Source organism: Stigmatopora argus, chromosome 12 (genome assembly GCF_051989625.1).
Source record: "Stigmatopora argus isolate UIUO_Sarg chromosome 12, RoL_Sarg_1.0, whole genome shotgun sequence".
Taxonomy (NCBI): domain Eukaryota; kingdom Metazoa; phylum Chordata; class Actinopteri; order Syngnathiformes; family Syngnathidae; genus Stigmatopora; species Stigmatopora argus.
The window spans coordinates 14,713,043-14,784,844 of record NC_135398.1 but is presented as its reverse complement, the minus strand read 5'-3'; the positions used below and the strand labels follow the sequence as shown (position 1 = coordinate 14,784,844).

Genomic DNA, 71,802 nt, shown 5'->3' with positions numbered 1-71,802 from the left:
TGTGAGCTCAATGTGGGCTCTGTGGGACACTTTAACCGACACTAGTCACCATAGTAACATCCAGGCATATGTACACACATGCACGCACACCCCCATGCATAAGCTCAAACTCAGCATCCAACTTTTGACTGTCGGGCACTTGGGCCAATGTGAGCAGCACCTTCTCTTGCCATGCTAATTGTGAAAAAAGATGTAAAGTTGCTATTTTCCCACATGACTTTTTCTTCAAGTGGTTTGATTAATTGTGCTGATTGACACAAGAAGTACCGCACTATCATTTTCATTTGTAGAGGCATTGTTACTGAACCAACAAGAGTAAATAATTGAATCGACTGCGCTGACTTACATTTCTTCATTTAAGAGCAACACTTGCATGTGTAAGAGGCATCAGTGTTCACATGAATGGAGGTCAGCCAGACGGTAGGGTATGTGAATGTTGTCAATATCACAAGGCTAGAATGCTTTTCAATAAGTCATCTACAATCCTGAAATAGAAATACTGAGGCTTAGCCTTGATCCAGTCAGTCAATAATGTCCTCAAAATGAAGATTAACTTTACTCATGTAAACATGTTCTCTTAAAGAGCACATGTACAGGTCGTTATTTCAAGGGCTATAAGAGAAATTAACGTTGTGGGAAACAACAAAGGGCCCTGCCTGTGTTTATCATACAATTGTCACTCATTTGTCTTTACATTTAAAGTCAAATTGTCATCAAATTGTCCTTTAATAAATCCTTTGAACAGGTCAAACTGTCCTTTGAGAAACAATTTGAACAGGCCAAATTGTAATTTGAGAAACATTTTGAACAGGTCAAATTGTCCTTGGAGAAACTTTTTGAACAGTAAATGACACTGGAAAATAATCTTTCAAACGTGACACATTTATTTCAAGTACAAATATTTCATTTACATTTGCAAATAAGAAATTGTCTTTACAAATCTGTAATTTGTGCAGAAATGATTTCACCCCCATGAAAGCATTTGGTAAAAAGCGGACAAAATTCTCCCCGACAAGATTTTAACCACAGATGAATCAAATCATTCATTACACCTTGGGCAGACAGCTGACTGGAAATGGGCTGTTGACTAATGGGGTAACTCCTCAACAATTCGTGCTGTCAGCCATGTCAATCCTGAGATGTATTTTTTTTTAAACAGAATATGTCACTATCATTCCCTGACCTTGGTCATCATTTAGTTTTCCAACATAACAACGACTCCAAGACCAGAGCCAAGTCCAACCCAGTTTTCCTAGTCAAGTGTTTCTGATTAGAGTTTGTATGTTCTGCATGTCCATCCTTTATCAAATATGTTCATAGTGGGAACTGAAACTTCATCTTGTCCTTCATTTTGAATTTGAGTGTCAATGGTTATTTGGGTACACGGTCGATTGGTCGCCGGTCTTTTGGTCGCCGGTCTTTTGGTCGCCGATCTTTTGGTCGCCGGTCTTTTGGTCGCCCGGAAGGTTATTGATAATTACCATTTAAATCGTTGCTCAAATTCCCTAAATACAAACTGTGAATTATTATTTAGTCATGCTTAATGCCCTATTAATCATGAGGCTAAAGAAAAGCTCCAAATTTCCCGGACTTTTATTGTTTTTTGTTGGAGAACTTGTTAAGACCATGACTTACGTAGCTTCTTAAAGGGACAACGCATGTACATACAAACTCTTATACACTCACACGTCGGCTCAGTGAAAGTGCTCATGGCTTTTATTGATGCGTAGACCATGTTGTTTTACCTTGTTTTGTCCCCGGTCTTTTGGTCGTCGGTCTTTTGGTCGCCGGTCTTTTGGTCGCCCGTTGTCCCAGTCCGGGCGACCAAAAGACCACGACCAAAAGACCGGCGACCAAAAGACGGCGACCAAAAGACCGGCGACCAATCGACCGCACACGGTTATTTGTATGTGTTCTGCCTGTGTATGGCTGACTACTAGTCCACTGTACACTGTCCATTTCCCAAAGTAATCTGGAATATACTCCAACTAAACCATGATCCTAATGAGGCGAAGCAAAGTGGAAAAAAATGGAGGAAGGCACATCAAATCCACTTTAACCTCCTTTCACATCGAAGTCAAAGGTCAATCACAGTTTCACAACGTTGGTAGGGCGTTACTAAAAGTGCAGACAGATGGAGGGGGGCAGGTGATGAGTAAGTGCATGCCAGATGGCCTCTGGTAATATATTGAATTCTCCACGGGAGGTATTTTCTCTGCAGCAATAAACAAGAAATACAAAGAGAACAAGCTAGTACCTCAGCATTCTATCCACCTTTAGTGTCTCCATCAAATTATGAGAGGGCCTCGTATGTGTTTTCTCCCAATAATATATATTTTATTAAATAACATTCATGTGGAGGTCAAATTGTGAATCAGGGGCAGCTTATACACGAGAAATTGTAAAATTCAACGATTTTAAGGTGATCTTAAGGGTGCGGCTTATACGCGGGGCGGCCTATATTTGAGAAAATACGGTAACTCCTGCGATGCTGCCTGCTTTTATGTAACTATGTTTGCCATCTGACATCCATTGGTCCCAAGCCGTTCGCATCGCTGCTTCTCTCGGCTGCTCTTTCGTGTTCGATCCATGGCTTGAGTCCATCTTCCAAGCTTTCACACACGCATCCTGCTGTCATTCACGTCAGGCCTTTCCTACTGTAAGGTGTTGTTTCTTTGACTATTGTGAGTGTTTTTGAGGATTAATAGTGCAACGATCACACCAAAGTCAACTGCCTCACCATTCATCTGGGATGTTTTGAATGGATTCACCGTAATGCTTGGAGTACGCGGGCGGGCTATTTTTAGCGTCTGTCCATTTGACCACGAGAACATGAGCGTCCGCTGGGTTGACTGCCGTGAGTAGCGCGTTGGCAAACACGACACCAGTCAGTCAAGCGGTCAGGGTCATACAAAATTCTGAATGTATTGAAAACACAAGGCACATACTGACTGATTGGGCGCAGCGTCCATTTTAGAGGAAATTTTATGCTAATGATGCTGTGTCATTAGTAGGTAAATGAGCATACAGTGTCAAAGCTGTTTGGCTTTGTATTCTCAATTTAGTATTGGTGCATTTTTCTTGTGTTTGTGAGCTTGTTTTAGCGAATGTCCATGGGGAAAGTAGTTTGTAACAGATGGTCTGCTTTCAACTGAGAAAATTGCGAAGTGTGGGCACTATCCTGGGTTACTTTGTTTATGAATACATTTATTTAGTTTCTCTTAGAGTGCTAAATCAACCTAATGTAACCTTTTCATTGGTAAACTTTTGCACATTTCTTCATCTCTGTGTGGTTCTCTTTACTTTCTTGCTTTCATTCCTCCTTCTTCATTGAGACAGTGACAGGTTACACTATTTGTCCTTTCTTGTGTTCCATCAAACACATTCCCAAGGCGTTGCATACAAATATTCTGCTCCAGGGTCTGATCTGATACTACTTGGCTATTTGAGAGATGGTGAATTTTTCATTGGGAGTTCCCTTGAGGGCAGGAATTTAGCTTGGGGACTATGGATGTAGGTCAACAGAAGTCTCCCACTTGCACACATATAGTCAAGATGCAGAACAAATTTTCTCGAACAAGGATATTAGATTGTTATATATTTATATGTATGTGTGTATATATATATACATACATATATATATATATATATATATATATATATATATATATATATATATATATATATATAAACCATTTCGGAAAAGTACCAAATTTCCAATTTAAATGCCTCGAAATTCACACCATTTATACGGCTTCCGCATCTTACTTACGCATTTGATTCAACTGCACTTTTACCATGTTATGCACAGGCACTCGATTGTGACGTCATCAGTAGCTTTGTCAACCTTCTTTGTAAAACTTATATTGCTACATTGCTGCCACCTATTGTCATGGAGTGCTCAAACAGTTTCAACTGTTTAGATATCGAGAACATAGTGGTGTATCACCAAGATGGAGTTTTCTGAGTTTCAGCTACACACCACACACATTCCCTGTCTAAACGATATGGACTTCTGACAGTGTTTTATGTTTTTTTCCCATCTTTTAGCACCACTCAGCCATCAGATTTTAGTGTTTCATTTCCTACTTGCCAAAGAGATGTAGTCAAGGACAAATTGTCAGTTATGTTGATTGCTTCCAATCTTTTACTTTAGCACCATGCATCTGCCACTGATTTTCATCTTCTCATACTTAAAAAGTATGTCATGCAATTTTTTTCTGTTGGTTTATCTTATTAATTCACTGGTAAATATTCACAGGACCTGTCCACTCTCCAGTTTGATGTGTGTATCCTGGTGTTCTCCGTGACTGATAGACGAAGTTTCCATCGCACTGCACAGCTCCGCCTTCTCCTCAGGGAGTCACAGTCTCAGACGCCAATCATCCTTGTGGGCAATAAGAGTGACCTTGTTCGCTCCCGTGAAATCAGTGCTGAAGGTAGGTATAGCAGATGGAATTTCTGGTATCCAACTGCACACGCCTCATGCTTCACATGTATACATGGGTTTGTTTTATTAAAAAACTATTCTTTTTCTTTACATTGGCCTTAAAATCAAAGTTCAATCTTGAATTGGGCATTGCAAATCACTCTCAGAATCTCATCTCATCTCATTTTCTGAGCCGCTTTACCCACATTAGGGTCGTGGGGGGGGGGGGGGGCGCTTGGAGCATATCCCAGCAGAATCTTTGTAAATAAAAGATGCTAACTTCAATTGTTTTGTGCCTGCCTCCAGAAGCTTTGCGATTTTATCTTTAAGGAGTGGCTGACCTTTAGCACTAACACTGGGGCTTCAACTCAGCTAATCTATCCTATCACAGCTTTTGCCATGCCATCAGTGATCAGGAGAACGATCATTTACAAATAATTGTATTTTGAGTGCCAAATTATTCTAGACACCATTCGGAATCCGTATACATACACAAGACCTGCGTCTCATCATTAGTATGCTGTGGTTACTTAAGTTTGTGTATTACGCTTGCAATACCCTTACAATTAATTTGAATGTTAACTCTCTTCGTCAGATTCCTAACCAGTATTAGACTCATAGAATATTTATATATTAATTAATTCATTCATTTTCTGAACCGCGTATCCTCACAAGGGTCGCAATGGATGCTGGAGCCTGTCCCACCTAACTACGGGCACCAGCCAGGGGACACCCTAAATTGGTAGCCAGCTAATCGCAGGGCACAAGGAGACAGACAACATTTCACATTCAAATCTAGGGGCAATTTAGAGTGTTCACCCAGCCCGGGGGATCCTGAATAGGTGACAAGGCAACAACAGGATATGAGATTTAGATTTTTTAATTGGTCTGAAACAAGATGCATTTCTGTCGCTAAAGAAAAAGGTATTATTTTGAAATACTTATGTTCAAAAGAAAAGAGTATTTTAAATAAAAGTGTTTAGATTTTTTTAAAATTAGAACTTGGCATTGGTTTACATTCAAAATCATGTCAATCTGACAGTGGTGCAAAACATTGATTGGAACATCCTGCTGGCAAAAATTACTGGTTGCACAAAGTTTTTCTTAGCTATAACAGCTCAAATTTGACCTTTCAACCCTGATCTGAAGGAAAGATTGATAAATGTTTATTGCTTTAGGTTTAAAGATGCTGTGAAATCTTTTTGATGATTTTCTTCTAAATACATGAAATCTGTTCAAGAATAAGTGCCAAACATATGGGAACAAGGTGAGAACAAGTGAGTTCTAAATTAAAAAATATCAGACCAAAAGAGTTTCTGCCTTTGGCTCAGAGATTCCGCATTCAGCCTGTGCCCATGTTTTTAGCACAAAGTGTTTAGAAGCAAATCAAAAAAATGATCTTGCAGTCCCTTTAACATTTATGGTACACCAAAAAAATCACACCATAGAGTTGTCATGACGCTTTTGCAAAAAGTTTATTTCTGTAGGTTTCTGTCCATCAAGGCTTTGGCATAATGTTAATATCGCTCCACTCAGCATTTTTCCACAACAACCCAAGAGCATGGATGAGGTCAGCTATATAGGAATGTTGCTTCCATATTCCTCTGGCATCAAACAGGGGTGTTCTATGTTCTGTTAGTGCAATGCTCGTGTATTGCTAGCCTGACAGAGGGACACAGCAACCTAACATCTTCCACATAGAACCTATGGTCGGGCTAAAAGAGCTGAATTAATAAGGTTTATTCATGGCATGCACAGTGACACTTTTATTTAGTCATATATTTTCCCCCTCACCCTCCCTATCCTTAATACACACAGACATACACGTACTCACTCACACAGAGTTACACTAACTGCTTTCTAACCTACAATTTTCCTCGTTTTTTGTTTCTTGTTTATTTTTCAATTGTACAGTGTACATCAGTGTTGTAAAAAGGTGCTTATAAATTAAATTTATTTTATCTATCATCCGGTTAGCGTGTCGGCCTCAAAGGCTCTGGGGTCCTGGGTTCAAATTCAGGTCACGTCCACATGTGTGGAGTTTGCGTGTTCTCCCCAGCCTTCCCCCAGGTACTCCAGTTTCCTCCCACATTCCAAAAACATGCATGGTAGGCTGATTGGACACTCTAAAATTGCTCCTAGGAATGGGTGTGAGTGTGCATGGTTGTATGTCTCCTTGTGCCCTGAAATCGGCTGGCCACCGATTCAGGGTGTCCCCTGCCTCTGGCCCGGAGACACCTGGGATTGGCTCCAGCACCCCCTGCGACTCTAGTGAGGATAAAGCAGTTCAGAAAATGAGATGAGAGAGATTATCCAGTTGGAGGAGTGTACTCAAAAGGCTAAACAATTCTAACAAATTAAAAACAAAGTCACTCAACATGCAAATGGAATGAATTTTAGGGATTTCATCATTAGTGGTCTTAAATACTTGCAGAAGAGAATTGAGGGAATCTGGAGAAAACGCTATATGTAAGTAGCAGGCAAACTAATTTTGAATACTTGTTACCTTCAGACAAAATGGGAACTTGAAGGCTAACTTCCAAGCCGATCACAATACAAGGAAACACCTACGGTGCACTGTTACGCCCTGTTTAGCGTAGACTGATCTACCAAATCTGCCAGTTTCCACTAACATGAAATCTCGTTATGTTCAATGACCAAAGGGTCAGCATTCGATTCCGGCTACCACCACCCCATGTTTAAATGTCCTTGGGCAAGACAATGAACCGTGAATTCCTCCGCAATTGAATGGCAGGACCATCACTGTGGAAGTGTCTGAATGGGTGGATGTTAGACCTTTTAAAGCACTCTGGTATGTGCGTGGGTATAAAAGGAGCATACTGTAAAGGCTAAAAGAATTTAAAAAAAAAAAAAAATGTTTCTCAACATATAACTGCAAAGAGTTTAGGGATTTCATCATCAGTGGTTTTAAATACTTTCAAAAGAGAATTGAGAGAATCTGGATAATACGCTGTAAGTAAGTAGCAGGAAAACTAATGTTGAATACTTATGACCTTCGGACAAAATCGGCACTTGAAAGCTAGCTTCCAAGCTGATTACTTCACAAAGAAACACATACGCTCCGATGTTAGGCCCACTTTAGCCAGACTGAGCTACCAAATCTGCCTGTTTCTTTTTAATTTGTTAGATTTTTTTAGCCTTTCGAGTATACTCTTTTTACACATACACACACCAGGGATGTTGTGTTCGGTGACTAAAGGGTCAACGTTTGATCCCGGCTACTCCTACTTTATGTCTAAAATTCATTTCCTGTATCTGCATTCTCACCCTCTTGCTACTTTGACAATGAAATTTCCCGAATATGGGATGAATAAAGTTATCCAATCCAATCCAATGTTGATGTGTGCATGTGTGAATGTTAGTCAATGTAAAACACTTTGGTATGTGTGTATAAAATCTTAATATGTGTTCTTTTCATTTAGTCATTTACCACTTATGCATATATATGTAAGTATCCGCTATTGTGTGAACACTCTTGAAGTTGACTTTTACTTCTTTTTTGGACCAGAGGCTCAATCCAGCGCCATGATGTTCGACTGCCATTACCTGGAGCTCTCAGCGTCTCTGGAACACGGCACTAATGAGCTGCTTGAGGCGGCTGTTCGGGCTGCAAGAGGCGACAGTTTAGGGCCCAACTGGACCGACGGTGACCCCGGCTCAGGTCGCAGGGAAAGCCTGACCAGCCGGGCCAAGCGTTTTCTGGCAGGGCTGGTGCCACGCTCTTATGGACGTGAGCGTGACAGGGGACGGTACCGAGAGATGAGCCGCCATCGGGGCAGCAAGATCCTTCGCCAGAAGTCTCGCTCCTGCCATGACCTCAGCGCACTGTGACATACATACATGCATACAAGCTCAAGACACACTCCCACACATGTACACACACCAAACATGCCGAAGGGGGAGGTGTGAAATACTAAACGGACAAGGTTAAATTGGAGCAGCAGTGGCAGGGATAGGGACAGCACAAATGTGGGACTGATAAGATGGACATGCTTTCCATGGCAGGTCCTTAAAATGCAGAGATAAAGCATTTGATTTAAAGGGCATCTGGCTGGATAGCTTCTATGGGAGAATGTCAACTTAACCCTCAAATACAACATCCAACTCCAAAACCATTAAACATTATGATGTCATTATCTCAGATCTGAACAGTAATTGACATTATTCGTTTTTGTTATTTACCAGGAAACATTAATTAGCACATTTTATGTTTGACTGCAGGACTTTTTATTTGTAAGATGACATTTTCTCTTTTTAATGAGATTACTGAAGTAGCCTCATTTTACAAAGCACAAGCATGTATAATTCACAAATGTTCAGGGATTGAATATCAATTGTGAAGTGTTCCAGGTGTTCTTTTCCTTAGGAATTCAGCCATCCACAGTGTTTACAGTATTTTAAAAAAAACATAAAGAAATGTTGTTAAAGCAATACATTGAAAACAATTCATTGAATATCTATCAAGGATGGAACTTAATTACCTACTACTAATGTGCTGGGGGCAGAACAGCAAATGCTCTTTAACCTGATGGGACAGAAAACACAGAAAGAGGGGATGAATCTCACAAATAAACAGAAACTCGAGTAATACGCACTGATTACATAGAAAGATAGCAACCTAATATAATTTCTTTTGTGGATCCTGTTTTATAGCATGCTCAGTAGATAGCAGGCCCTGTCTATAGGTTTGTGAATTTACTGTACCTCACTGACCAATAGGTAACGCACAATCAAGCTAGCAAAACCATTGCGAAAGCAAGACCCTTTATTTCACATACGTAATTACACATTGATGAGTTTGTCTTTTTTACATTCTTTGTTTCTGTACCTTACTGGGTTGAAAAAAAAGTGTTTGAGATCATAATTGGCACACAATGTTCATTTGTCATTATTGCTCAGGACATATGTTTGCTGATTGCACTCTAAGCAATCAAAACGGACGATTCACGAGTGGAATTTAAGAAAAAAGTCAAATGGGGTTTTGAAAATAAATAAAACTGGCTTGTGGGTCACAAGCCGAAGACAGTGACGCAAGAGAAATCTAAACTTTCTGTGGCTGTTTGATGTTTTCATGTTTCTCTTTCCTTCCACTGACATTATCATATTATATTGTATGTTATGACTGAATAGCATTGTGGCACACAAACAATATCTCAAGAGAGCTCCAGTCACCAACATGGGTCTGGTTGTTTGTCACAGTCTGCTAAGCACTCACACTAAGAATAAACTTTTGTTTGACATCCCTTTTGTGCGATTTCTTTATGGCAGTATGGAAGTAATTCTCCATCATGAGTTCCGATGAGATGACAGGTTAATAGATTTGCCATTGAGTATTCAAGCTAATACTCCATTATTGAATGGCTAGGACTAAATTATAGTATATGGCTAATGTCTGTTGTGAAAAATGTCCATTTAATCTGCCAACAACAATTACATAGTGTGCGGGTATATATCGATTAGTGCAGTAGGGCCCAATATGTTAAGATCAAAATTTTCCAAGGATAACCAGTGTGATAATAGAGAAAGGAGTGGTCCGGTGATTGAGTGGTTAGCGTGTTCTGGGGTCCTGGGTTTGAGTTCTCGACCAGGACCAAATCGTCAGGCATTCTGGAAGAGACTGGTAGCTGCGAGTGGACCTCGGACTTCAACTGAAGATCCCCAGTGTTGGGAATTTTCTTTCTAAATTATATTAAAGTTAAGTTAGTAATCTGACTCCAATTTGTGACCTTACCCAACTGCCACTCATCCAACAATTTGCGCGCTCGTTCTGCAATAGAAAGGTATCAGGAAGCCGACATTTTCACACACGGGTGGATTTATTCCTAACACAAATCTAATACATACGACTGGGTCTCAGGTCCCTCTCAGCACAGCTCTATACGCCTCTGTTACCACCAGTCGACGTAGTACTACATCTGAGTTGCCCAGCAAATGAATTATACTACACAATATGCAAATGACACAACAACAAAGGCATCCTGGCATTATTCTATTGGCTATGTGTATACTGCAGTTAACTTGCTCATTGGTCTTTATTCCCCTGCAGAATCTCCCGCCGGTTCCGCCCAGTTGTAGTCTTCCCTCCTCAGCATCTGTAAAACATCCCACTGGTGCAAACCCCCACGGGATCTGCAAACATTCTACTGTAAACCCCCCTACATCCTGTCCTGTGACCTCGCACACACTCAACATTCCACAGGATGTAGGGACATCTAATGAACTACTTTAAGCTCAAACTGTTATATTCCTTTACCAGCCACCTCGCTGTCACAACCCTGCCCTGTGGCCTAGTGTCAAAGTCCATGAAGCAAACAGAAATACTGGAGGTTACGGGACCATTGGAAGATTGGAGGAAGCCTTTGCTAGAAACTCACACTGGAGTTGTCAGTGACTGTCGGCAACCTGGATGGAGAGGAAGATGTCTGCCGGTGAATAAGGTTGGATGTAGGGGGTTCGCATCCCGTTCCTTGGCCAGAGCACTTAGTATTATTTTAGGCATCCAAAGAGAGGAAGAGGAGAGCCATCCGCAGTAACACCAAGGCAGCAGAGAGAGCATCGAGGTGATTAGGGCTGAAAAGAGGAGAGCCACGGAGTCATAGCAGATAGCTATCTGGACGCAAGCTGGAGCCTGATAACCTGGGTCACCTGGAGGAGGCTGTCTGATGGTGAAGGACCCAAAACACCCAATGATCCAAGGAAAATCACTGAAGATGTGTCCAGATGCATTAGTAAACATATGTTCACATCAATCGGTTCTCATCGCTCATCTCATTTTCTGAACCGCTTTATCCTCATTATGGTCGCAGGAGGTGCTGGAGCCTATCCCATCTGACTCCGGGCCAGAGGCGGGGGACACCCTGAATCGGTGGCAAGCCGATCGCAGGGCACAAGGAGACAGACAACCATGCACACTCACACTCATACATAGGAGTAATTTAGAGTGTTCAATCAGCCTCCATCGGTTATAAAACTGTAATAAATGCCAATACATGAAATTTTGCATGTAAATGCGGCATAGGCTAGTTTCCACCTGTGTACGTTGTATGGTTTTGGAGAAGAAGAAAAAGACAAGAGAATAGATATGTCAAGATAATTGAGGGTTTATCCTGATAAAGTAATGTAAGCCAGATATAACTGACACTTGCGATGATCAAAGCTAACAATTATTTTAGAGTCAAAAATCAAAATCTTACCCTTTTTAACAAGACACTAATCCAGGCCAAGGCAGCGGGTGTGGCTTTCCACCAGAAACTTTGCGGGTGGAATCCAGGAATCTTGCGCCAAAATTTGTAGTTCCTTTCCCTATTTCCAAGGCGATTAACCCTGTTTCTGTCCGCCTTCAGCTGCCCAGGTCTCTCTGGGTCAGCCCTACCTTCCACGTTAGCCGCCTCAAGCCTGTGAAGGGGAACTGTAAACCTGGTGTACACCTTCAGGAAGATTCTGACTTCCCAGACCCAGGGAAGGGGTCGTTTTCATGTTTCGGTCAGTATAGATAATTTAGGTATGTCTTTTTTTGGCGTGTTCCTACCTGAAGGGCTCACCATGTCAAGCCTGTCGCTTAATCATTATTGAATTGAATTAAATTGAAAGGTTTATTGTCATTATACATACATACCAGTGGCGCTCCGTGCATTTCCTAGTGACGCCTTCAGCAAAAACCTCTACTGCAGCTACAGCTGCGACACAAAAAAATAATCAATAAATCAATGCACAAAAATGGGGTAAAATCCACTTCCTAGCAGCATTTAATGATTAATTACAAATACTGGAGCTTTTCAGACATTACAACCGGGCCAGGGGGGTGATTTTCCCGGGAAAAGACAGGGATGAACGTCAATGGCGTACCGGCAAACATTGCCCGAAAATGGGGTAAAATCCAGCCGAAAACAGCATTTATTGATTAAATACAAATACTGGAGCTTTTTAGACATCAGAATCGGGCCCGTAGTATCATTTCCCTGGGAAAAAGACAGTGATGAACGTTGATACCTCCATATACGTCCATACGCGAAACGGCAAAATTGCACTAAAATGGGGTAAAATCCACTTCCTAGCAGCATTTATTGATTAAATACAAACACTGGAGCTTTTCAGATATCATAACCGGGCCCAGGGGACGACTTTCCCCAGGAATTTCATACAATTGAAATATTATTTAGGAATATAGCCATATTTTACTCACCAAAAATCCTTTTTAAGTGTACACAATACCCATCCTCCTTTCTTTCTTCCTTCTTTTTTATCGCCATCGAAGCTAATGCTGAAAGTCGAGCCTGTCCTGTCGTATTTCTGGCATAGTCCGTCTTGAAAATGGCTTTAAATCAACACAACAAAATATTTGCTTGTGCAGCTCGTTCCAGATACAGTTTGTTAGCTCTGGCTAGCCCCTCTATCACAAGCCAATCATAGTTGGTGAACGCGATGACGTATCCCTACGCCTGCGAGAAGGCAATGACATATCCCTACGCCTGCGAGAAGGCATTGTGGTGTTGCCAACTCAAAATCTGATTGTTAAAGCAACAGTCTTATCGACGCTTGTTTAATGCAGCAGAGCCTGCAGAACTGATTGTGAAGGCCTTGAGGCAGATTTCTGACCCTGGCAACAAATAATGGCTGAAATGTGATTGGTTAAATGCTTCAATATGAAAACACACATCTGGAAGCAGTGCAACCAGGGGGGAAAGCAATGAAAGGAAGCTAACAGACAATTTGGAAATATTTAATAAGTATTCATGGAAAAAATATAATTAACATCAGTCTGTGATTCAGATATTTCTTATGCCAGCAGAGAAGGCCCCGACAGCACACCACTGATACATAAATATAGTACATACGTACTTTGTATATTGTACGTGTATTCTACTACTATATGATACTGCAAGTGTAACAATGAGACTAGCCACTATGTAGCGAATCCATGGATGGTCTCTTGAGGGACAGAAATAACAGGAAAAAAAGAGAAGGGGACAGAGGGGATAGAGTGAGAGAGATAGGGAGATGAGACAAAAGCTTTAAGTAATAATGGTTGCTTAGAGACAGTTGTCTTAGAGACCGTAAATCCCTGAGTTCTGCAGGATCTGGATTGTCTAATATATATGAATGTTGATATTCGGTTTTACTTTTTCAAGCCGTTGGTGAATATTTCCAAATAATGAGAACAAAAGAAAGAAAAGTAGGATTTACTTTTATAAACAACACAACTGCAATTTGTGACACCAGATCACTCTAGTACTGTGACAGTGATCCTCCCAGTCACTGTCATTGTCTCTGAATAATTCATGGCATACGCTATAATTTTTCCTAGTAGGGATCAAATTTTATTCGGGGGGTAGGGTGGGAAGAATTTTGAAAAGATGAAATCTTCCAATTGTTTGCCAGTGATTGCATTCTGAAATTTCTGACTTGGAATCAAATAACTATTTTTAATGATGTTTAGCATAACCAAAGAGAGATTTTCCCAGATATCGGTGTGAAAGTGTTGGTAACAACATTATACACTTCTGTCGCTAAATTAGGCATAGGAAAGAAAGGTTTTGGGGTGTTATTCTGTAAACACAAGTGTAAAAAGCTTTTTAGTTAGCTTTTTTTGTCTTTGAATATAGACCCGGCAGAATGATAATTTGGTTTCAAAAAGTCTTGTCATAGGACACGCCAACACAAAGATCTAATTTGCTATGACGATGGGCCCTAAATCAATTTTACTCATTTTTATTGTAATTCTGCTCTGGTGACATTGATGTCCAAACACCTTTCCGGTGGCCCGGCGACCGAGTGATTTGCGCACCAGCCTAAAAATTCTGGGGTTGTGTGGAGTTTGCATGTTCTCCGCATGCTTGGTTTCCGGTTTCTTCCCATATCCCAAAAACATGCAGGCTAGGCTGGTTGAAAACTCAAAATTTCCCCTAGGTATGAGTGCGAGCGTGAATAGTTCTCCTTGTGCCCTGCGATTGTCTAGCCCATACATGGGCAAACTGCGGCCCCCGGGCCATATACGGCCCGTTAGGCCTTTTAATCCAGCCCGCCGGCCCTGTCCAAATTATTATAATTTTTTTAATGCGGTCAAAATACAGGAAATTATTGGATGACCTGCATGAGCAATTCTGCCGTCGGTTTTGTGATTTTGGAAAAATTGACAGCTGGTCTCATGTCCTTTCTCACAAGACCCGGAAACGGTTCCACAGGAGTTGCAGTTGGAACTGATTGATCTCCAATGTGACAAGTTAAACTCCCTGAAAGTCTCTAAGTTTGAGGCTTCATTAAGTGCAGCCAAATTTCCAAACATCCAGAAGATGGCACAGAGGATTCTGGTGTTATTTGGCTCTACATGTGTGTGAACAGACCTTTAGTCTGATGAAAACCAAGAAAGCACCCCATAAATCCCGGATGAGTGATGAGTATGTTCATACTTTAGTCCTTTTTTCTGTTTATGTTTCATATGTATTCTTAACGGATTCAGTTTTTTATATGTATCGTATCTTGTGCTGACCTGGCCCGCCTGTCAAATTTTTAAAGTCAATGTGGCCCCTGGGCCGAAAAGTTTGCCCAACCCTGGTCTAGCCACTAATTCAGGGTGTCTCCTGCCTGGTGGCCGTAGTTAGTTGAGATAGGCTCCAGGACCCCCCACAACCCTGTTGGAATAAGCAGTTCAGAAAATGAATGAATAAATAATGACAACCGGCTGGAAACAATGCCAATTACTATTGTATATTTCACCCTGACCAAGCACAACAGTATTGATACGATAATTTCTATATTTATGTGTGAGATATGTATATGTTGTGGACCTTTCTAATTTGAAATGAATGCAGATGATATTGGAGTTCACAGACTTAAAAATTACTGGAACTAGAGGTATTATATATATATATATATATATATATATATATATATATATATATATATACATACATACACACAAATGTGTACTATATAAATAGTGTATGCATATATATATATATATATATATATATATATATATATATATATATATATATATATATATATATATATCGTTATATCTCATATATACACCTCTAGTTCCAGAAATGTTTAAGTCTGTGTGAATGTGAATATATATACAGTTGTGGTCAAAAGTTTACATACACTTGTGAAGAACATGTCATGGCTCTTGAGTTTCCAGTTATTTCTACCACTCTGATTTTTCTCTGATAGAGTGATTGGAACAGACTTCTTTGTCACAAAAACATTCATGAAGTTTGGTTGTTTATGACATTATTAGGGGTTAACAGAAAAAAGTGATCAAATCTGCTGGGTCAAAAATATACATGCAGCAACACAAAATTAGTATTTTGTGTCAGTGAAATGAGCTTCATTGCATGGCCTCTTAACTTCTTGTGAGTGATTATGAGTGACTACAGCTGGTGACTTCGCTGAGGCCATTTAAATAGGGCTCATTGGATGCAAACGCCCACAAACACTACAATGGGAAAGTCAAAGGAGCTCAGCATGGATCTGAAAAAGCGGATCTTTGGCTTGACCAAGTAACGAAAGTCACTTGGAGCCATTTCAAAGCAGCTGCAGGTCCCAAGAGCAACAGTGGGGAGACAACAGTTGGAACCTTCACGAGGTGTCTCCCGAGAGGCCGCCCCGCTGCGGCCTGCGAATCCAACACAACCACCCAGAGCTGCCACCCAGGAACATGGCGCCCTATGTTTTTCATCCAGCCGGAGATGTCCGCCCTGCCCCACACCTCCGGTTACTCCTCCTAAGGGCAGGCGACGTCGAGGAGAACCCGGGACCTACCTGCCCGGGATGCTCTAAGACGATCCGTCGTGACTTCACCCCACTGGTCTGCAACGCTTGCCGACGAAATTTCCACAGGACCTGTAGCGGCCTGACCCGAACCCAGATAAAGAGTCATCAAGGCTTTCTCTGCGGATCCTGTTCCGGAAATGCCGTCGTGCCGTCACTTCCGCGCACAGCCTACGTGGGACCGAAAGAAAAATGCTGTCTGCAAAATCTCCTTCTCCCCTACCATCTCCCCCATCCCCTGCTCGAACTGCCCCAACAAATCCCACCGCTCTTGCTCTGGACTACCTCGCTCCCAAACTAATGCAAACTGGCTATGCCCGACCTGCTCACCACCCCCGACACAACAATCCTCCACACACCAAACAGCCATAACAACACACCAACCTACAAACGCAAACTGCCCCACCTGTAATAACAAATTAATCGTTTCACGCTCTCCCCTGACATGTAGATCCTGCAAACGTGGATTCCACCTCAAATGTGCCCCTGAAACCAGACACGCTTTAACCATACTTCGCAGGAACAATAACTGGTGCTGCCAGAGCTGTCTGAACCTGAAACCCTCCCACCCTCAACAACCCACAGATAGGATTGCCGATCTACCGGAGGCACGGAAAGCCGGTCTCACCATCCTTCAATGGAACTGTGACTACCTGGCGACCAAGACTACCGAACTGAAAGAGGTGACGGCACGTCTAAAAATTGACATCCTCCTCCTCCAGGAAACAAAACTGGGACTCGAAGACCCGACGCCTCAGCTCGACGGTTATAACGTGATTCGCCAAGACCGTGAGGGCTCAGGCACAAAACAGCGACGAGGCGGGGGTCTCCTTGTCTACCTGAGATGCGGCATCCCCTACTCCATCCTTCCAGCGTCCCCATCAGGCCCCCTCGAACTCCAGCATATCCACATTCCCATCGCCCGCAGGCAGCACCTCTCACTGGTCAACGCCTACATCCCCCCGGCGACATCGGATTATTGTCCTGCCCCCCAAGATTTCTCCTGGTTAAACTCGCTCCCCACGGAGCATGGCCTGATCTGCGGGGATTTCAACGCGCACCACCCGACCTGGGATATACTTGCCAAGACAGATCCCAGGGGTAACGCAATCCATCAATGGGTCGATGACCATGACCTAACTCTCCTTAATGACGGCGTGTGGACACGGGCTGCCAGATACCAACAAGGAGCAGGCATGAGTGCCCCCGACCTAACGATCACTGACCCCACCACGGCCGAACATCTGCAATGGGAACCCATCGACGAGATGACCTCCGACCACAGACCGATTCTGATTAGGTGGAACCGTGCTCTCCGTGTCGAATGCCAACAAAGAAGAGTACGACCCAACTTCTCGAAAGCTGACTGGAAGAGGTACCGTACCATCCTCATGGATCGCCTACCCGTAATCTCCGCAGCAGCCACAGCCCCGGAAAAACTCTCCCTCTTAGTGCAACACATGAAAGAGGCAGCAGCACTTACAATACCGGTCAAAGTTATCCGCCAGAAGGAGCTTCCATGGCTGACACAGGACCTGAAGGACCTCATCCGTGAAAGGAATCGACTACGTCGAGACCTCCAACAAAATAGGAAAGAATGGATAGCACTCTGTCAACAGATCAAACAAAAAACCACTGAAGCGAAAAGGAACGCATGGCGCTTACACCTCACCAAGATCGCCGAGACAAGATCTACGGGACAAGCCTGGTCCTTAGTAAAATCCCTCTCAGGCACCAAAACACAACAATCTGGCGAGTCCCTGGTCTACAAGAACAAGGAGTACGTGAGTGACCGAGCCAAAGCAACAGCATTTATCAGGGAATATGCCTCGGTCAGCGGACGCAAGAGTGACAAGCGGAGCAGACGAGCAGTGCGTTCTATACGTACAGCTACCCGCAGACTGCTCGGCTCACCGCGACAAGTCCTCGAGCTCCCGTTCACCGATGCTGAACTGCAGACAGCGCTGTCCCAACTTAAAGCGGGTAAGGCAGCTGGACCCGACGACATAGCCCCGGACCTTCTAAAAAATCTTCCGGCAAACATCCTTCCCGAACTACTCCATATCATCAACACCAGCTGGCTAGAGGGCTGGTGTCCACAAGCTTGGCGAGTGGCCACCATCATCCCTTTCCTCAAAAAAGGGAAGTCACCAAAGGACGTTGGGAACTACAGACCCATCGCCCTCACCTCTACGCTTAGCAAAACAATGGAAAGGCTCATCGTGAACCGTCTCGCCTGGTGGTTGGAAGATAAACAGCTTCTCAGCCACTGGCAAGCCGGTTTTCGAAAGGGAAGAAGCACGACGGACCAGGCCTTGCGACTGTCGCAGTTCATCTCTGATGGCTTCCAGTCGACTCAACGGCAACGCACGCTTGCAACATTCTTTGACTTCAGCAAGGCATTCGACCAGGTATGGAGAACAGGTCTCTTACAAAAAATGGCAGACCTGGGGGTCCCCTACCGCTTCATCAGATGGATCGCCAGCTGGCTCACAAATCGCACAGCCAGGGTCAGGATCAACAATACCATCGGCAGGAGCAGAACCTTCAAAGAAGGGCTCCCCCAAGGCTCGGTCCTGTCACCCCTCTTATTCATCATCTACATTAATGACCTCCTCGACAAGTTCAACGACTCCACCCTGGTCAGCGCCTATGCAGACGATCTGGCTCTTGCTTGTCGGGGTAGGAACAAAGAGGAGGTGGAAAGCAGACTTCAAGCGGAGGTGGAAAAAGTCTGGAGGTGGAGTTCCGAGGCACACCTAAACCTTAACACCACCAAGTGTGAGGCGTCATTTTTTAGCCTGGACTCAGCTGAGGCCAAATGGCAACCAAAGATCTTAATAAATGGCGCCACCCTCAAGCATAACCCCACCCCCACTTTTCTTGGCGTATCTTTTGACCGACAACTCACGTTTGCAGAGCAAGCGAAAAAGGTCCGCCAAACCATGTACAAAAGAACGAACCTCCTCCGCAAACTCAGTGGCACATCCTGGGGTTGGCAACCAAACGACCTTAGAACGGTGTATATTGCCACCCAGAGAAGTCTTGCGGAGTACGCAGCACCGGCATGGGCCCCCTGGCTGGCCCAAACTCACCTCAAATCCCTTGAAACCGCCCAACTGGAAGCAGCCCGCGCCATAACCCACCACCTCAGGTCTACCCCCACCGAAGCAGTCCTACATGAGGCACATCTCACACCCCTCTCATCCCGCCTCAAGTTACAAGCACTTCTTAAGGCGGATGCCTGGAACCAGCTGCCTCCTTCTGATCCCCGACACCGCCTCCTCCATGAAAACGTTAAAATGCGTTTGCAAAAGAAGCCAGACTGGCGATCATCGACCCTTCCCCGTCTTACCGCTCTCGAACTCCATACCCCTTGCACATACTCTTCCCATCCCTGCCCACCCTGGCTATTACCCCCCCCCCATCCAAACCGCCTTTACCGCAGTCTCTAAACACATGCCGACCATCACCCAAAGAGATAAGGCAGAAGAGCTCATCAGAAGCATGGGCAAACCGGACCTACAGATCTTCACAGATGGATCCACCAAAGAAGGCACTGCGGACGGTGGTGCAGGTTTTGTCGTCATTAAGGAGAGTGCAATCATCCACCAATGGCATGGTGCCACTGGCAGCCGCAGCAGCTCCTACCACTCTGAAAAAGTGGCACTGACCGAGGCACTCTCCTGGCTGAGGGAAACAGCAGACTGGCAGACATCAATTATCCTCAGTGACTGCAAATCGCTGGTCCAAGCCATGGGAAACCCCCATACGCAAGACCCCGCCATTCGGAGACTTCAGGGTGACATCGCCCTTTTCCCTCCGCCTAAGCGACTGCAGCTACTGTGGATCCCGGGCCACTGCAACATATGCGGAAACGACCTGGCTGATGCCCTAGCTAAACTTGGCTCGTTAGATGACCAAACCAATACCCCCCCGGACGCAGCCACAAGACGTGCCATCATCCAACGTGAAGATCGCTCCCCCCCCCTCTCCCACCCCCGCCTTCTGCAGACCTACACTACAAAAGTCACAGAGGAAGAACTTGCCCTATCGAAAGGAGACCGCACAGACCTGATTCGTTTCCGCAGTGGACACCACCCCCTGCTCCGCCGTTGGCTCCACCTTGTGGGGAAATCCGACTCGGATCGCTGCCGCCTGTGCGACGAGGAAACAGAGTCGTCTGAACACTTATGGCTCCGCTGTCCGGCCTTAATGACCGAACGCTACCATCGCGGCTTGGGCAACTCCCTGGATGAACTTATCCGTGTTCCAGTGGCAGCCCTAGCGCTGCTGAGGGTAATCCTCAGGCGCCTGAGGTGAAAAAGAAGAAGAAGAAGAAGAAGAGCAACAGTGCAAGCAATTGTTTGTAAGTATAAAGTGCATGGCACTGTTTTGTCACTGCCACGATCAGGAAGAAAATGCAAGCTATCACCTGCTGCTGAGAGAAAATTGGTCAGGGGGGTGAAGATTCAACCGAGAATCACCAAAAAGCAGATCTGCCAAGAATTAGAAGCTGCTGGGACACAGGTGTCAGTGTCCACAGTCAAGCGTGTTTTGCATCTCCATGGACTGAGAGGCTGCCGTGCAAGAAGGAAGCCCTTGCTCCAAAAGTGGCACCATAAGGCTCGACTGAAGTTTGCTGCTGATCACATGGACAAAGATAAGACCTTCTGGAGGAAAGTTCTGTGGTCAGACGAAACAAAAATCGAGCTGTTTGGCCGCAATGCCCAGCAATGTTTGGAGAAAAGGTGAGGCCTTTAACCCCAAGTACACCATGCCTACCGTCAAGCACGGTGGTGGTAGTAATATGCTGTGGGGCTGTTTGCTGCCAATGGAAGTGGTGCTTTACAGAGAGTAAATAGGATAATTTAGGAGGATTATACCTTCAAATTCTTCAAGAAAACCTAAAGGCCTTAGCCCGAAGATTGGGTCTTGGGCACAGTTGGGTGTTCCAACAGAACAATGACCGCAAACACACATCAAAATTGGTAATGGAATGGCTAAATCAGGCTAGAATTAAGGTTTTCGAATGGCCTTCCCAAAATCCTGACTGAAACCCCATGTAGAACTTGTGGACAATGCTGAAGAAACAAGTCCACGTCAGAAAGCCATCAAATTTAACTGAACTGCACCAATTCTGTCAAGAGTGGTCAAAGATTCAACCAGAAGCTTGTGGATGGCTACAACAAGCACCTAATTGAAGTGAAAATGGCCAAGGGACATGTTACCAAATATTAGCACAGCTGTATGTATATTTTTGACCCAGCAGATTTGATCACTTTTTTCTGTTCACCCATAATAAAGTCATAAAAGAACCAAACTTCATGAATGTTTTTGTGACAAAGAAGTATCTGTTCCAATCACTCTATCAGAGAAAAATCAGAGTTGTAGAAATAACTGGAGACTCGAGACCCATGACATTATGTTCTTCACAAGTGTATGTAAACTTATATATTTTGGAAGACAAGTTATTAAAAAACACGATGCATAGACCAACAACAATAACCAAACCATAAGAGAAACTGTTTAATTTCAAAACACATCAAAAGTAATTATTAATTAAACATTGGAACAGTAGAGATCAAAATTGACTGAATGCTTCTCTTTACTCAAGAATATCACTGAAAAGCTTGCGCTTCTTAAAATCGCCGGATTGAATTTCCTGCCACTGTGCTCGTCGGTGGATGAAATGAGAGAGCGCGAATTTGGCCCACACATGCCGGGCAAATTGGTCGGACCTCAGCTGGCTTTCACTTGGCACTGGAAGTTAAAGTAGGAGAGACATTCATTTAACATTCTGTACATAAACGAATCAACTTGAAAATATGTCCCACATTAATTATATTACCAAGGTCCTCTGCAATGCTTTGCCTATGACTGACAGATGCACTGGTCCATATGGCCTCCAACACTCTACTGCCCAACCTGGAACACGCCATTCGGACGTACTGACCCTAGGTGTGGGATAGCGGGATTAACATGATATTTCAGACTGTTTGCAGATGTGCAGAACATTAAGAAACTGAACTGAGTATTTTACAAGATATAAAAAGAATATTGAAGGAATGTAAGACGACCACATGAATATCAGTCCCTTTTCTTAAGGACATTTGATAAAAATCAGCAAATTTTCAACATTTTAAGACCTTGCAGCAAATAGGCTGTTCACAAATCTTTATAGTTGAACAGTGCACAAATGGGTCAGTTCTTTTTCAAACCATTGACCAGTGTAAATATTTTGAAAATCTTTGACTTGCCATTATGCCAATATTTTCTTTTCTTGGCCCACCTCTGCCTAAAGAATTCAATAACACTTAATCAACAAATCGCTCATACCGTCAACCTTCTGAGGATCTTGCCCCTTCCCTTGTCGCTGGATGTTGTGACGAGAGCCTGAAGCACATGGCTACCAGAAGGGTTACACGCCAGTCTCAAGAGGTCCTCAGGGGTTAACGTCCGCAGACTGCTGAGAAGGATGGAGCGCTCCTTGAACTTGGCTAGTGCTTGGACCAGTCGGGATCCATGGAAACAGATGGAAGTAAGAGGAACCTAGACACAAACAGGATTGGATCCTAATGTGCATAAGACATTTGCTCAATATAAAAATGGCTTGAGTCTTATTTTCTTCTTCCTGGGTTGTAACTCATAGTGCAGCAGGTTTGTGCTGGTGATGTGGAAGAAATGGCCTCAATAAAACAGCTCACCTCTGTCTGCACAGTACCATCAGCAGAGCTGTAGTACACATCATAGGTCAGGAGGGACATAAAGAGAGGGAGGCAATAGACATGTCGGGAGCCAGGCTCTGCACAGTGAAATGCCTGTGAGAACAAACAAAATAATTAAAACTGCCAAAAATCCAGAATGATGCCAATAAAGCTCTAGGGGATAACATACAAGATTTTGATATCAAAATATCATTGGCACTTACAGCTAGCAGACATTGCATCAATTCTTCTTGCCGTTCTCCACTTTCTGCACAGCTTTCTGCCAGTTGCACAATCACACCCATGTGACCAGCAGCCAAAATAGCTTCAACACCTTGGACTAGCTCATCGAATAACTTCAGAAACTTTAAAGGTAGAAGAAAAAGTATCTGTCGTTGTAGCATTCATATACTTCAATTTTTATCATCACTATTTTAAGCCTACCAGTTTCGTTTTGACCAACGATGCCGTCAGCCTCTGTATGGGGAAGTTGGCGACTGGATGGCGAGCAAGGTCGACCAGGCAATCCTTGAGGTGGCTCTTGTAAAGGTCTCGGAGAATAGATTTGGATGACAGCTGGATGATGGTCTCAATTAGGTGACTGGCAGCTTGGTCCTTGAGGAATACCAGAAGCGGACTAAAAAATATTGCAAAGTAAGAAGATGCTTCTCTTATTCTGTCCTGTCAAGACAAAGATTAAACCTAGATTACCTAACTCCTGGGGCAGCTGGACAACTTGTCAAATATTTCATGATGCGCTTAATGAGCTTTTTGCAAAGTTTGGGCCGTTTCCTGTGACACACAGTCAACATGGTCTGGAAGACTGCACTGGCATACGAGTCTGTTATGCTTACTGGGAAGAGAGACACCAGAGAACAATCATCAAACTCAAATCATTGTTTCCGTTAGAAAACCATTATATTCTCCAAACACTATTATGAATCTGTTAGACATTCTTTTGTAAATAGCCAGCATCTCGCCCGCATATTGTAAACAATATTGTAAACTTGGCAACATTTTTTTTGCAAACTATTGTGACTTTGCCAAAGAATTAAGAGAACAGCATTGTAAATTTCTGCAGTGCCTATTATAGTTAGCTGTGGATTCTTAGAGCCTAATGTAACCATCCTATAATACAATGTGAACAGGTGGGCTTATGGTTCAGTAGATACATATATTCATGAACAAATACAGTTTTCTTGTAAATTTTTGGGGGGCTTCGGCTTATACTTGCTGTAATTCCTAGACTATAAAGCTTACCATAATTTGGCCCAGTAATGAATGAGCTTTTCATGAAAGGGAAAAATATATATCAGTGACACAACTTGCAATTTTAGGGGGCAGTTTTTTAATTTATCAGAAACCAAACACATAATATAATGATATGTTGAATGTATAGTAAAATAGGGAGCAATAGAAAAAAGTGGCACTTGCTCTTGTTACATATTAATCGGTTTTTGGATAACTTTAGTCTAAAAAAAAAAATAAGCTGTTGGCAGCCAGGGTAAAAAAAACTATAATAAAAGTCACATTTGAGTGCAAGTCACCAGCACAGCTACACTATGAAAATGGTGCAATTTATAGTATAAAAAATATGGTGCTCCCTTTGTTCTTTATATTATGACATTGGAATTACTGTTTATTATTTGTTTGCAGTTATTATTTGTTTCATAGGTTTAATTATGTCCTGTGCACTTGACAAGTGCATTATAATGGAGTTATGCTGCAACAGAATTATGTATTTTTTGGAAAGCAGCTGCACCTGACTACAAACTGCACCCACTGAATTTGAAACAAAAACTATATTTGTTTATATACAAGCCACACTGGTATATTACCAACGGGTGTCCACTTTGTGTAATGAAATATTTAGACTAGAGCTAATTTGCTAGTAAAAACACACAAGAAGCACTAGACTGCATGGTTCAAAGTTGGAGAAAGAAGTAGTGGCTGACAGTCCCAAAAAATTACTGTCCAGGGCATTAGGGCCAACCAGAACTCATACATAAGGCAAATTGGATAATTAAGCGCACTATAGATTTTTTTTGGGGGGGAGAGCGTGCCTTATACTCCCGAAAATACGGCAACTATTTATAAATGCCTGAAGAAGTTTAGACTACATTGTACAAATTAAACATTTTAGAAGCTCCAAGAATGACTCTGCCACTAGGACAACAAAATGATTTTTGATTCGGGCAAAACCAAAAATTGACCTCATTATTTTTTAACAAGGGACTCACATTTTACATTCTCCATCAAAGTCTCTGTGAGGCTTATCAGTTCATACCAAAAAGTTGTAGGTATCTCAAAATCAGTCAGCTGAGGAGAAGCGTTGCGGTCTTTAGCACCTAGTAAAAAAAGCACACAAAAAAACAGGCTAAACATTGAGTAGTTATTCTTAAATGGAAGAGTATAATGTTTTTATTATTATTATTATTTTTATTAACCTGGACATGATTCAGTGCGGGGACTTCCCACACAGCCTGCCAGCACATGCAAAAGCGTGCGGACGACGTGTGTGGCATGGGTATCTTTGATTAACTCTTCGCAGCTCTCTCTCACCGCTTGACTTAATGACAATATTTGGATCTCCAGGCCTTCACTCTGATCTTCGTCTTCATTAACTGAATAAACATACAGCAAACACCTCAATAAAGGTTATATTGACTTGATTATGGCTAGAGACTTTTTTTCTTACTGAGAACACAATGCCTTCTCTAAATTTTAGGTGTGGAAAGACAATTTAGGTGTGTAATCTAAATTGTCTTGTGTATAAATCCTAATATTTCCTCTTAGTTTAAAAGTATCACCAATTATTACCAATAAAGCTCAGTTCGTGTAGCCATTCCATTGACTACGATTCACTATGTGCTCATTTTCTTCAGCTAATGATCTAGACAAGAGCAAGACAAATTGTGCCTGTTTTTGGCCAAGAAAACTCATGAGATACAAATACCTTTTGTTACAACATGACATGTTCTCTGAGGGTGGCAGAAAAAATTAAAACGGAAGAGACAAAAATTGTACAACACTTCTAGTCTTCCCTCGATTATCGCAACTTCACTTATCCTGAATTCACTTGTTTGTGATTTTTTTTTTCTTCTGCTTATTAATTTTTTTTTTTAAATTATTATTATTTTTTATAGCATTTTTTGCTATTATTATTTTTTAGCATATTTTTCTGCTATTATTTTTATTATTATTGTTTCTTAAAGTTCATAAAATGTGAAAATCCACACTGAAAGCAACTCCACTGTCTTCCGCTTGCTACTAGGACTCAGCACTGAAGGAAAAAAAGGTCGTTATAATAGGGTCGATCCTACTTTTCGGTTATCGCAGCCATGTCTAGTCTACATTAACTGCAATATTCGAGGGATTACCGTATTTACAAAATTAATTGTTCCAGATGTTTTTTTGATATTTGGATTTTTCGTAAGTAGAGGCATATTTTACATTGAATTATCATATGTATGTTCCACGGACTTTGATACTAACCCCTAAACACAATAAAAAATATATGAGTACCGTATTTTCACACATATAGGACTCAGCCTGAAAGGGCTCAGTTGCAGGTGTATTTTCAGTTTGGACAAAATTTATTTATTTCGTCAATACAAAAGGCGCTTCGTTTCAAAAGACGCGCTGCAAGGGTTGCGATAGCATGACGCACACGTTCGCATGCAGGCAACAGGAGCAAAACTGAGTTTGATTGTTTTATTGACGTAATGTGTATTCGTAAAAATATAAGTCAAAGTATTCTCATTGTCAGAGTTGTCGCAGTGGGGTTTCGTAATAGTGATTCCAGCTTTGACGAAAGCTCAAACTTCGGTGCACTTTGGCCGACGCATCGACAATCCATTCCAAATCTCACGTAACTCGTGCGACGTTAACCTTGCCTTTGTATGGAGGGCTAAAAGTGCTACGAGCACACGGAAGTCAACTGACTTGCCACTCGTCTGGGATGTTTTGAATGGATTTACCGTAATACTTTGAGTACGCGGAGAGGCTGTTTTGACGGTGAACGTCCGCTGGGTTGATCGCAATCAGTAGTGTGTCGGCAAGAAATTAAACGAGCCAGTCAAACTGTCAGGGTCATTCAAAATTTTGAATTTAGTGCATAAACAAGACACACCGATTGATTGGGCACACCATCCATTTTAGAGAACATTTTATACAGTTAAGTGCATCCTATAGGTGTGAAAATATGGTATACTAATTGGTCTTTGACTTTGATGGCTACTCTGCTAAACTGGCTGGCTTCTGCAGCACGCTAACCTTGCGTATTATAGAGCCACTGCTTCCTGCTTGCAAATGTCAGGCCAGCAAGGTGCTTGGAGATAGCTAATAGGAAACCAACTGCATTAAGACAGTTTTAAAAATAAAAAATATCAGATACAGGAAGTGTATTGCAGCGTCTCTTGCAAACATTTTGTGGAAACTAAAGGTAAAGGCAAAAACTAAGCATGTTTACGTGCCGTAAATAGGCAATGAAATTTTGCTGTTTAGCATTTTAGAATCATGTGGTTTTACAAAACTGTAAATGACAAAGTAGAACTGTTACACCAGAATATGATGCATTGAAGCAAACGAACATACCTGTCAACCTGGACACCTGTCTGACTGCGCTCTCCATTACATGGGCACCACAACGGTCACAGGAAACTGTCTTAAAGTCGGAACATGATTCTCCACCCAGCTCAGCCATTATTTTTGCCACCTGTTCTGGACTGCACAGCTGGAGCAAGCGCTGAAGCGTCATGCTTCCAGTGCGATCCATTGCCACCATTCTTGCTTTACCTTTGACTTCGCTCAAGACATTTTCCACAAACATTTCTGCAGAAAAGAAACAAAACAGTAACATATGAACAAGGTTCGTGCACTTTTTGCACGGACAATTGCAAGCAATTTTTAGGAACTTCTGACACTAATTTTCACTTTTTTTTACTATCTTTAAAAATGAACGACACATTTTGCACTGTATCACAGAAAATGCATGACAATGAGTAAATTCTGGATGTAAAGTGAACTTCAAAATGAATATGAAGTGGTGATTAAGCAAACTTATTTTATTTTCCTTCATTCAATAATTTTAGGCAGGATGCTGAGAAATATTGTGCGCCTATTACTTCTAAGCATTTAACAAAATCCAAGCATTTGAATCTTGAACCTTAAAAACACAGCCTATCCCAGCTGACTTCGGGCCAGAGGTGGGGGACACCCCTGAATCGTTGGCCACAAGGAGACGGAGAACCATTCACGCTCACATTCATACCTAAGGGCAATTTAGAGTGTCCAATCAGCCTGCCACGCAAGTCTTTGGAATGTGGGAGGAAACCGGAATACCCGGAAAAACCCACTCAGGCCCGGGGAGAACATGCAAACTCCATACAGGTGGACTGACATGGATTTGAACCCAGGGCCCCAGAGCTGTGAGGCCGACGTGCTAACCAATCAAGCCGCCGGGCTGCCTGCAAGTAAATTATAAGCAGGAAAACACACACACACATTTTAAAAAAGTCCTAAAAGGGCATATTAAGATTACAGACGCTCGGTACATACGAACATGTCTGCGCATATGGCATTTGTCGAAAAATGTTCGGGAAAAAGATGCTGTAAGTTAGATTTTTTATTGAGTAGTGCTTCTTTCCGCCGCTAATACCGACGCATGGCGCTGTGAGAGTTCACCCAGCATCCACCTACCTCTGGGAGGAGGAGGAGGAAGAAATGCCTGTCCCCATTCAGAAATTCGAGACGAAACTAAATAAAGCCATCGCACTCTTGGAGCAGCAAGACCCAAATATTGAACGTTGCACAAAGGTTGCAAGTCAATTGAATGATGCCATACAGTGCTACCTCATCATTTATGATGAAAAAAAGAAGAAAACTGTGCAATCGTCATTAGATCGCTTCTTTAGGCCAGTTTCTAGTAAATCCTCCAAGGAAGATACTCGTCAACCCTCATCTTCTTCTCCTCGACCCTCAACTTCTTCCTACATGTAAGTTACGGAGGAGGAAGTCACATTTGAAACCCATTCCAGCGACGACCAAGACCCTCTCATGATATAAAATCCTCCTCTTCTTCCATCATCTCCTTAAGCATCGAGTACATCTTCCAAAAGTAAGTTAAACTTAATTTTAACTTACGAACGAATTCACTCTACGAACGATCGCTCGGAACGTAACTCGTTCGTTAGTAGGGGAGCGTCTGTAGTTCTTTTACGCCGTTACACAAAATATTCCTTCCTCCTGTTTTATAGTGAAATGCAATTAAATACATTGTTAAATAGCTAACAATATTCAAGTTTGAGGATAATATTTGATTACATTATCAACTAAAACATTTTCAAACAGCATTTCGAGAATTTGATTGAGGAATAAAAATGTGATTAATCAAGAATTTTTTAATAGATCACATTACCGAATAAAAATAACCCTTCCTAGACAATTGAAATGAAAGGAATCACCCTCACCTTTCTCCTCAGCATCATCAAATTCTTCGTTCAATCTCTCCCCGACTCGCCGGTAATAACCAACACTCTGTGGATCAAGGTGCTTTGATTGACCACCGACTTCTGCCTCTGTTCCATCTCCAGTTTTCTTCCTTTTGCTCTCTCTTCCATCCCCTGCATTCTGGTTTCTCTTTGCATTGCCACTTTTTGAAGGTATCGTCGGCTTAGCCTCTTTCTTTTCCAGCATCCTTTGAGTAGACCGTGCAGTTTAGAGCCCTGACAACAGAAACCATGAAATACTTCTTGCCCCTTTTTAATGCGACGTGAGTTTTTTTTCAGATAAGATAATACTTTCAAAACGAGGAGTACGAATGCAATGACAACTTAGAGCAACCTTAGTACAACCGTAACAAGTATTTAGAAGTTCGCAGTGAAAAAATTCTGGTCCCAAAATTGCCTTTAACTCATTATTTTTAAATGTATTGCTGCAATTATTTTGCTTCGTCAAGTTAGCCTGGGATTTATCTTTCAAATTACCGGCACGAAAATACTCACGTGTGGTGTATGTGGGCCAAACAATACTACTTCCGCTTGCCATGGAAAATGTTCTTCTGATTTTTTTATTTACAGAATTGCAAGCTGCTGCCACCTACAGCATTGGCGTATGTAAAGTTTCCCAATTGCACATCTCCCAGTTATTTTAAATGTATATTTTGTATTGTATATTGTATATTTTCTATTACAAAAATTGTTCATGCGATATAAAATCGGCAATAAGTAATATTCTGACCTACATCAGGAAAAAACACAATTCACCGATATACAGTTGTGGTCAAAAGTTTACATACACTTGTGAAGAACATAATGTCATGGCTCTCTTGAGTTTCCAGTTATTTCTACAACTCTGATTTTTCTCTGATAGAGTGATTGGAACAGATACTTCTTTGTCACAAAAAACATTCATGAAGTTTGGTTCTTTTATGACTTTATTATGGGTTAACAGAAAAAGTGATCAAATCTGCTTGGTCAAAAATATACATACAGCAACACAAATTAGCAATTTTGGTGACTTGGAAAGTTGTGTCAGTGAAATTAGCTTTATAGCATGGCCTCTTAACTTCTTGTGAGTGACAATGACCCCAAACAAACATCAAAAGTGGTAATGGAATGGCTAAATCAGGCTAGAATTAAGGTTTTCGAATGGCCTTCCCAAAGTCCTGACTTAAACTCCATTGAGAACTTGTGGACAATGCTGAAGAAACAAGTCGATGTCAGAAAGCCATCAAATTTAACTGAACTGCACCAATTCTGTCAAGAGGAGTGGTCAAAGATTCCACCAGAAGCTTGCCAAAAGCTTGTGGATGGCTACCAAAAGCGCCTAATTGAAGTGAAAATGGCCAAGGGACATGTTACCAAATATTAGCGCTGCTGTATGTATATTTTTGAACCAGCAGATTTTATCACTTTTTTTCTGTTCACCCATAATAAAGTACCAGAAGTAAAGAACCAAACTTCATGAATGTTTTTTTGTGACAAATCAAAGTTGTAGAAATAACTGGAAACTCAAGAGAGCCATGACATTATGTTCTTCAGTGTTTGTAAACTTTTGACCACAACAGTTTGTGTATATATATATATATGTGTGTATATATATATATATGTGTGTATATATATATATATATGTATATATATATATATATATATATATATATATATATATATATATATATATATATATATATATATACATGCTTATTTATCATTACTACTGTATATTGATTATCTGTTTTTGTTTGTTTGTTGTTGAGTCCATAGAGTCAGCGAGTGGTGCGCTCCAACAACTTGGCGCTGAACATCTCCAAAACCATGGAACTCATCCTGGACTTCAGACAGAACAGCTCTGCTGATCTCACTTGGACTAATTTATTTATTTCTTATTTACTGATCATTTATTTGTCAATTGTTGTTATTTGTGCACTACATGGTGAACTTTAAATCGCATTATTCTTGTATAATGACAATAAAAGCATTCAATTCAATTGGCATTATAAAAGATATTACATAAAATGAGGTTACTCATTTTATAATTAGGGATTCATCTTTACTTCCAAAAAGCACCCATAGTAGTATAGTAATAACATTAGTAGCTTCTAATATTTTCACCAACACTGTGCCCCTCTAAGTAAAATACTGTAACTTTCTAATCAAGGCGCATGTGCCAATGAAAATAAATACTAAATAATACTATTCATGAGGATTGAATTTAATGTAAAAAATAGACAGTGTCTTCCCTATTGCTTTTGGATTATGTTTCATTACAGCAGGACATTTTTTTCTCTGAGTACTGCATTTAAAAAAAAATCAGATATAATCTTTTTCGTAGTTATGTGTAGATTATGCGTAATAATTTGATGGTTTTAAAGATGCACCGTTACGGGATGAATAAAGTTGAATCTAATCTAAAAGATTCAAAGGACACAATGATCATTTCAAAGTTGTTATTTTTGTATTTCTTTGCAACAAAAGAAATTTAAACATGAAAAAATGAATTACACCATGGTTTGTAAGAAACTGTGAATGTGATATTCATCAGGGCAAATTTCTCAATCAGGGGTACAAAAGCAGGTGTGGGTTTGTGTCATGAATCTCCTCGTCTGCATCTGTGGGGAAACAAATGAAACAAAAACGTTGCTTGAAAAAAAATTGTCAATTGAGTATACAGTGGTACCTCGACCTACGAGCAGCTCTACCTATTCTCGAGATACGATGAAAATTTCGATCAAATAATTCGCCCTAGATACGAGAAAAAATTCGAGATGCGAGAAAGCCAGGTGGCAATGACATGAGAGTCTGTTTATCATTGTAGCGCACTGTCTTTTTTTGCCGCATCTCTTTCGTGTATAACATATATCTACAAGCACTGAACGATTTATTCAGACGAGTTTCTCCAACGCATGGACCAGAAAACGCACAACGCGCATGCGCGGGCAAAAAGAGGGCTTTCTGGGTAATGAAGTATACTCGTGCACACAACACCGATAGCCAATGGCACCCTTTCTCAGAATAAAACTTCATTACCCACAATCAATACGTGGGTAGGTTGTTATTCCTTCCTTAGCCTGTTAGCTCCCGTGATCGCTCATTCAAGACTACTTCTCATTGACAAGTGGTCGTGCGTTATCCTATTGTGAGGACATTTGTGTGCATCATTTCCGGAATACTTTGAAGGGAATACAATAGCAAACAGCCCATCGATAGCGAACGTGAGGGTGGAGGCGTGGCAAACAGCTAACCCGGAAAACGAAGGTAAAAAAAATTAAAACAAAATTAGAATTCAGTTTTGCGTAAAGTTACATTAAACGTATGTTTGAGTGTGTCTGTATATATTAACCCAAGTTAATTTAAATTTGTTTGTTCCGTTACGAGTGCATTATCGTGGAAAGATGCCCCCCCCTCTCTTTCTGGCCCTCTCTCTACCCTCCGCGAAATCCACCCAATCTTAATATACTATTAAACACATTTTATTACTATTAAACCACTAGTTATGTGTTACTTTGTTAATAGATGGAGAATTAGAAGAAATAAAACATTTTTTCCAATCCATTATCCTGTTTTTGGTCTTTTTTCAGAGGGTTGGAATGAATTAATTTGTTTTTAGTTCATTTCAATGGGAAACGTTCACTCGAGTTACGGGAAGCTCGACATACGAGCTCAGTCCCGGAACAGATTAAGATCGTATGTCGAGGTACCACTGTACAGAGAAAACAAACCTCTGCTTACAAGCGAAATTTTGCTCAGACTGTGACGTTAAATTTCGCCCTCACAAAAAACTGCTCACTGATCATTACATTTTTATGAAAAAGCAGCTCACCCAAAAACTGACTTGCATTATTTTGGGTCCATTCTGACAATTTGTGAAGTTGTGATCATTGTAAATGTTGTGAGAATGGGTCAAAAACACACCTTCAAAACAAGGGGAGACAGCCTGTCTTGGAAATATGTTCAACCAATAAAGTTCATGACGACAAGATGCAGGACAGTGTGAGCGAACAGAAAGTCGGCAAAGGCTCTTTCTGGTGAGATTGACAGGAAGTCTCCCTTGTTCTGCGGATTGATCTGGATACGAAGACACACTGAAGAGAGAGAGAGAAGACATACAAAGTTAGGGCTAATTTGATGTTATATTTTCAGCCAAAGGTTCATAATTTTTTATGATTCATTTAATAATTCAATTGTAAAACCAGCGGGCAAAATCATCATTGGCCAATTCCTCAGTGTGGATAACTGTACAATCAATTATTACTTATATTATTGATCAATGTGGCAATTATGAACTACACGATTAAGGAATGTTATTGGATGATTCTTGATTCATGCACGAATTGTACACAACTTGTTTATAGTCATCCGTCATAAGTAAGTGTTGGTCACCCATAAGGATTTTCCGCAAGTCATACAAGTTTGTGAGAAAAAAAATCAACACTATGGCCGTAGTGCTTAAGTCATACGGATTCAGAAGTTCATGCCAATGTTTTTTTTTCTTTTTTTTCTTCATCACTTTTGCCGTATTTTGCCAGATTTACCTAACTTTGCTTTGCTTTTCCACAAACTCGCTTTGGTATGTGCAATCGTGACATTAATCTTAGACTAATGCCATGACTGGGGGGGATTTACGAAACTAATGGAAGCTCTTATAGAATGTCTATAAGAGCTTCCTTTAGTTTCATAATTCCCCCAGTTCTGGTCCAAGCAAAATTCTAGTGAACAAGTGGTAATGTAGAAGCATGGAGCCTCCCAAAAAGTGAGCGCGTCTTCAGCCAAGTCCGGAAAATTCAAACTGAGTTTAGGAAATCATTAGCTCCAGAGACCCTTACTGCCTTGCAAAATGAACATGGTGGGATGTTGCTTTTTTAAGCCAAATGAAGAACATTTGAACTCGGCAAGAAAGGCAGTTTCAAAGTACAATGCCAATCATGTATAGTAATAGTTATTTTCAAACATTATTATACACATTCTATTATTTCGTGATTACATTATTGATTTAAAAAGGGTATTTTGTGTGTCACACATGAATAAAGTGTATTTAAATGTTCTTTCTCATTGGTGCTGATGCACATAAGGATACTAAAGTCCATGGTATAAGGATTTTTGTAGCCAGTCAGACAGATTTATGTAGTCTTAGGTTGACAGGTATGGTCACCATTTTTTTCTTTATCCAGGGGCTCAAAATTCAGCTAGTTTGATACGTTCTCACACACGTGTTAAGACAGTTTAGATAACGCCAAGTAAATCGTCGCCTAATTGGCGTGAATCGTTGCAATTGATGCTAACTTTATTTAGGCTAGTTAAGACAGAATAGAACTCAGATGTCTAGTCCAGATCGAAAAGAATAAAGTACAGTAACAATCTCGCATCGAGAGAAGAGAGACTACTCAATAGCATCTTACCTGCGAGAATGAAAGAACCGACACAAGAGATGAAACCAGAAAGAAAACTGTTGAAAGGGAACGTCCCAACTAGCAAACAGTAGAGGAACTGCAGCGCTCCCGTCAGCAAGATGTACAACAAATATGCATCCACTACTTTCAATTTATTGGAAGTCGAAGTGGAATATTCTTCAAGAAAACGAGAAATTACAGACACAACCGAAGCCGACATGGTTGCTTGGTCAATATTTTAGTTTTTGGTCTAGTGCAGTAACAGTGTGCTCTGTCCGTGATAAAAGTGACGTGTCAGAAACAATAGATTTCACATATATGAGGCTAGATGTGTAAATGCAGATTCAGGGCGCAAGTACTTGATGGCCACCTTGCGTCGGGATACTTTTACGGTGGATTTGTACTGTAGCGGATGTAAAATGAGCGATTGCATCCACTAAAATGCACGTTTGCACATTCTTTCACTGATAACATACCATAATAAGCCGGCTATGGTTCAGGCAGGATTTTAGTTAAAAACAAAAATACTTATAACTATGAAATAAATAGACATAGTGCATCTAAAAAATAATGGCACAATAATTTTACAGCCATTTTTAAGAAAGTAGAGAATTATGTAGTATTTTTCGCGTTGTTTGGTAAAACGTTCTGTTGCAAAATGGCTGAAAAAGGATGACAGCTACTTCAGTTACTCATCAAATATATCAAACATCTAGGATTATACACTGACTTTTAAGACGGAAACGCAGATAGTGCAACAAAAAATGAATTCCGACCGGTCAGTCTCAGAGTAGGAACAAATAGTGGTAGGTTTCTCAAAAACACAGATCCACAATAAAAACAGATATCCCACTAATTTAGTAATTCAAAAGTCCAACAAGAGGACATAATTAGAGTATTTTCATAATATTCAGTTATATTGGTGTGGGGAAATCACTAGGGTGTTACAGTTTCTTAAATGTCGTGTTAAAGAATACGTTCAACCAGCGATCAAGGCTTTTTAAAAACGAAGGCGCGTGAATCAATGTATTATTTGTCAGCTTTGTACTAGGTCAGCTGACTCAAGAATGCACGTTACAAAACATTGTGGTCGGCAGTCCACGAGCTCGGCTGACAGGTATACGAAGTCGAAATTACTCGAAAAACTTTACTTTATGCTGTATGTAGTCACCAGTATACCTATGTGAATGGATCCTGCTCCTCCGACTACCACTGCGGTGACGTTGCAAAGTGACTGCGAGACCGGGTAAGGTTAAAGTAACATAAGTGTCCCATGTTGTACTGTAGTGTGAATACGTCAGACGCTGTCTTTGGGAGCAACATTTCAATTTCTGAATTCATTAGGGCAGTGTTTCCCAACCTTTTCGAGCTGCGACACATTTTTTACATTGAAAAAATCTAAAGGGACACCACCATCTGGAAATTATATACTTTTCTGAACCACTTTATTCTCATAAGGGTCGCAGGGGGTGCTGGAGCCCATCCCAGCTAACTCAAGGCCAGAGGCGGGGGACACGCTGAATTGGTGGCCAGCTGATTGCAGGGCACAAGGAGACGGACAACCATGCACACTCACACCCATACTCAGGGGCAATTGAGTGTCCAATTAGCCTACCATGCATGTTTTTGGAATGGGGGAGGAAACCAGAGTACCCTGAGGAAACCCACGCAGGCCCCCGGGAGAACATGCTGACTCCACACAGGTGGACGTGACCTGGATTTGAACCAAGGACCCCAAAGCTGTGAGGCTGACGTGCTAATTACTCAATGTTTAGTAGATCCTCCTTTTGCAGAAATAACATGTCTAAACAGTTCCTATAGCTTCCACTAAGGATCTGGATTCAGGTTGAAAGTATTTTTGACCATTCTTCTTTACAAAACATCTCCAGTTCAGTCAGGTTTGATCGTTTCCGAGCATGAACAGCCCCCTTGGAATCACACCACAGATTTTCAATAATATCTTTCTGTTGGTGTGCCCAAATTTATGCACCTCCCTCCTTTTATTTACGTAATTATTGCACTTTCTGTAAAACCTATAAACTTTATTGCACTTCTCAAATATCACTGTCTGCTGTATGATATAGTATTTAACTGAATTTGCTGAACCAAACAACTAATGATATATAAAGGAAAATCTTCAAAATGATCAGGGGTGCCCAAACTTTTTCATTTGATTGTATATATGTGTAATTTAATAAACTTCTACGAAGTTCAGGGCTTTGATTTTTCACACCATTTTTGTACACTTTTATTGCAAATGAATATTGGCTCCAAATATCAGTTATTGGCCTCCTATAACTACTAATAATCGGAATCGGTCCTGAAAAACCCATATTGGTTTATTACTAGTTAAAATGGGTTAGGGATTTTTTTTATATGGCTGCTGTTTGTGCACTGGTGTTGAGAGATTTTTAATTTTAAAAACCAAAGAAATTCCTTCTATGTCTTTGTTCTGCCCTACTCTGTCAGTTTCTCTTATTATCTTGCTCGATGATAGCCAATCAATAACCTCTTCCTGGACCTTCAGGTTTGAAGGATTGGGAGGATATGTTGAGCACTGCCGCGGTTCAGTCTATCGTGTTCAGTGTGCCTTGCGTGCGTTCATGAGTACAGATAAAATACTACATGACAGGGAGACTTCACTTAGATATTTTAGTGGGTAGTCTCGGTTTTGTCTTGCATCTCATAATTTCTCATTTTGGCTGTGTTACAGTCCTTTTGTTTTCATGCTCTGTATACGCTGCGCCATCGCTAACCATGCTAAATGATCACGGTCGCCGTTCTTTGTGGTGTTCAGGTGTTTTGATTGCAGTTCATATTTATCGACTTTTATCTAAAGTTTTTATTATTATTGTTGGCAAAAAATATTTGAAGATAATTAACATTATCATATTATCACCAAGACACCATATTGGGGAAAAAGGTTTGTCTTGCTTGGCTGGAATGACTGCTGCACACATTGCAGGCCTTTGTGAAATAGTTTGGAGATCACTGCCCAAAATCTGGTACTGATCAGAAGTGTTTATCTTTTTTTTCTTCCCCAGGCCGAATTCTAATTGGAGCTGGTGGCCTTCCTGGCGTCCAACATCCATGTCCCTTTTGAAGGCTACAGAGAGCAAGATTCTTACATGTATGATGATTTTTCTGTCTTTTGTATGATCATACTTATTTTTCTTTTCTTTCTTACTTGATACAACAAGTTTTAGTTCTATGGGCAATGACTCTTTCACCGATTATTACAAAATGGTTCGATGACAGATATTTTTATTTTATTTTATTGTGAGCAAAAATCGATTTAACTTTAAGTAACCCAATCAACCTCCTAATTTCTCCGTCATGTCACAAAATAGTAATGCAATATAACATTGCTCAGCATTTTAAACAAACAAACAAACAAACAAACACACACACGCACACAAAGAGAGACAGGCGGGCAGACAGATACAGATTTTACTGATTGAATGATGAATTCCATAGCTCCCCCCAACCAAATACATCACCTACAATCAACTCCACAGATAGAGTTCACAATCATGAGGACAAATGCATACATTAATGAATGTCATCTATTATTTATGAACCACCTCCATCCTTTTTATTTATCGTCGATGCGTTGAGCAGCGCTAGCCAATTAGTGTGCTCGGTTTGAATGATCCATCCTGCAACGGTGTTGGAAGACCTATTAGTAATGCCTTGAGATACTAGCTTAATGCGTTCCGGGATCGAGTTCGTATGTCAATTCACTTGTCTCACAAATCAGTTTTTCCCATATAGAATAACTAAATACGTACAAATTAATTCGTTCCCACCCTCTGAAAAAAAGAACTTAAAAATAGGATATTATAATGGAAAAACATGTTTTTAATTGTTCTAAGCTCACAAAGTAACAAATACCTATTTAGTGGTTGTGATCTGCAATAAAATGAGACATAATTTTATACAGTACTGTATGGAGTTCTTACCTTCGAGACAGACGGTAGCAGCTAACGGCGGAGGTGGAGAAAGACTTGACAGCAACACGTTCGGTTCGCTTCACTTTTGTGACACTATGTAACGTAACATTAACTTTAAATTAAACTAAAATGAACTTAGATTACGATACACACACACATTTAAAAATAAGTTTTAATCTTACGTTGGCGAGCCAGTTCGGTCACGCGTACACTACTTTGGACCTATTGTTTTTTTCACTTATTTCTGCACTGATTAACGCAAAAAGAAAACATGTAAAAAAAAAATGAACAGTACGGCCGATGCGCGTAGATATCTTTATGCGGCGAGAAAGACAGCGATGCTGTTCTCAAAAGCAGCCTCACCCATTATCGGCCCCCTGGCAGCTGCATTGGGAACCGCCTCGTATGCTCGTATCTCAAATTTGTGTCTTATTCTAGGGCAAAAATTTCTTGTATGTTGGGGCACTCGTATGTCAAGGTGTTACTGTATTCCAATTCTTCTTAAAAAGTCCTCCTTGAGAATTAATTGTTCATCCCGTCCGAGCTTCTCTAGGATACATATTTAACTTAAGCATTCAGTGAACTAGAAAAAAAAAATCGTAATCAATCAAAAAACGAATAATAGATGACACCATAATAGGCAAATAACTCTTATTTCCATGCCCTTTATTTCCTGAATTTTTCAACAACTTTGCAAAACCTGGCACTTATTGTGCCATTACTGTAGAACAGAGGTGCTCATTACGTCGATCGACCAGTCGATCGCCAAGGTACTGGTACACCGCCCGAGAGTAATATCTGATCCAGTCTGTTAGTTTCCTTTGGGCCTGAAGAATTTCTTGTTTGCATAGCGACATTGCTATGTACCCAGCGCAATATTCACTTTTTTTTAACATGCATATCTCACTCAAATATTAATTGTTAAAGTCTCATCAGTATCTAAATGTGGTCCTGAGAGCCTTGGCCATTATTTACGACCTGTCACAGCATCATGTTAAGACTTCATTTTGGCGCACTTTATTGTTAATCACGCATCTGAGCTGCCCTTCCCCTCACATACATTTCTCTTCCTTTGTCTGGTTATAGGTATTCAAAATAATCTCTGGGCAAGGTTTGTGACACTTCCAAACCAAGATCGAATATGGACGCTGAACCTTACAAACAAACTGCTTTCAAAATCTGCAGAGAAAGGTAATCAACTCCGTATATGTATACGTATGATCCAAATCAGTAAATGCACAAAAATGCTATGAAATTTGTGGTAGAAAATACGAAGCTGTTGACCCAAGACACTGGTACCATAAAACAATTAAATGTATTTAAAAAGCTGGGTTTGTAGAAAGTTATTTTTTTTTCAAGTGCACAATAAATCATTACATCATTATTCTGGCATTTAGCAAACATTTATAATTTTGTCAAGCCTTTTGATCTAAATCCCACAATGCGTGCAAATGCATGGTGCACAATATTTTTTGTCTATGTTTGAGCATATTCTTCTTGGTAGAATATGTTTTGTTGGTTGTGTATTGACACTCTTCATTGTGAAAAGATTATCCATATTTATTTTAGTACTCACTACTACCGTATTTTCACGACTATAAGGCGCACTAAAAAGTCTTAAATTTTCTCCAAAATAGACAGGGCGCCCTATAATGCGGAGCGCCGTGTGTAAGATCTGAAGCCTGACTGCGGTGCATCCTGTGTGTGTGTCAAATACAGAAATAGCACTCGTTACTGACACTGCGCCTTTAAATGCAGTGCGCCATATAGTCGTGAAAATACGGTACTCATATAACTCATTAACCTTTTTTACTTTTCTTACCAAAATTGCGACATATTGTTTTTGACACCATACATTTTAAGAGAAAGCTAAATCTTTGTTTTGAAATTAACTTGTAGTTGTTGTCTTAGATTATAAAATGCCATTGGTGATGGTCCATGGTTTTGGAGGAGGAGTAGGCCTATGGATTAGAAACTTGGATGCCCTGAGCCGGTCACGACCAGTTTATGCCTTCGACCTCCTTGGCTTCGGTAGGAGCTCCCGACCTTCTTTCCCTTCTGATGCAGCCAAAGCAGAGGAGCAGTTTGTCAGCTCCATAGAGCAGTGGAGGCAGTCTGTAGGTTTGGAGAACATGATTCTGTTGGGCCATAGCCTGGGTGGTTACCTTGCTACATCTTATGCCATCCAATACCCTTCAAGGTAATATAACAAATTCTAAAATTGATAACACATTCCAGTACAGGGGTGGGCAAACCGGTCTGGCACAGACACTTTAACCAATGAGATTCCTGCAAAAAACAAGAAGCACCTGATTACAATCTACTGATTGCACTTGTAGGACACCAGATTGGTGAAAAGGTGTCCATTTTATGGGTTGGAATGAAAACCCGCACTCACTGGCCCTTTGTGGAATATTTTGCCCACCCCTGTGTATCTATTGTTCAAACGATTTTTGTAGAGACCAGTAGAACTCTAAACTAATTAGAGTTTACATTTTGTTTGTTACATTTAACCAGAGCTGCCATCCTCTGTCGACCCCATTTCAGGAGTACCCTTGACCCTTTTCCAGAGTTTTGCCAGATGAATGCAATTCATGAAAAATTGATATAAAATGTAAAAAAATAAAATTAAAAAGGCAATTTAAATTTAAACGGGTTTATCATGTTTTTACATTAATTGAAAAATTGTGTTTTTTTGCAAACTATTGAAAAAGTACAGCTTAATGAAAATAAGTTTATCTTTGTGTTTGGGTCCCACGTGGGTTTTACAGTCAGTAGTTCCACCATGTGTCACGCTGAAGTCGCACTTGCATGTTGTTCAATGTGCAAATGTCGGTCGTTTTGGAAACGGCTTCAACATGGGGTATTTCGGCGAATACCAACCAATAAACTTCTGCGAATGTCTGGCTTTCTGATTAGAAGTTTCATCCAAATTGCCATCCATTTTGCGCTTAACCCAAGCAGGCCTATTGATAAGACTTACCAGTGCTATGTAGTACTCTTACTTCCTTTCAAACAACCCCGGAAATGATAGGATTTGTTTCAAAATAAAAGACTGTTTGTTTAGTCAGCCTTAATAATACTTACTTCCCTCATGAAGAAAACAAAAATGTTAAAGCGAAAGAGACTACCTATGCAATCGATTCCGAATCGATTGCCACGCTGAAGTCGCACAATCCGAATCGTTTGTCAGAACGTGTAACTCGGATGGTTCAGAATGCTCTCGTGTTACCGAATTCATCCGGTTTACAGTGCATTTGAATCAAATGCGGAAGTAAGATGCGTAAGCCGTAGCGATGGTGTGAATTTTGAGGCTTTTAAATTGGAAATTTGGTACTTTTCCTAAATACTTGCTTAAAAAATTAAATTGACAATTTTTTTTAGATTTTCGAAGTTTAGGGAGTCCCAGAGTTTACGTTGCTTGTCCGGGTAAACTCCGGAAATTCCAGAGAAGTTTGGAGCTCTGACTTAACCTTTGAGTAAACTAATCATGTTACAATTAGAAATTAGCCTGGGATTTATCCGATTTTCTGTTATCGCATCCACATTTTTCATGTTTTGTATTCAACCACGGCAACGATTGTGCATGAAACCCCCCCACACGCCCCTTTTTAGGGATCTAATCTTGATGGTACATTTTCTTTGATATTTATGAAGTTAAAAAAATACAATATGAATAACTGGTGCAACAGTATTAAGTACTATTTTGCTGTATTTTAGAGTTTCCCATCTTATTCTGGTTGATCCTTGGGGTTTCCCCGAGAGACCACAGATCCAGAGTCAGGAGATGCCGGGTCAATCCACAGAATTGGTTAAGAGGCCATCTCCACCTCGCTGGGTGAAAGCAATTGTTTCCGTAGTATCCCTCTTCAACCCTCTGGCCGTCATCAGAGCTGCTGGCCCATGGGGTGAGACATAATATTCTACAATGTGTACAAGCGTTATTTACAGCATGAAACACACCTTTTGAGTATACAGTGTGTTTTTTATTCAGGTCCTGGTTTAGTGAATCGTTTTCGCCCTGATTTCAAAAGAAAATTTGAAGATTTGTTTGATGATGACACAATGACGCAGTACATCTACCACTGTAACGCACAGCCTCCGAGGTATGTCGACAGACTCAATGCATGGGCATACGATTACATTGCAGTGCAATTCTGATCTAACAGTTTGGTGTAAATAAGCCTGTCAAAACTAACTAAAGAAAAACACTGAGGAGAACCATGGTGTTTTTGGAGAGACTTCACTAACATTCCCCATGGTAAAAGAACTCTAGCCTTCCAAAATGGCATTTCCCATTTGTTCAAGTCACATAACAAAGGAAAGATCATTTGCATAGATAGCATTCTGGAGCCACAAATGACTAGCCTAAGCTTCAGACAACAAGCAGCATGAATCAATCATTTTCATACAATGGTAGTAGAAAAAAAAATCTCCTCTGTTCCCAGTGGCGAGATAGGTTTCCGGGCCATGGCTGAGTCTTTGGGTTGGGCCAAGAGACCTATGCTGCAGCGGGTCCATCTCCTACCCAGCTCCATGCCACTAACCATGCTGTATGGAGCCCAGTCGTGGGTTGATAGTTCCTCTGGGGACAAAGTGACCCAGGTTAGAAGCCCTGCTTGTACCAAAGTGCTGGTGAGTATCCAGTTAGGTGACAGTTGTCATTGAATTCAGTTTTGGGGTAATTTGTACTGTATACCTCTACTTACGAATGCCTCTAGGTATGAAATTTTCAGGTTACGAAAGCTTTTTATATGCAAATGAGTGCCTCGAGATGCGAAAAAGATCCAAGTTACGAAATCCCCCAAAAAGTAAACGCATTTCCTTGTCTATTATTTTATTTAGAAAATATTGGCGCAGATGCATTGATTCTCACTTTAGAACCTCGCTACTGAGCTCTCATTGGGTATCTCACAACAACCACTATACATGTTTCAAGATTCTCTCTTACATACCTGTCAACGTCGGCTAGATATTCCTCTTAATTATCTTATCTTTCATACAAAATTGGGACACTTTGACCAATTTTAAAGGGTTTAGTTGGTAGTTGTGTGAGGACCGTGGAATTAATTTTAGGATTTACATATAAGTACTGCTTTACTTATGAAATGTTCAAATTACGAAAAAAGTTCTGGAACCAATTAATTTCGTAAGTAGAGGTACGGCAGTATTTGAAAAGTATCTTGATAACTTTACTACTAAGTGTCATGATTGAAGAATAACATGATAACCTGTCATTATTTGTAATCAGAGCTTTTATTTACGGTTTCTTAATTTTTAGTCACCTTAGAATAGGGGTGCTCAATTTTTCAATCGCAATCTACCAGTCGATTGCCAAGATACTATTGGTAGATCACCTGCCAGTAAGATTTGATCCAGTCTGTTGCTTTCCTTTTGGACTGAAGGATTTCTTGTTTATACTGCGACATCGCAATGTGCCCATGCGCAATACTCTCATTGCAGGGTGTCTGATACTATTATTTTATTTTTTTCCTTTTTGGACACAGATATCTGGCTCTTTTAATAGGCACATCAGGTTCTCTGCCGACAACAATTTCTAATGGTGCTGACAGCCTTGCCCAAGAAAAACGAGCTGCGATACTTGCTTGCTATGTGAAACATTGGTCTTGGACACTCCAACGTGTGCCGCAATTATATAATTAAATTTGGTGCCCTCTGGTGATGATTGGACTGGAGCTGTCTAAGCTTCCCCCCCTCCCAACTCAATGCCGTGCGCCCGTCACTCCATCCCACCCATTGAGTCTCCAGCGAATTTGAGCACACTGCCTCTCTCTTGTGCCGTTTTTTTAAATAACATGTACGCATATACAAACGCAACGCTATACAAATAAAGTGGAATTGTACATGTTATTATGCAACATACATCAACATAAGTTATAAGGATTTATAAATATATGGGTGCATCTTTTAGACTTGATGATTTATTTAATAGAAACAATACATTAAAGGGAAAAAAATACCTGATAAAGCAAAGCTGTATTTTCTTATTGACATTGCGCAAGACTATTAGATTAAATAGTAATACTGAATCCGTGTTTCAAACAGATATATGTATCTCATAAACGGCAGCAATAAACAAATTATAAATAGGATAACATCAGCACTAGCCAGAAAGATAATGCATCGTAAACACAAATGTGAATGTTTTCTTATCTTTTCTTCATATTTCTGATTATAATTAGACACGTACATCATACTTTTTTTGTTGTCTTGGAAGGTGTCATGTTCTCTTGAATAATACTACGTCCTTTAATGAAAGTGCCGTGGAGCAGCAAGCGAGTGAAAAACAGGCAGCCACATGAGAGAATATTTTTGGTTTTCGTGTGGTGCATTATTATTTTCCAATACAGTAATACCTTGACATACGAGTGTCCCAACATACAAGAAATTTGAGATACGAGGAAAATTCCGAGCAAATTTTTGTCGGAAGATTCGAGACAAATTTTAGATACGACCATACCAGATGGTTCCCGTTGCGGCCGTCCTGGACAATGCGAGAAGCTTCTTATGAGAACAACATCGCTCTGTCTTTCTCGCCTCATCTCCCTCGCGTAAAGATATCTATGTGCACCGTGCCGTACAGGTTGCATTTTATGTTGCGAGTGCATTGCCGTCAAGTCTCTCTCTCCTGTCTTTTCTCTCTCTCTCGTCCACGTTAAGACGCTACCATCTGTCTGTACTGAATAATGTCACATTTTAATATTGAAGATCCTAACCACTAAATAGGTACAGTGGTACCTCGACATACGATCATAATCCGTTCCGAGACTGAGATCGTATGTCGAGCTTTTCGTAACTCGACCGAATGTTTCCCATTGAAATGAATTGAAAACAAATTAATTCGTTCCAACCCTCTGAAAAAACACCAAAAACAGGATATTGGATTGGAAAAAATGTTTTATTTCTTCTAATTCGCCATATATTGACAAAGTAATAAATAACGAGTGCTTTAGTAGTAATAAAATGTGTTTAATAGATGTAAAATTAGACGCATTTCGCTTAGGGGAAAGACAACGACACACGGAGGTGAAGGTGGGGGCAACAACGCACTCGTAAACGAACAAACAAATTTAAATTAACTTGGATAAATATATACAGACACTCAAACATACGTTTGATGTAACTTTACACAAAACTGAATTCTAGTTTTGTCTTTTGTTACCTTCGTTTTCCGGGTTAGCGGTTCGCCACACCTCCACCCTCACGTTCGCTATCGATGGACTGTTTGCTGTTGTATTGCCTTCAAAATATTCCGAAAATGATGCACACAAATGTCCTCACAATAGGATAACGCACGACCACTTGCCAACGAGAAATAGTCTTTAAAGAACGATCGCGGGACCTTCTTTCCTTAGACAGAATAACAGGAAATAAAATAGCTGAGCTTCCCACGTATTGATTGTGGGTAATGAAGTTTTATTCTGAGAAAGGGTGCCATTGGCTATTGGTGTTGTGTGCACGAGTATACTTCATTACCCAGAAAGAAATACTTTTTGCCCGCGCATGCGCGTTGTGCGTTTCCTGGTCGAAACTAGTCTGAATAAATTGTTCAGTCCTTGTAGATATAGTAGTTTTGGACGGAAGGGATGCGGCAAAAATGATAAACAGCCTCTCATGTCATGGCCACCTGGCTTCGTCGCATCTCGAAATTTTAATTGTATCGCGAGCGAATTATTCGATCGAAATTTTTGTCGTAACACGAGCATGTTGTATGACGAGCTGTTGTATCAGGAGGTACCACTGTATTTGTTACTTTGTGAGTAAGTAGTGAATTAGAAGAAATACAAATATGTTTCTTCATTGTTATATCCTGTTATTGGTGTTTTTTAGAGGGTGGTAACAGGTTAATTTGTATTTAGTTAATTCCTATGGGAAAAATTTATTTGAGATACGAGTAAATTGACATACGAGCTTGGCCCCGGAACTCATTAAACTCGTAACTCAAGGTATTACTGTACTCAAAAAATAAAAAAGAGATACAGTATTCTGTATCCCTCCTCCAACACTGATTGAATTATTCATTCATTAATTTTGCTGAGCGCATTTCACCACAAGAGTTGCATATGATATAATTATAGACATTTAACAGGCCTTCCTATTTAGAATTGGGATAACTATAATGCGGTTGTTGTTACTTCGAGTAATTATTGTGTCATATTTCTTGCTGATATTATATATACTATCTTTATATTTTTTTTAAACTTGTGATTTTTTTCCCCATTCTACAGATAATAAACAATGCTTCACACCACGTGTATGCCGATCAACCGGAGAAGTTCAACAGTGTGGTAGAAAATATATGCAACTCAGTTAACTGAATGTTTTGTATGAATAATACTTAATGGCAAATTCAGGTTTCTGCATGTACAATATATAATCAGCTTCTTCTGTAAAAATGGTGTGTTATCCTGATCTTATTGCAGTAATTTATTCATTTATATACTATCACTACTTTGATTTTTTGTTGTTGTCATTGTTGTTTTAGAACTTTTTTTAAACCTAATCAAGACACACTGAATTCAACTCCTGTAGCAGCTAACTATATTGTTGCTCTTTCTTGAGTTAGACAGAAGATTAGATTTGACAGATGATTACTGTAATATTTAACATTTTGCCATGTAAAAAATGCCTAATGTATAAAATGTTGTTTTTGTTTGAAAATTGCTGAATGTCACGTTTTGCTTGTGACAAAATTTTGTATCAATAAACAAAACATTTGAATTATTTTGGATGTGAGAATATCTATTTGTTAAAATAGATATATAAATTCTGAAAGTATCTTCCATAGTATCATTTCATCTTTATGCAATACTGCAGTAATCTTTGTAAAGATTACTGGTAGATTTGCATCTAAATCATCTGTTCTTGTGCCCTAAAAATGTATTACATGAAAGGTTTAAAGAATTTCTTATTAGGGATTGGTTGATTGACACCAGAGCACATTTTGAGTGGGTACAACTAAAATAAGCTTCAATCGGTAAAGAAATTTTGCAATATTAACCTCTACCACTAGATTGCAGTGGCATTCTTCAGGTAGTTCAACTGTGTTTTGATGACTGGTGACTTGTGGAAAATCTGTATTTTCATGGACAACTTGTAATCTTTTCATAGTATGTGCCATTTTGGATGGGAGATCAGATTGGTGAAACAAAATCTTTTATAAACATCTGTTTCACATAATGGTGAGAATTCTGTATTTCAGAAAGTGAGTATACACCACAAACCCTAACCTATTTGCATTTTTTAAATTATATCTTTTCATGAGTAAACAGAGAAGAAATAACACTGATACAAGCTTAACACCCTTATTTTTATGAATTATTTGTAATTTGGATGGAAAAATTAAACAAGTAAGCTTGTTAATCATGTTATATTAAGGAAGGAAATATTGCCTGTTACAAGAATAACGCCCAGGTACGAGTCTTTTTATTTTTTTATTTTTATATATAAACATGCCTATCCTTGCTTACCTTATACCACATGTGTCAAAGTGGCGGCCGGGGGCCAAATCTGGTCCGCCGCATCATTTTGTGTGGCCCGGGAAAGTAAATCATGAGTGCCGACTTTCTGTTTTAGGATCAAATTAAACTGAAGAGTATAGATGTATATTAAATTTCCTGATTTTCCCCTTTTAAATCAATAATGGTAATTTTGTAATCATTTTATTTCTGTTTTTAGTTCAAAAATCATTTTGTAAAATCTAAAAATATATTTTAAAAAGCTAAAATAAACATTGTTTTAGATCTATAAAAAACGGAATATTCGGGCTTTTAATCGAGTTCTTTTAATCCATTTATATAAAAAAATCTAAATATATCTAAAATGGGGTACTCAGATGTTTGGTCGCCGGACTTCTGGTCGCCAGACTTTTGGTTGCCGGATGTTTGGTCGCCCGGAAGGTTATTGATAATTACCATTTAAAATTGTTGCTCAAATTCCCTAAATACAAACTGTGAATTATTATTTAGTCATACTTAATGCCCTATTAATTATTAGGCTAAAGAAAAGCTCCACATTTCCCGTACTTTTATTGTGTTTTGTTGGAGAACTTGTTAAGACCCTGACTGATGTCCCTTCCTAAGGGGACAACTCATGTACATACAAACTCTTATACACACACGTCCGCTCAGTGAAACTGCTCAGGGCCACTGTTGGCTTTGATTGATGCGTAGAACGTGTTGTTTTACCTTGTTTTGTCGCCGGTTGTTTGGGTCCGGGCGACCAAAGCGGCCCGCAAACCAACCCGAGTCTGACACCCTTGCCTTATACAGTCAGATCCATAAATTTGGGGAAATTGAAATTTAAACACCACAGCAACGGAGTAGAAATGAAACACACAGGATGTCTTTTAACTATACAATTTTAGCTTTAGTTTGAGTATGTTTATCCAAATCATGGTAATGTTCATTTGAATGAGTCTTTCGTTTTTTAGTGACCAAAAATAATTGAATAAACTAGTATAATTATAAATCAAAATTCACTTTTGGTACAAAGCTGTGAAGCTGGATTGCTGGATATATTGATAATAGGGCTCCTTATCAAAGCAGGAAGGTAAATACTTAATTGTTTCTGGCAATTTACTTTTATTCGGTCAAATGCTTTAAAACTCATTGGATATTATACAGTTGCAGCAGAGAAAAACCAAGGGCTGAAACCAAAATCTGGTGATTTTGGGATAGCAATTGTATTATATTCTATAATTTTTGGACCGGTCTAATGTCTCATGCCTGATGACAAAGAAGAAGTCAGTTCAACATTACAGTGTTCAGTTAGTTTTATCATCAGCAAATACAACAAAAACACAATCAGAATAAATAGTAAAGTTATACTGGAACGGTTTCCTTCACAAATATTCAGTTCTGAAATCAACAAATAAAGTTAGTGTTTACCCAGATCATTTCTGCCGGATGAGCCCACTCAACATGGCACAGTGTGATACATACAGTAGTATGTTTACTTCATTGTTAGTGTGCACAAAAACATAGTATATACTTTCATTGTAGTGAAAGCAGCAAAATATAGACCAATATCTGATGGAATTGATCCTAAAAACGAGTGTTTCCAGTATTGTACTGATGTAGACTATACAATTCAAATGGACAACACAGTCCTTTTTAATGAAATAAATAACATAATTAGTCACAGTCCTATATTTATAATTGATGTCATGTAGTAGTTGACGTCAATGATGAGGAATTACCTTGTCTGAAATTTCCATACTGCCTCCAAGCTATTGTTAAGTTTGCTTTGTTTGATAACACGTTTCACATACTTAGACAACACAGAGTATTAAAATGCTTACTAAGTTACTAACTTCAGTGAACATCATAATAATTATCCCGAGTGAACTGAAATACATGCAACATATTTTCAATAAAAATAAATGTGCTGTATTTAATTGCAAAAATATAATATACTGATAAAAAATTATCTTATCCAAGATTTTAAAAATGTTGATGCAGTACAAAATCCAATTTACAATGTGCTTTAACAGAATAATTGACATATGTGTTAGGTTTCAGTGAGGAATATAACAAGAGGTTAACTGCAGCCTTTTACTGTTCAAGAACAATGATGTCTGCCACTCCATGCACTTGTGTTAGCTCTTTACAATCAAGAGATGCCACCAATTTCCTGGGCCCAGGTTGGGTTGGGATGAAGTGTTCTGTTAGCGTAACGGTGGCGTGACCACTGACGTCACTGAAAAAAAAGACAAGTTAAAAATCAAGTAAAAGAAGAAGTATTGAATGTCGTTGAAAATAGATAGGCGGTCCTACCCAACAAACACTTCGTGACCTTTCTGCAGACCCAGTCCTTCCACTCTGAAGACAACACTCTTCAGCATTTTTGGCAGTGGGTTGGTAAATGTGATCCTGGCTGCCATTTCTTCACCAACAACAGCTTTTCCCAGAGCCTGTCAAGAATAAAAAAAGATTTACATACCAGGATTTTGGAAATACTTCTACTAAATCTATCAAGAAGAAATGGTGAAAAGCCAGACCGTGATGTTGAGATCAGGTGTTAGCAGCCGGAAAGTGGTCTGGTTAGCCAAGACTTGCTTGGTCTCGTTGACTCTTCCAGACAATGTCAGCATTAGTGCTGCCTGATCCACCAGTTGGTTTTGGTATTGTTGATAAGGCAAAATCCATTCAATGATCTTTTCTGTGTATAGACATAGAAGACTGACATTTAAAATGCTCAAATTAATCTGACACTGTATGCCACCGTCATCATTCTTGTAATATCCTTATTGGAAAGTGAACAATGGTTTCACCAGTTTTCTAGGAGGCAGAATTTTTACAGCGCCTATTGTTGTTTTTTCAACATTTACACACACATCTGTGTAATGCGATATCTTCTTGGCAACAAATGTTAGTTTCAGGCATTGATGTGAAATTCTCACAGGCACTAAGCTCATTTGTAGTAATTGAACAATTTACAGTGGAAAATTACTTAGCAACAAAATGATGGAAGTTTATCCTCTTATCCTATCGTTGGCGTCACTAGGAGCTGACGCCTTTGGCACTTGACTTCCGGCAAAATCTACACCCTCCACTATAATAAATAAATCTATAATATTTAAAGAATAAACATAAACATTGTATATACTGCCCTATTTGGTTCATTTTACATTAGAAACCTGAGTAATAACCAACCTTCATTGGGCAAAAGCTCTACTGGTAACTGTTCCTTCTTGATTATGCCCCTCACAACACCAGTGTAGTACATGACAGCCACTTGGCTGTGAAGTGTAGTTCTGCGGGGTTGAGAGCTCAAGTTCTTCACCATAATGCTCAGCTGGGCATCGGCTCCCATTCGGGGACCCTCTCCCTCCATTTTCACCTCTACTCTGACATCCTCTGCAATTGGCTTAGAGTAAACATCTGGCTTGCTACCATAACGACTGGCCGTCTCTACGGCAATACGCTCCTCCTCTGAGCCTGGAAAAAAAGGAACAAGCATGAGTCAGAGGTTGACATATTCTAATGCAGGGGTGGCCAACTCCAGTCCTCGAGAGCCCCTATCCAGTCTGTTTTCCACATCTCCCTCCTCTACCACACCTGATTCAAATGATCAACTCATCAGCAAGATGTCCAGAAGCTTGATACCGATCCAGATTATTTAATTCAGGTGTGTTGGTGGAGGGAGATATGGATAACAGACCGGATAGGGGCTCTCGAGGACCGGACTTGGCCACCCCTGTACCAATGGATCTAAAACATAAAAGTGTTTGATGTAGGCCATGAACACAATTGCATGGACATAACACAAGAGTAAAACAGACTGGTACCTTCTTGATGTTTGTATAGATGAGTGATGTCAGCTCGCTCATCGGATCCAACTGCTTTTGTGCTTAAACAGTGGCCAACAGCCTTCTTCTCGATATGGACTTGGCTGAATGTACCATCGAGATTCCTTTGCCAGTAAATCTTGTCGCTGTTGACCTAGCAAAGGAGCAAAATTCCGACCAGCAAACTATCAAGCCAGTGCTGACTAACCCTTTATATGAAGTATAATGACATAATTTAGAAGAGCCCACCTCAGCGAAGACAAAAGGTGTGTCATGTTTGAGGTAGACTTGGCCAGAGCGGATTGCAGTGACCGATGCGGGACCACAGCGGAAGGTACCTTGGCTTGTCTCCTGGGGGGTTGAGTCAACAGCTTGCCAGCCCCCATGTCCATTGGGCAAGTCTGGCCTGGCAATCCAGCAATCATTCCATACATGGAAATTCCTACATATGTAGAAATGAAATATTTTTTATTTAATTCTAGACATGCTCAATAACACTTAACCGTGGCAGGGTAATGGACTTAATTTCAGTATGGGAGGTATTGTATGCACTGCACTGATCAAGAGGCTGCAGCCAGACCTCAGAGCTTCTGTTTCAAATGGTAAAAAGACAGTAAAAAATGTTCTCAATGCCAACGGTTGTGTCTCTGCAATTGTTTTCCTTAATATGTAATGTAATGTAATGACTTCTACAAAATATTTCCATTTATATTTGTCTGTGGGCGGCCCGGCAGTTGAGTGGTTAGCGTGTCGGCCTCACAGTGGGGGACGTGGGTTCACATCCAAGTTGGTCCACCTGTTTGGAGTTTGCATGAAGCGACGGACAACCACTCACGCACACACACATACCAAGAGACAATCTACAGTGTTTAACCAGCCTTGCATTTCTTTGGGAAATGGGAGGAAATCGGAGTACCCAGAGAAAATCCGCGCGAACCTTCGATCTCAGAACTGTGTGCCCCACACGCTAGCCACACGGACACCAAGCCGCCAGGAAGTATATGCGGTATATTCACTTATTTTCTGAACGGCTTATCCTCACTAGGGTCGCGCGGGGTTGTGGAGCCTATCCCAGCTAAGTATGGGTACGACGCGGGGGCCACCCCGAATCGGAGGCCAGCCATTCGCCGGGCACAAGCTTACCCTGCATGTTTTTGGGATGTGGGAGAAAACCAAAGTACCCGGAGAAAACCCACACAAGCCCAGGGGAGAACATTCAAACTCCACTCAGTGAGGAGTGACCTGGGATCGAACTGTGAGGCCGAGGCGCTAACCACTCAGCTGCCAGGCTGCCCTGTACTTTATATATTTAGTTATTTTTTTGTATAACTTCTTTCTTTTCCTACTTTCTCTCTATAATCCAAAACCATTTTTTAAAATCAGTAACACTTTGCCTAATGAAATTCATTGGTTCAATCACAGGCAATGACCCTCATATGTGGAGTATGCATGTTCTTCATATGCCTGCATGGGTTTTCTCTGGTTACTCCCGTTTCCTCTCACATTCCAACAAAATACATGCTAAGCATTGACTGAACCCTCCGAACCCTCCGGAGGTGCGATTGCATTGTGAAAAGATGTTTGACTATATTTGCCCTGTAATTGGGTAAGCCAGAAGGACCGCAGTGGTTGGTCAGCTGGGATAATCACTTGCAACGTTTGTTGTTATAAGTGGTACAGAGTATGCATGAATAAATATTCAATTACACCAAATGAACAGAATTAGTTTAATAATTAAATAAAAGACAAACTAGTGTCAGTGATTAGATATATTGAATCTGTGATGGAATGAGCATAATTTTATTGAGACGAGAATATTCATGAGTTCTAAGTGCACACTTAGTTAAGTCCAGTTGAGTATAAAGTGCAGATAACTGAAGGTGCATGACAACTGCCTGCCTCGAGTTCAAGGGCACTGTCGTTTAGAGCAATCTAAATATACAGTGAAATTGATGACTATGGATCTTGCAGCAGAACAGTTTTCTTTGCAGCATGTCCCAGATCGCGTCACATAACATTTTACATAGCTTACCAGATCGAATCACTGTTGAGGTAGTCAATTGGCTCCATATCTTCATCAAAATATACATCATTTGTGAGGGACACGTCAGTGTCATGTGCGGACTGAAAGTTGGTCACGCTGCGAGCAGGTATCCCAAGACAACGGAGTACTGCAAATATTGAGAAAAAAGATTAATCTAGTTGTTTGATTATATATAAAGAGGGCTTATTTCAATTTTGTGTCAATATTTTTGAGAATAAACATGTTTATTTCAACTGAGGTTGGGAGAAGTACTGCAGGCTTTAATTTGTTGGCTGAATGAAAGTGACACATGTTTCCTTACGAGGGACCAAAGTAGAAGGTATGATAGGAATGTCAATGTGAAGTGTCCGGGGTGTAAATGAGTTATTGCAGTCACTGCTAAGGTCATCTGGCTATTATGAACTTGCTCATGCACACTCAATTTGTTTTTAGCCCTTTTAAATAAAACATGGCAGAGAACAGAAGTCCCAAAAATCTGTCAAGTTGGAAACCCTAAAATGGGACTTTGACTTTACTACATTTGAAATAACAGGAATTCATACAAAACTTTACTCATACAATAAGGACCTAAAAGTTGCACAATTTTGTGATTGCTCGCTCAGGGTGCCGCCATCGTACCTAGGGATGACAAACTAGACTGCTACGGACACACTTCCTGGTTGAACTGCTCACGTGACCTCCTTTTTGATTTTTTCTACGTATAGACAACACCCTTTCCGAATGTGCAATCCATCAGACGATCCTTTCGATTCATACAGAATCTCAGAAATACCACATGTGATGATTTATTTAAAGATTTTCCCCCAGACAACATAGCTCCATGGGTCATTGGGACACACACACCTCTCCACCACCATAAGGTGATGACTCTTTCGGAAGCATTGTATATTTGCAACAAGCATAAAAATGCCTACAGATAAATCAGACCCTTTGATAACGGACTTGAAAGACCTGAATTCTGGCATTGCTGAGGTCAATCCTATCATTACACAAAAAGTATGTGCTCACACTTATTTTTTTTGCAAACACACTCACCTGAAGTTGTAACTCCGGAGAAGACCCAGCATTGCCCATATGACACAGGGGTTCCATTGGATGAATGGTATTTCCTTAAAATCTCCACGCTGCTGCTCCACGCAGCTGGAGAGACCCCGTCAGAGTAATCCCCAGACCAGTTTCCAATCAGAACACCATAATCATCTTGGGCATTTATCTAAAAAAATGTGTAGCATTGCATGTATGATCATATTAATAATGTTATATTATCCTCAAAGTTCTGATGGGCAAAATGTATAAGACAAATTACAAAACATAATTAATGGTAATTGTGAAAGTTTGCCTGTTAATACTGTTTATAATATTTCTTCTAAAACAATATTTTGATGAGTAAAATTTACTTACCATGGCTGATATGACCCTAACAACATTAATAGGATCTCCTCGACCAGATGGGGGCATGTCGCTCTTTTCCAGAACGAATAGACATGCTTCCAAAATTCCCTCTTGAAACTGCAGAGGAGGCACGATTGTCATATTTTAATATTTGAAGAAGTAATATAAACATGGTAAAAATCAATGACATTGATTTAACCAGTGTATTTAAAACTTACTTGAAAGAGTGATCACTTATTTCCTACTGTCTTTTGCAGACAAAATGAAAATAGCTAGCATTCCTGTCAAATCGATGGGGATTGATTGGAAATGGGCATACGGTACAGCTTTAGTTTTACACTTTACAGTAGAATACTCAACATCTGTAATGAATAATCAATGAAACTGTGAACTGATAATTGACTAAAATCTAATACATTTTATAATTGGTCAGACGATATCCATATTTGGTATAAAATCAATTGGGTTAATTTAGTTTTATCATAGGATGTTGTTGTATGGATTATGGAAGAATAATCATAATCAGTCATGACTGATTTCAAAATTATCTATTCATAATTAAATCATTTATCAAAGTGGCCAGAAAATATAATGATAATCCAATACTATGAATATTATATTCAAATTATTCACTGCCTTTATTACATTAGTGCTTGTTTCTATAAAACACAGTTTTAAATGATCAAAAATCTATTTCAGACAACAGGTTGAAGAGGAAAAAACAAACCCTGTATTTTGAGCATAAAATATTTGATAATTTTAACCCCAAATTCCAGAGGCGGAGATGACCCGAATGAAGGTCCTTTCCCTAAAACCTTTACATGTTAAAAAACGTATTTGTATAATGCAAGATACTCTAACAAGCCAAGATGAATGTCTGCCATTCCAAGTGAGCAAGTTCAGCCTTGCCAGGAGGCCACCCATTAGATAGCGGACATTTAGAGGGCTGTAATAGAATGGAATTGTCATATGATGAATGTTGAAGGGTCACCATCCATCGTGACGCCAACGTGAAATGGCTCATCCCCCAATGGTGTTGTTAATAATCCAAAGGGACAACCACAGATTGGTCTTGTTGAAATGACGTTCCTAAATCTTCAAAGTTATGTGGTCCGTCCATACAGTATATTGTCAGGAGGGAAGACACAGTTCTTGCACAAGAGCCATCTTTATTTTGTGAAAATTTGGGGCCTGTTGTTAATTTCTGTATGCCAGTCGTGTGATGACCGCTGCTGTACCTTTAGTAATCCTACATTGGCTCCTAGGGTAGTGAAAAGGGAGTGGCTACCCGAAGTTTACATGTGGCGCCCCGTCTAGTTTAATGGATTATGTTTTTATTTTTTATTTTATTTTTTTACTTGTGTTAAAATTTAAGTGGATTTCTGTGTTGTTATTTTCACAATTTTATATTTTTATTTCATTATTTCCCTTTTAACTGTGATTTTTACTCCAAAGATAGCATGGGGCAATTTGGTCATGTTGCTAATGGTACAACTGTCAGTTTGGGTGCAACATATACAGGTTGTTTTGTTAGTATGTGAAATTCCAGTTATAGGGGACAGTGATCCATGATTATGGCACGAAGTACTAGTACATACCTGACCAAAGTTCCATGTGCGAGCGCCAATTTGCTTCTCAGTTCCATAATAAATTCTTCCAGTGTCGTTCAAAACATACTCATTTCTCTCATTTTCATCATCCAGGAATACAGTGTCCTCTAAAAGAGTTCACAATACAGAATAGTATTTGTGCTACAGTAAAAAAAAAAAACCTCTAAATTGCCCATTGGTATGAGTGTGAGCGGAAATGGTTGTCTGTCTCCTTGTGCCCTGCGATTGGCTGGCCACCAATCTAGGTTGTCCCAATCTGTTGCCCAAAGTCAGCTGGGATAGGCTCCAGCACCCCCCCCCCCCCCACAATCCTTGTGAGGATAAGCGAAACAGAAAATGAATGAATTAATAAATTATTAAGTTTGTCCTTCATGATTGGTCATGATTTCTGCATTCCTCCCCCTTTCTCTGAAAAAGGCCCAGAATGGACGGTCTATTCACTTTGACGGTGACTTAATCACTCAAGAATGTGCTTTCTTTAAACCGAAAATATAAGAATTTCAACAGGGCCAGGAAATAGTCCTAAACATAGACCACATGCTGCCAGAGCAGAGTTGATTGTTGGTCCTGTGCTCCTGCGCATGTCCCATTTTATTCCAGACATTTGTATTTCTTATTGTTGCTACAATGGGCGGGGAACATAAAAAAAAGAAAGATTGAAAAGAAGGAGCCGTAAAATTAAGTTTTCATGGCAAAAAAAAAGTGGAAGGAAGAGGCTTTCAGTCATGAGGGACAGCGAAGAGAAAGAGGGGAAGTTATGTGATTGGGGAGGAGTAGTAAGAGAAGGGTGGGGGAGGATGGAGTAAAACAAGAACCTTAACATCTTGCAGGAGCTCTGTATTTTGCAACGATAAATCTTGTTTTTCAATTCTAATTGAATATTTCGAAAGTTTACTAAGTTTGAACAAACACAAAAAGGAGGATAGGGACAAGGCAAGGTCTCTTAAGTGAAAACATGTGTGTTGTGGTCAGGTCGGCAGATGGGCCAACACTGGGGTGGAAGAGAATTATTGAATTCTCAGAGGAAGTAGAATTGACTGGAAAGGTTATGACCTACTGTCTAACTGTGTAAACTTGTATGCTGATGTTCTATGCGTTACTATGGTAAGACAGAGGAAGTGAAAACATTTTGTCTTCATTGCTACATGACTCAATCACATTTTTGAGCATCTTACCTTGACTCCAGGGATTGAAGAGGATGATTATGTTCTTGCTGGACGTATAAGTATTCATAGCTTCGTCTTTCAGGGAGGAAGTTGTGACTGTCAAACCATAAAGACCAACCACAGCACTGGCCAAAGTGTTGATTGACAACTTAACCTTGTTGTCATTTTGCTCTTCAAGTTTAGCCCCCCACTGTTTATTGTCCAAAGTACCCACAAGTGGGATGATGACATGGGTCCCTTTGGACACAAGTGGTAGTGGACCTACAATGAAAGTTTTACACGTCAAGCAAAGTGAATCACAGTGTTCAAAAAGTTACAGTAAAACAGCTCTTTTCAGTATAATATTACAAGTTGAGTTTTCTTGGAGGTCATCCAGTTTGGACCCTTACTCATCTGAAGTCTTGGTGATAAAGTGAATTTCCCAGAATGAATGCCATTCCATGAAATCTATCTATTGAATCATATTTGATCGGTGTACAGATACGAGGGATATAAATTACCTTTTAAATTAATCTTCAGCACTGTCTAATAAAACATCTCTTTTTATTGGAATTCAAAATTAAATGACAGGATTATGACACACCTTTTGCAAGGCGACCCTGGAACTCTCAAACTTGAAGCAACAACAGAGGAAAATAAAGGAGACCGTATTTCATTGATTTTTTTTTCTTTAAATAAAACTGCAATGGAGAGGTTGGGTAGTGGTGTATTCTAAGAAATCTTATCTAGAACAATGGACTCTTGATAAGATATCCTTACCTAAACAAAGTGAGTACCACACAATAAAATACTGTAGTTTGAAAAAATGTTAGCTAAGGAAAGTGCTATTTATTGAATACCATTCATAACGCGGGTGGTTAAATTCTTTTTGCAAGATCTACTAAATCTTATTTTGTGATAGACATCTTATAATCAACCACACGTGTCAAAGTGGCGGCCCGGGGGCCAAATCTGGCCCACCGCATTATTTTGTGTGGCCCTGGAAAGTAAATCATGAGTGCCGACTTTCTGTTTTAGGATCAAATTAAAATGAAGAGTATAGAGGTATATGAAATTTCCTGATTTTCCCCCTTTTAAATCAATAATTGTAATTTTTAATCCATTTTTTCTGTGTTTTTAGTTCAAAAATGTATTTGTAAAATCTAAAAATAGATTTAAAAAAGCTAAAATAAACATTGTTTTAGATCTATAAAAAACTGAATATTCAGGGCTTTTAATCCAGTTCTTTTAATAAATTAATAAAAAAATATCTAAATATTATATCTGAAATGGTCCGGCCCACGTGAAATCAAGTTGACGTTAAAGCGGACCGCGAACCAACCCGAGTCTGACACCCTTGATCTACCATGTCTCAGAAAATAATATATCAGACAAAATTCCCACTATAAGCTGCACCCTCCAAATTTTCCAAGAAAATGTTCTTTGATCATATATATAAGCAGCACTGAACTATAAGATGCATGTATATCCACATTACTTATGTGATATTTACACCAAAAGAGATGTAGCTAATTGGCTTAAATATATATCCCAAAATAAACCAAACTTGACTATTAGACGCAGAGTTCAAAGTGAGCATAAAAACTAGTGGGTTATAGTGAAAAAAAAATGCAAAGTGGACAGTCAGTTATACTTAAATTGTGCGTCAGAGCAGTTCAAGAAGAAAAAAAGTGTTTACTTTACATAATTGAAGGAACACAAAGGCCTAAAGTGATTCGAGCAAGTTAACTATGCGCCCACACTGTCCAGCACTCTTTGCAAGGAAGTTGTTTGGACTGCTTCTGTTATGTCATTTCAGACTCAGTATCGTTAACCCAGTTTTGACAAATAACGGATTGTCAAGCCACAGTATACAAAGCTTCTCTTTACTCGGAAGAAGTCCTTTCTCAGCAGATACAGATTGGAAAGTTGTTTGAATTTGACATCCTTAAATTCAAACAGCTGTTATGGGTGTGGATTTTCTAATTTTTTGGTTGTGATGCAATAAACATCATTCCATAGAGTGTAGAAGATCATTGTAATATGCAGCCTGCAAGAATCAGAGGAGGTCCCAACGTCTGGAAGCTGTTAGAATTCTGGGAGGAATCCAAACCCTGTGATGTCACCAGAGCTTTTTTATTTTAAACAGCATTGGCATCAGTGTTCCCTCTAAGCTGCGCGCGTGCGCAATTGCGCACTACTCTCGTCTTCGCTGCGCAGCAGCAATCATATGGCGCGCAGTAATTTATTTATTTATTTATTTATTTATTTTTTTTTTTTTTTTTTTTTTTTTTTTTTTTTTTTTTTTTTTTTTTTTTTTTTTTTTTTTTTACCCCTTTCCCCATGATGGCGCCGTTTAAGCGGCAGCAAGTGGCAGTAGCTCTGTCCACTTATGTTTTTCGTGTTTTACAGCATGTTTTACATGAAAAATGGACAGGTCGGACAGGTCCCTTTTGAGGCTCCCTCCAACAGTACGCTTTTGAAACATGAAATAATAATAATGATAATCGATTAAAGTTAGGTCAGTGCCTTTAGTGTCTTTAGTAAAACATGTAAATAATTGATTAATAAAATTAACAATTGTTAAATATGTACTAACCTAACACCCTGACATGAAGTCACAAGTCTTACTTGCATCGTAGATGCAGAATGCAAATGGAAAGGGAAGATAATCTCCTGACCATGAACTCTGATTTCACAAATGTTGTTCTGGTTAAATGGAAAATTTCTCAATAACATTGCCCCAAATCCTGAAAAAAAATAGTGGGGCACACGAACATGAGCGATTGGGATGGGTGGCGGTCTTCAAATCCCCATTTCATAGCGCAGATCTCCCTTGCCAAGTTAAGAACATCTGCCCATTAGATAAATAGTTGTACTTATACCTACCAAGTCAGTCAGCAAATCCTTTTCTTCACAGAGGTAGAGAATGAGTAGCGCAAACAAGCTTGCTGGTTTTATGTTGATTTGGCAAGACACGCAGGGTAACCACATGTTTTTGAAGCACATGCTTTCGTTTTTCCAGAAAATGACTAAAACACGGTGGTCTAAAAACCCCGCCTTTTCTTTTCTGCTGCTGACTTGCAGTTCTCTAGATTTGAACCTTGCATAAAAATAGGGTCTGTCTGTAGAAGGATATCCTAGTTGATAACAATGTCCTGTACGGAAGGAGTAACCCTGTGGGTTCATACATGTAAAGGAGGTATTCTGAACCTTTTAAAAATGGAAGTGGTATAAAATTGTTACTTTAAGCTGGATATTGATCACATGTTAACGTAGTGACTGTTGTTGAAGCGGTGCGAGGGCTTATTTTTTATTGGCCCACAGCTAGTGATGAAATATCATTGATTATAGATTGCAGAAAAGCTTAATTTCAGTTTACATTCTGTTGCACTCCTCACAATTTTGACACTAGCTGGAGTCAATCATTTAAAAAGTGCATCTCCATTTCCTCTTAGAGTGAAAACATTCATTAATTTTCTGCACCGCTTACTCACTAGGGTCACGGGGGGTGCTGCAGCCTATCCCAGCTGACTTCGGGCCAGAGGCGGGGGACACCTTGAATCAGTGGCCAGCCGATCGCAGGTCACGAAGAGACGGACAACCATTCTCACACTCACACCCATAACTAGGGGCAATATAGAGAGTCCAATCAGCCAACCATGCATGTTTTTGGAATGTGGGAGGAGACCGGAGTACCCAGAGAAAACCCATGCAGTCCCAGAGAGACCATGCAAATTCGACACAGGTGGAGCGACCTGGAGTTGAACCCAGGACCCCAAAGCTATGAGGCCGACACGCTAACCACTCATCCACCTGGCTGTCATATTAAAATTGATGTAGAAAACTGTAGAATTTCAGTATTTTGTTGCGTGTAACCCTTAACTCATTCACTGCCATTTCATGTGTAGACGTCAAATCGATTTTAAGTGGCATGGTAGGCATTGAGCGAAAAACTAATACATTTTAAACAACTTTTTTTTTTACCTGATCCAGCCTTCTGTTTAACAAATAAAAATGAAAGGTTTTCAAGCAGGCCCTTGCATCATTTGGTATTTTTGAAAGGGACTTTGGGAGGGAAAAGTTTGTACACCCCTGGGTTATACAATTGAACTCGTACCTGTTCTCAGATCCAGATGCAGTTTGTCAGTTTCAGCATTGAAGGGCCTGTTGAGCTCTATCTCTATTTGGAAGCTCTGTCCTCTACGGATGACCAGGTCTTCTGTGTGGTACAAGTTAGTATGGTGCTCCTGTCTGTTCTTGCCCATTTTGTAGCTCAGCAGATCCACAGAAGACACAGACAACCTCATGACTGTGGACAAAGGATGGAAATAACTTCAACGTTTCCCATATGTTAATTGACAGCAAGAGATGACGGACATTACCTTCCATTTCCCTTGATTCTCCGTTTTCTTTTTTTCCATTTTCATGCTTTGGCCCATCAAGGTCTGGGATTGGGGTGGGAGCGTTTACCAATTCCACCTTATCAGTGATGTCATAGGTTGAGCTATTTTGGCATTTACAGCAGCATGGCCACATTTTCCTAAACCAGCGACGGCAAGCGCTGTCTTGTGTTTTTTCCCCTTCCTTGTGAATGGACAACTCCACCCTGGTCGGCGGGGCTGCACCAGGAAAGCGCCCGACATCTGAAGTGCGTCCGACTGTCAGCCTTTCACCTGGCATTCTACGTATACAAACATAAATTTATTTCATTCACAATATGTGACAATCAGAATAGAAAGCCATGTAATTAATAAGAATCATCTTCTGTTCTTTCTATCATGAACCAACATTTCAGTCCCAACATAATGCCCCCCTTGCCCCCAGTTATTGCATTACACAGTTTCAGAACACAAGAACAAAGCCAAAGCGAGCAATGACTATTTTGACTTCTTTCATGTGCTCTCTCATATAATGATTTTTCTTCATCTAGTCCTAAAAGCCACATTAATATAATTAAATACAATAAAACAGTACTAGATCAAGATGAGTAAAATATGAAATAACCAGTGGAGTTCTGTTGACTCTTGTTAAACACACATGAGACGTAATGAGTTGAAGTAACACACAATGAGAAATGCAACACATCTTTATGTAAACAATTTGGAGTTTGTTTATGCCATCATTGTTCTTGCTTTTACTGCAATTGAATTTTCACTAAACCAGCACTCACACACCTTCGAGCAATGCACACCAAAGTTTAAACTCTAAGTCAGGGGTCACCAAACTACGGCCCGCGGGCCGGATACGGCCCGCCAGCACATTTGGACCGGCCCTCTGAACAATACCAGAGACGCTATCGGATTTTTTTTTAATTTTTTTTATTTTATTTTTTTTTATTTTTTTTTTATTTTTTTGGGATGCGGCACGCCGGCACATTTGGACCGGCCCTCTGAACAATACCAGAGACGCTGTCGGATTTTTTTTCCTATTTGGCCTTGAAGACTGGGACATTTTAATCTTGTGTTTGGTTCATTGCACCCCTGCTGAGCCCACAAATCATCCCAGTGAAGCGGGGCTTCGCATTGCTTCTTTGGTGACACACGCGGGGAGAGTGTTTCCCTTTGATGCATGCGGGCACGTCCACCGTTGCATGCACGAGCAGTGTTACCGAGACATCTGGACGATCGCAGGTGAGGGCGGAGCCCTGGGACCATCGCGGACTATTCAAGCATATTAAAACTGCAACCTGTTTGAGAACGGAATAATGGCGAAAAAGTTAGGTGAGAGAAAAATTGATTCAGAATGCAGGGTATTTAACCTGGAGTGGACAAACGATTATTTTTTTGTTCAATGCAAAGAAAAGGCTGTTTGTCTCATTTGTCAAGAGACGGTGGCGGTATTCAAAGAATACAATCTTTGCCGACACGATGAATCCCGTCACAAAGACAAGTACGATAGATTGCAAGGCCAAATACGAGCAGACAAACTCAAAGCGAAAAAGTGGACTACTATCTCAGCAGAACCAGGCATCCGTTCGGGCCAGCTTTTGGGTTGCTAAATTGATAGCAAGCAGCGGTAAGCCTTTCACTGACGGAGAGTTTGTTAAGAAATGTATGGATACTGTCGCGGAGGAGGTGTGTCCCGAGAAGAAAGATGCATTTAATGCCGTAAGTCTGTCGGTGAGTACAATGACCAGACGCGTTGAAGAAATCGGGAGTAATGTATATGCCCAGCTGCAGCAGAAGACGAAATAATTTGACTTTTTTTCATTAGCACTGGATGAAAGCACGGACGTGCAAGACACAGCGCAACTGCTCATTTTTATTCGTGGAGTTAGCGCAAACTTTGAGATTTGCGAGGATCTGGCAGCCCTCCAAAGTCTCAAAGGGACTACAATGGGAGAGGATATTTTTGACAAAGTGTGCCAAACCATGGAGAAGTTGGACCTGGACTGGTCAAAGCTAGCTAGCATCACGACTGACGGGGCTCCTAGCATGGTGGCCGAAACTCACGGTCTAATAATGGGACGCATGAACCGGGAGTTGGAAAAAAGGGGTCTCACCGCCCCGCTACGAGTCCACTGCCAAATTCACCACCAAGCACTGTGCTGCAAAATGTTGACGTGGGATTCTGTAATGACGGTTGTGGTGTCGTGCATAAACTTCAGAGCAAAGGGAGAAGATTGTGCATGGCACAACAGAAAGTTAATGTTCCATGGCTTTTTTTTCTATGAAGAACCCAGAGAGAGTTATTTAGTTATTATTTATTTCATAAATAGTGTTATTTATTTCCTGTTTTTTCTGTGAAGAACTCAGAGAGGGTAATTTAGTTATTATTTATTTCATTAATAGTGTTATATGTTTCCTGACTTTTTTTCTGTAAAGAACCTGGAAAGGGTTATTTGGTTATGTGTGGCTTTCTGGAAAACAATAAAAAAAAAATAAGCTCCCCTACGATCGTCACACTTTTTCTGTTACAAACTGACACCGGCCCCCCTTCAGAGAAGGGAAAAGTTATGTGGCCCTCACAAGAAAAAGTTTGGGGACCCCTGCTCTAAGTCAACCATAGTTATCAAAGACCACTGTTGCATGGCTACAGCCCCTATTCTTCCTCAAATCTCATCTTTTCCCCCCCAGTGGCTTCTAAAGGACTTTAAAACTTGTGATATTTGTTTAACATATTGCAAAATATTTCCAAGAAAGTAGGAAATGCCACTGTTCCTCTTGTTTACCTCTTTAGGTGAACTGAGAGAAAGTTCCAGTCAATGTACTATTAATTATTAGCATGAAAATCAAACAGGCACAACACCCTTCTTTTAAACAAAGACAGTGCTTGTCAAGTTATATGGTTAAGGGTTAAAGTTAAGGGCACAGCTCAGCATAGGGTAAGGTGTGGAGTTTGCATCTATTTCCCGGGTACTCTGGTTTCTTCCCACATGCCAAAAACATGCTTTGGAGGCTGCTTAACTACTTTAAATTGTCCCTAGGTACGAGTGGAAGCCTGAATGATTTTCTGTCTCTTTGTGCCCTCCGATTGGTTGGCCACTAATTCAGAGTACAAAAGGAAAAAAACTCAAAACTCTCAAACCAAACACACACACACGCAAAAAAACCTAGCAGAAAACAAATGTGTGAAGTAGCTCAGAAGAAAGCAATATCGTCATTTTGCATAATGATACCGATGATTATGAGAGTTCAGATGTCCGGTGTAATGATGGTGTGTCTCCTAGTGACATTGTCTTTAAGACGTTTTTAGGAGAAACACATGGAGTCGGAGTCATTCCAAAAAGGATAACCGCACCCAAAAAACAAACTTGGTGGTCCAGCAAGCATGAAGATTGTATTCCCCTCCTGTTTTGGAAATTGGGATGTTAAAGAGTAGGCTGTAGAAATCAAATCAAATAGGCGCATTTAAAACTTACTTTGTTATTGTTTGCCATGTTGTAGATAGATATGTTTTCATGTTGCAAAACCTTCCAATAAATGTTGAATAATTACTAATAATGTATTGATTTTTGTCTTGATATATTTCTGTTCGATTTGAGTTCTTTTTGAGTCATTTGCGGCTTTTGATTCTTCTTTGGCTTTTTCCCTCTTTTTCACTTGTTCTTGTGATCACCCATTGCTTTCACTTGTTGGTACCTCTTCTCTTGTGTCCTCGGGCAATCCATGCCTTTCATTCATTCATTTTCTGAACCGCTTATCCTCCCTATGGCTGCGGGTGTGCTGGAGCCTATCCAACTAACTATAGGCACCAGGCGGGCATGCCCTGAATTGGCGGCCATCCAATTTCAGGGCACAAGGCGACGGACAACCATTCATGCTCACACTCATACCTAGGGGCAATTTAGAGTGTTCAAACAGCCTACCCTGCATGTTTTTGGGACATGAGAGGAAACCAGGGTACCCAGAAAAAAACCCACGTAAGTCCGGTGAAAACATCCAAACTCCACAGAGTGAGGACCCACCTGGGATCAAACCTTCGACCCTAGAACTGAGGTTGACACGCTAACCACTCGTCCACCGGGCTACCTATCTGATGCCACTTTATGTAAAAAGTCGACTGATAGGATTTGATTTACCAACCAAAATTACAGTATATTTAAATGGATTTTATCATATATTCTTTTCTCTGCCCATCACTAGACTGTCACTTGTTCCTTTATTTGTCTTTGCGCGCCCACTCCATCTTCTCTGATCAGCGAGTTTGTGTTGGCATGGCACCACAGTTGGAATGCATACTGGACCCAGAGATAAGCGCCTAAAAGTCAGGCTCTGTTTTGTTGTCCCTAAGCGACAACAGCCAAAGACAGAAATTGTACTTGTTTGTGTATTATTCTCATGTACAAACTAACAAACGCAACAAATTGGATAAACTGTCATATGAAACCCACTGGATGTAGTATTGCATCCTGCAAAATCAGGGAAGACAGAGGTCATGTGCTGACTAATAGCCAGCATGCAAGAGGTCAGTTGGTTAAAAAAAACAAAAAAACAACTTTCACTATAATCATGTGACAACATTTTTTGTGTGATGTGAAAGCCTCTTCTTCATTAGATAATTGATGTGGAAATCATATGAAACTAATGTAGCTTGTGATCAGATAAGGTTCAGCTTCATAGTCTATTTTAAAGCTAGAACAGGCTATTTTCCTATTTGTCTGAAAATTTCTAATTTCTCTGTTTTTTTTAAGGCAAACCCGCTGAAAACTATCAGAGGTTAAAGGCTTTCCCTCTCTTTTGTGGGAAAGGAAACTTTTATTTACTCTTCTCTTCTAGTCACGAATAAGGGAAGGAAAAGGAAGTCTTACTTTTTCTGTGTGAAGATCAGTGATGAAAAGCCTCCTGATCTTTTCAAGAAGTTTTAGGAACTTTCTCCCTTTTCTACTACTTGCACAGATTACTGAATGAGAGTACAGGAATGTAATGCATGGGTTTTTAAACTCTCACACACCCACTCTAACACACTCCGCCCCACATTGCGTGGCTGAAGTTTCTCCTTCCCTCACCAAGAAGTTCCTTTTCAGTACTCAGCACTATCTGGGCGCGCAGGGTAAGAATGCACATGTAGTCACATGGGGGTGTGGGAAAACTAATCTGGGGGAGACGTAAGAGAAAATTACTATATGTAACAACTCCTGCCATGCAAATACACAGTTTTATTTGGAGTAAAACCCTAGTGAGGATCAATCGGTTCAGAAAACGAGATGAGATACTATACATACTTAAAATAAAACAACTTTTGTAGTTGACAAAAAAAGAGAAAAGATGCTTTATGCAACAGTATTCTTGACAGGATTCTTTAGGGAATTCCCTGGTAAAACTTTAATAAACTTCCCTTTCACCTTTTCACTTCTCCAAACTTGGATAATAAAACGTTTCGAATCAGATGTTTCCTGCGGTTCTAGATAAGAAAAGGCAGTGGAAAAAAATTGATATAGGTATAAATCAACATCCCCATCACAAATCTTTGCCTTTATATAAAAAAGTACAATGGTGTAATTTGAAAGTTCAATATATTAGATTAGATAACTTTATTCATCCTGTATTCGAGAAATTTCACTGTCACAGTAGCAAGAGGGTGAGAATACAGATACAGGAAAATACATTTTAGACATACATAAATAGGTAATAAATAAGTTAATAAATAAATAAGCGTGTTGCTGATATATATATATATATATATATATATATATATATATATATATACATATATAAATATACACATACCTACATACACAAAATATACATATACATATACTTACATACACAAAATATACATATACCTACATACACAAAATATACATTTACATATACCTACATACACAAAATATACATATACATATACCTACATACACAAAATATACATATACATATACCTACATACACAAAATATACATATACATATACCTACATACACAAAATATACATACATACATACATATACCTACAATCACGCCAAAACGTGCAAAACTTATTTTACAAAGACTTTATGTGCGCAGTTTAAAATACAGAAAATATACACTTGATATGCTGTAAGACGAACGCAAATGAAATGATGAGAAAAAAACACTTAGACATAGAATTGTTGTTGCATTCACAAATTCTCTTAAGCCAAGGGTGTCAGACTCGGGTTGGTTCGCGGGCCGCATTAACGTCAACTCGATTTTATTTGGGCCGGACCATTTTAGATATAATATTTAGATTTTTTTTAATAAATGGATTAAAAGAACTGGGTTAAAAGCTCTGAATATTCAATTTTTTATAGATCTAAAACAATGTTTATTTTAGCTTTTTTTAAAAATATATTTTTAGATTTTACAAAATGATTTTTGAACTAAAAACAGAAAAAATTGATTAAAAAATTACAATTATTGATTTAAAAGGGGGAAAATCAGGAAATTTAATATACATCTATACTCTTCATTTTAATTTGATCCTAAAACAGAAAGTCGGCACTCAAGATCTACTTTCTTGGGCCGCACAAAATGATGCGGTGGGCCAGATTTGGCCCCCGGGCCACCACTTTGACACCATGCCTTAAGCTCTTTGTACCCGATGCCAAACCTTTATTGGCATGATTACACTTGCTTCAAAAATCACAGAGTGTGACTCAAACTTGTACACACTGTAAAAGTAACCTTTGTGTGTGTATTTTTCCAAAGCTCATGCTAATTATACTAGTTTTGCATATGCTTTTACTTGTTCTTGCAAGTAAGCATTTCTTTAACAAAATTGGAGGCTTATTATAAAATTCAAAAGCACCAGTGCATGTCAAGTTGGACAGAGTGTGCTGAACCAAGAGCAAGCAGTGTGATGAACGACAGGGTCAACATTCACAGCTTGGTGAGCAGACTACGTGAGTGGAAACATAAAGGATGAATTGGGCTCCCTATTCATCTGTGAGCTGACAACAGAAGGAAATGGTTTCCCACTGACTATTTGGTGAGCTAAAATTATCCAAAGGAAAACCTTTAGAAATGAACTCTTAATAAATCAAACTATGGTTGTCACTGGGTTTTATGCACATGAAATAAAATAAAAACATACACCTTAACACAAAACCTCACACATACATTAGAAATTTAAATCAAATCTCCCACCATTTTCAAATACTGCACCTAAGTATAGCTGCCACTGCACCACAGTCCATCTTGTTTTCTCTTTAGCGTAAGCCCAAGTCCCTCCACCACATAGTGGTGGTTTGACATAAGCATGTCACATACTACAATACTGTATTTCTCAAGAATCTGTCGCCCCTAGCACTGGCAGGTCATGATTCATATGATTCGTAACAACATGACATCAAGAGAGTGTGATTTTCAGTGGTGTGATGAAACGTGTCTGTATACTTTTGAGTAATCCTTACGAATCATAATTATTTCCAGTGTTTATTCAGTTATCAGTTGATGATTTATGTAGCGTTGTTGCTATGGAGATTATTATTAACAGACAAAACAGGAGTGCATGAATTGCACAAGGCTATTGTTCTCACTCAATGGTTATGCAATTCAAAGCAATCTATGAAAAAATCTAATCAGTCAAATTCTGTATTTGATAAATCAAATAAAACTTGAAGGATAAACTGAATTTGATCATTGTTATATGAAATAATCAAAACAAAAGAGGGTCTCCATACCAGTTTTAGGCGATAAATAAAGAAAAATGTTTCACAGAAAATATTTCATAAAAACATAAAAGAGGCTGTACCCAGCTTCAGATTAAGGAAGATACATCTGTGTTACATTGAGTGTGTAAGCGATCAACGACGTCATTGTCAAGATGGACATCATCAGCGACATCATCATCATCACCTCACCGTTCCGGAATCAAATCTTCGATCCCCTCCGGCGTGGATATTCCCTGCTCTTCTCATGCTTTCATTGGTTTTCTTTGGTCTCTTAGCATTTCATACAACCTAGTGCAGGGGTAGGGAACCTATGGCTCGGGAGCCATATGTGGCTCTTTCCATGGGTACATATGGCTCTCCACTAACCTGTGAGGTAAAATATGGAAATCATTGGTGAGAGAGCTGAGTCCCGAACGCACTAACAAGAGCATCACTGCGGCGTCGACACTACCTGTACCCCTATTTTAATCATAATTTTGTTTTTTATTACTCTTCTGCATACATGATATCATTGATACTGATTTTGTAAGCAACCACATAACAATGTTGTCAAAAGAAATCAGAGACTTTTTGTACATTAAAAGTGATGTAATGACAAAAAAAAAAAAAATTACACTTTCATATATTTTTACTTTTCAATTCCGAGAATGGCTCTCAAGAAATAACATTAGAAAATATTAATTGTTTATGGCTCTCTCTGTCAAAAAGGTTCCCGACCCCCGACCTAGTGGGTTGATTGACCACTCCAACTTGTCCCTATGTTGAATATAGACAAGAACAGCTCATTCATTCATTTATTTTCCGTACAGCTTATCCTCTCAAGGGTTGTGGGGTGCAGGACGCTATCCCAGCCAACTATGGGCACCAGGCAGGGAACACCTTAAATTGGTGGCCAGCAGACAATTTTCAGCTTCACAGAAACTGTAAATTTATGTCATATACGGCCATTTACAAAAAAAAAAAAAAAAAAAAAGTTGGATGAACTTCAGCCATTTTTACCCAAGATATCAATTTTTAGATTTTTGCAACATTTATTTTACATAGAATAGGGATCCACCTTGATGAAGTGAGAAAAATATTACAAGCTGTTTTCAAATGAGGACAGCGGGTTAATAACATTTTCGATAAGGCTACTCTTTCCACAGGTATTTACAAGTTTTTTTTTAAAAAGTAAGGAAAATGTTTTGTTTTTTTGCCTTCATGCCTCTATTTCTAACCTAAAAACATGTTTGCTTGTCATCCTCTTCTTCACCTAAGCGTTGTTCTGGAACTAGCGTTCATCTCGCAACAGCGCCCCCGTTCTATGTGGTGGTCGCGTGGAGTAATTGCAGTTTTAAATTATTAAAAGTTTTTATTATTGTTGACAAAAATTATTTAACTACCGTAATTACTCGAATATAACACGCAGGTTTTTGCAAAATAATTAATTCCAATAGTTGGGGGTGTGTGTTATAATCA

At 39.9% G+C, this 71,802-nt stretch overlaps 5 protein-coding genes across 7 annotated transcripts in view; 2 read left to right on the top strand and 3 right to left on the bottom strand.

Moving 5' to 3' along the window:
• Positions 1 to 9,693, top strand: part of rem2 (RAS (RAD and GEM)-like GTP binding 2) — a 19,791-nt gene extending 10,098 nt beyond the window's left edge. For both annotated transcript variants that reach the window (XM_077614901.1, XM_077614900.1), the window contains exons 4-5: positions 4,262 to 4,439; positions 7,959 to 9,693. In XM_077614901.1, the coding sequence (XP_077471027.1) occupies positions 4,262 to 4,439; positions 7,959 to 8,281 (501 nt within the window). In that variant the 3' untranslated portion in view covers positions 8,282 to 9,693. The remainder of the gene's footprint in view (positions 1 to 4,261; positions 4,440 to 7,958) is intronic.
• Positions 9,694 to 21,738: 12,045 nt separating this feature from the next.
• nop9 (NOP9 nucleolar protein) lies at positions 21,739 to 30,021 on the bottom strand. 2 transcript variants are annotated; one of them, XM_077616280.1, is made up of 12 exons: positions 29,934 to 30,021; positions 29,400 to 29,654; positions 27,526 to 27,762; positions 25,377 to 25,553; positions 25,170 to 25,277; positions 23,641 to 23,782; positions 23,374 to 23,566; positions 23,154 to 23,294; positions 22,930 to 23,043; positions 22,562 to 22,774; positions 22,074 to 22,179; positions 21,739 to 21,985 (listed from the first exon to the last, which is right to left on the bottom strand). In XM_077616280.1, exons 2-12 carry the CDS (start codon positions 29,623 to 29,625, stop codon positions 21,831 to 21,833), a joined length of 1,812 nt encoding a protein of 603 aa, XP_077472406.1. In that variant the 5' UTR covers positions 29,626 to 29,654; positions 29,934 to 30,021; the 3' UTR covers positions 21,739 to 21,830. The 2 variants fall into 2 exon arrangements, with proteins under 2 accessions (XP_077472406.1, XP_077472407.1); XM_077616281.1 differs by lacking the exon at positions 29,934 to 30,021 and having other exon boundaries at positions 29,400 to 29,922.
• A 1,841-nt stretch (positions 30,022 to 31,862) lies between these two features.
• Positions 31,863 to 35,122, bottom strand: dad1 (defender against cell death 1). The gene is made up of 3 exons (XM_077615402.1): positions 34,826 to 35,122; positions 33,342 to 33,511; positions 31,863 to 32,038 (listed from the first exon to the last, which is right to left on the bottom strand). Exons 1-2 carry the CDS (start codon positions 35,034 to 35,036, stop codon positions 33,381 to 33,383), a joined length of 342 nt encoding a protein of 113 aa, XP_077471528.1. The 5' UTR covers positions 35,037 to 35,122; the 3' UTR covers positions 31,863 to 32,038; positions 33,342 to 33,380.
• A 488-nt stretch (positions 35,123 to 35,610) lies between these two features.
• On the top strand, positions 35,611 to 47,514 carry abhd4 (abhydrolase domain containing 4, N-acyl phospholipase B). Its single transcript, XM_077616136.1, has 8 exons — positions 35,611 to 36,062; positions 37,861 to 37,946; positions 39,856 to 39,960; positions 40,681 to 40,969; positions 42,490 to 42,677; positions 42,764 to 42,875; positions 43,218 to 43,404; positions 47,019 to 47,514. The coding sequence occupies exons 1-8, from the start codon at positions 36,004 to 36,006 to the stop codon at positions 47,106 to 47,108; spliced, it is 1,116 nt and encodes a 371-aa protein (XP_077472262.1). The 5' UTR covers positions 35,611 to 36,003; the 3' UTR covers positions 47,109 to 47,514.
• Positions 47,515 to 49,546: 2,032 nt separating this feature from the next.
• tgm1l1 (transglutaminase 1 like 1) lies at positions 49,547 to 67,622 on the bottom strand. Its single transcript, XM_077615335.1, has 14 exons — positions 67,526 to 67,622; positions 62,658 to 62,956; positions 62,393 to 62,584; positions 58,303 to 58,554; positions 57,116 to 57,234; positions 55,527 to 55,634; positions 55,161 to 55,338; positions 54,114 to 54,252; positions 52,331 to 52,523; positions 52,082 to 52,235; positions 51,447 to 51,731; positions 50,792 to 50,952; positions 50,568 to 50,704; positions 49,547 to 50,490 (listed from the first exon to the last, which is right to left on the bottom strand). Exons 2-14 carry the CDS (start codon positions 62,953 to 62,955, stop codon positions 50,346 to 50,348), a joined length of 2,361 nt encoding a protein of 786 aa, XP_077471461.1. The 5' UTR covers position 62,956; positions 67,526 to 67,622; the 3' UTR covers positions 49,547 to 50,345.
• Between the last annotated feature and the right edge of the window lie 4,180 nt (positions 67,623 to 71,802).

Coding starts and splice junctions, on each gene's coding strand:
- nop9 (XM_077616280.1), bottom strand. CDS start 29,625: ATGCTGGAAAAGAAAGAGGCTAAGCCGACGATACCTTCAAAAAGTGGC. Junction 25,554..27,525: donor ACAGGTGTCCAGGTTGACAG/GTATGTTCGTTT, acceptor ATGTTTATTCAG/TTAATGAAGACGAAGATCAG. Junction 21,986..22,073: donor AAGCATTGCAGAGGACCTTG/GTAATATAATTA, acceptor TTTAACTTCCAG/TGCCAAGTGAAAGCCAGCTG.
- dad1 (XM_077615402.1), bottom strand. CDS start 35,036: ATGTCGGCTTCGGTTGTGTCTGTAATTTCTCGTTTTCTTGAAGAATAT. Junction 33,512..34,825: donor CGGTTCTTTCATTCTCGCAG/GTAAGATGCTAT, acceptor CTCTCTCTTCAG/TGTGTCTTCGTATCCAGATC.
- tgm1l1 (XM_077615335.1), bottom strand. CDS start 62,955: ATGCCAGGTGAAAGGCTGACAGTCGGACGCACTTCAGATGTCGGGCGC. Junction 54,253..55,160: donor CTCCGGAGTTACAACTTCAG/GTGAGTGTGTTT, acceptor CAATATTTGCAG/TACTCCGTTGTCTTGGGATA. Junction 50,491..50,567: donor GGTCACGAAGTGTTTGTTGG/GTAGGACCGCCT, acceptor CTTTTTTTTCAG/TGACGTCAGTGGTCACGCCA.
- abhd4 (XM_077616136.1), top strand. CDS start 36,004: ATGGATCCTGCTCCTCCGACTACCACTGCGGTGACGTTGCAAAGTGAC. Junction 39,961..40,680: donor TTCAAAATCTGCAGAGAAAG/GTAATCAACTCC, acceptor TTGTTGTCTTAG/ATTATAAAATGCCATTGGTG. Junction 40,970..42,489: donor GCCATCCAATACCCTTCAAG/GTAATATAACAA, acceptor GCTGTATTTTAG/AGTTTCCCATCTTATTCTGG.